This window comes from Taudactylus pleione, unplaced genomic scaffold (assembly GCF_031769625.1).
Source record: "Taudactylus pleione unplaced genomic scaffold, aTauple2 ptg000997l, whole genome shotgun sequence".
Taxonomy (NCBI): Eukaryota; Metazoa; Chordata; class Amphibia; order Anura; family Myobatrachidae; genus Taudactylus; species Taudactylus pleione.
This window is the reverse complement of record NW_028285398.1, coordinates 321,551-388,254: the sequence shown is the minus strand read 5'-3', so window position 1 is coordinate 388,254 and position 66,704 is coordinate 321,551. Positions and strand designations below refer to the sequence as shown.

Genomic DNA, 66,704 nt, shown 5'->3' with positions numbered 1-66,704 from the left:
GCGTGTCAGTCTCATTCTCCCCCCCCTCAGCCCCAGCGTGTCAGTCTCATTCTCTCCCCCCCCCAGCCCCAGCGTGTCAGTCTCATTCTCCCCCCCCCCAGCCCCAGCGTGTCAGTCTCATTCTCCCCCCCCCCAGCCCCAGCGTCAGTCTCATTCTCTCCCCCCCCAGCCCCAGCGTGTCAGTCTCATTCTCTCCCCCCCAAGCCCCAGCGTGTCAGTCTCATTCTCCCCCCCCCAGCCCCAGCTTGTCAGTCTCATTCTCCCCCCCCAGCCCCAGCGTGTCAGTCTCATTCTCTCCCCCCCAGCCCCAGTGTGTCAGTCTCATTCTCCCCCCCAGCGTGTCAGTCTCATTCTCTCTCCCCCCCCAGCCCCAGCGTGTCAGTCTCATTCTCTCCTCCCCCCCCAGAGTGTCAGTCTCATTCTCCCCCCCCAGCGTGTCAGTCTCATTCTCTCTCCCCCCCAGCCCCAGCGTGTCAGTCTCATTCTCTCCCACCCCAGCCCCAGCGTGTCAGTCTCATTCTCTCCCCCCCCAGCGTGTCAGTCTCATTCTCCCCCCCCAGCCCCAGCGTGTCAGTCTCATTCTCTCCCCCCCCAGCCCCAGTGTGTCAGTCTCATTCTCCCCCCCAGCGTGTCATTCTCATTCTCTCTCCCCCCCCCAGCCCCAGCGTGTCAGTCTCATTCTCTCCCCCCCCAGCCCCAGCGTGTCAGTCTCATTCTCTCCCCCCCCAGCGTGTCAGTCTCATTCTCTCCCCCCCCAGCCCCAGCTTGTCAGTCTCATTCTCCCCCCCCAGCCCCAGCGTGTCAGTCTCATTCTCTCCCCCCCAGCCCCAGTGTGTCAGTCTCATTCTCCCCCCCAGCGTGTCAGTCTCATTCTCTCTCCCCCCCCAGCCCCAGCGTGTCAGTCTCATTCTCTCCTCCCCCCCCAGAGTGTCAGTCTCATTCTCCCCCCCCAGCGTGTCAGTCTCATTCTCTCTCCCCCCCAGCCCCAGCGTGTCAGTCTCATTCTCTCCCACCCCAGCCCCAGCGTGTCAGTCTCATTCTCTCCCCCCCCAGCGTGTCAGTCTCATTCTCCCCCCCCCAGCCCCAGCGTGTCAGTCTCATTCTCTCCCCCCCCAGCCCCAGTGTGTCAGTCTCATTCTCCCCCCCAGCGTGTCATTCTCATTCTCTCTCCCCCCCCCAGCCCCAGCGTGTCAGTCTCATTCTCTCCCCCCCCAGCCCCAGCGTGTCAGTCTCATTCTCTCCCCCCCCAGCGTGTCAGTCTCATTCTCTCCCCCCCCAGCCCCAGCGTGTCAGTCTCATTCTCTCCCCCCCCAGCCCCAGTGTGTCAGTCTCATTCTCTCCCCCCCCCAGCCCCAGCGTGTCAGTCTCATTCTCTCCCCCCCCAGCGTGTCAGTCTCATTCTCTCCCCCCCCAGCGTGTCAGTGTCAGCCTCCCCCCCCCAGCCCCAGCGTGTCAGCCTCATTCTCTCCCCCCCCCAGCCCCAGCGTGTCAGTCTCATTCTCTCCCCCCCAGCCCCAGCGTGTCAGTCTCATTCTCTCCCCCCCCCGGGCCCAGCGTGTCAGTCTCATTCTCTCCCCCCCCCAGCGTGTCAGTCTCATTCTCTCCCCCCCAGCCCCAGTGTGTCAGTCTCATTCTCTCCCCCCCCCAGCCCCAGCGTGTCAGTCTCATTCTCTCCCCCCCAGCGTGTCAGTCTCATTCTCCCCCCCCCCAGCGTGTCAGTGTCAGCCTCCCCCCCCCAGCCCCAGCGTGTCAGTCTCATTCTCTCCCCCCCCAGCGTGTCAGTCTCATTCTCCCCCCCCCCCAGCGTGTCAGTGTCAGCCTCCCCCCCCCAGCCCCAGCGTGTCAGTCTCATTCTCTCCCCCCCCAGCCCCAGCGTGTCAGTCTCATTCTCTCCCCCCCAGCCCCAGTGTGTCAGTCTTATTCTCTCCCCCCCCAGCCCCAGCGTGTCAGTCTCATTCTCTCCCCCCCCAGCGTGTCAGTCTCATTCTCTCACCCCCCAGCCCCAGCGTGTCAGTCTCATTCTCTCCCCCCCCCAGCCCCAGCGTGTCAGTCTCATTCTCTCCCCCCCCCAGCCCCAGCATGTCAGTCTCATTCATCCCCAGCGTGTCAGTCTCATTCTCTCCCCCCCAGCCCCAGCGTGACAGCCTCATTCTCCCCCCCCCCAGCCCCAGCGTGTCAGCCTCATTCTCCCCACCCAGCCCCAGCGTGTCAGTCTCATTCTCTCCCCCCCAGCCCCAGCATGTCAGTTTCATTCTCCCCCCCAGCGTCTCAGTCTCATTCTCCCCCCCCAGCTCCAGCGTGTCAGCCTCATTCTCCCCCCCCAGCCCCAGCATGTCAGCCTCATTCTCCCCCCCAGCCCCAGCATGTCAGCCTCATTCTCCCCCCCAGCCCCAGCATGTCAGCCTCATTCTCCCCCCCCAGCCCCAGCATGTCAGCCTCATTCCCCCCCCCCAACTCCAGCATGTCAGCCTCATTCTCCCCCCCAGCCCCAGCGTGTCAGCCTCATTCTCTCCCCCAGGCCCAGCGTGTCAGCCCCATCCTCCCCCCCAGCCCCAGCATGTCAGCCTCATTCTCCCCCCCCAGCCCCAGCATGTCAGCCTCATTCTCCCCCCCCAGCATGTCAGCCTCATTCCCCCCCAGCCCCAGCGTGTCAGCCTCATTCTCCCCCGCCCAGCATGTCAGCCTCATTCTCCCCCCCAGCCCCAGCATGTCAGCCTCATTCTCCCCCCCCAGCCCCAGCATGTCAGCCTCATTCCCCCCCCCAACTCCAGCATGTCAGCCTCATTCTCCTCCCCAGCCCCAGCATGTCAGCCTCATTCCCCCCCCAACTCCAGCATGTCAGCCTCATTCCCCCCCCAACTCCAGCATGTCAGCCTCATTCTCCCCCCCAGCCCCAGCGTGTCAGCCTCATTCTCCCCCCCCAGCCCCAGCGTGTCAGTCTCATTCTCTCCCCCCCCAGCCCCAGCGTGTCAGTCTCATTCTCTCCCCCCCCAGCCCCAGCGTGTCAGTCTCATTCTCTCCCCGCCCAGCCCCAGCGTGTCAGTCTCATTCTCTCCCCCCCCCAGCCCCAGCGTGTCAGTCTCATTCATCCCCAGCGTGTCAGTCTCATTCTCTCCCCCCCAGCCCCAGCGTGACAGCCTCATTCTCCCCCCCCCAGCCCCAGCGTGTCAGCCTCATTCTCCCCCCCCAGCCCCAGCGTGTCAGTCTCATTCTCTCCCCCCCCAGCCCCAGCATGTCAGTTTCATTCTCCCCCCCCAGCGTGTCAGTCTCATTCTCCCCCCCCCAGCCCCAGCGTGTCAGTCTCATTCTCCCCCCTCCCAGCCCCAGCGTGTCAGCCTCATTCTCCCCCCCCCCAGCCCCAGCATGTCAGCCTCATTCTCCCCCCCAGCCCCAGCATGTCAGCCTCATTCTCCCCCCCCAGCCCCAGCGTGTCAGCCTCATTCCCCCCCCCCAACTCCAGCATGTCAGCCTCATTCTCCCCCCCAGCCCCAGCGTGTCAGCCTCATTCTCTCCCCCAGGCCCAGCGTGTCAGCCCCATCCTCCCCCCCAGCCCCAGCATGTCAGCCTCATTCTCCCCCCCAGCCCCAGCATGTCAGCCTCATTCTCCCCCCCCAGCCCCAGCATGTCAGCCTCATTCCCCCCCCAACTCCAGCATGTCAGCCTCATTCTCCCCCCCAGCCCCAGCGTGTCAGCCTCATTCTCCCCCCCCAGCATGTCAGCCTCATTCTCCCCCCCAGCCCCAGCATCAGCCTCATTCTCCCCCCCCAGCCCCAGCATGTCAGCCTCATTCCCCCCCCAACTCCAGCATGTCAGCCTCATTCTCCTCCCCAGCCCCAGCATGTCAGCCTCATTCCCCCCCCAACTCCAGCATGTCAGCCTCATTCCCCCCCCAACTCCAGCATGTCATCCTCATTCTCCCCCCCCAGCCCCAGCGTGTCAGCCTCATTCTCCCCCCCAGCCCCAGCATGTCAGCCTAATTCTCTACCCCAGGCCCAGCATGTTAGCCTCATTCTCTCCCCCAGCCCCAGCATGTCAGCCTCATTCTCTCCCCCAGCCCCAGCATGTCAGCCTCATTCTCTCCCCCAGCCCCAGCATGTCAGCCTCATTCTCCCCCCCAGCCCCAGCATGTCAGCCTCATTCTCCCCCCCCAGCCCCAGCATGTCAGCCTCATTCCCCCCCCAACTCCAGCATGTCAGCCTCATTCTCCTCCCCAGCCCCAGCATGTCAGCCTCATTCCCCCCCCAACTCCAGCATGTCAGCCTCATTCCCCCCCCAACTCCAGCATGTCATCCTCATTCTCCCCCCCAGCCCCAGCGTGTCAGCCTCATTCTCCCCCCCAGCCCCAGCATGTCAGCCTAATTCTCTACCCCAGGCCCAGCATGTTAGCCTCATTCTCTCCCCCAGCCCCAGCATGTCAGCCTCATTCTCTCCCCCAGCCCCAGCATGTCAGCCTCATTCTCTCCCCCAGCCCCAGCATGTCAGCCTCATTCTCTCCCCCAGGCCCAGCGTGTCAGCCTCATTCTCCCTGGCTGCGTCTTCATCGCTGCTCCTCTAGATCCTCTCCCTCCAGCAGCCCGGCCCCTTGTTATGACACGGCATGCACAACGTCATGCGCGTTGTGTCATAACAAGGGGCCAGGCCGCGGCGGGTGTAGGTAATGCCGGAGTGGGCCCGCTTCAGCCATTTACTTAACCGGATCAACGGGCAGCTGCGCTGTCAGATTCACCGGCTGCACCTCCCCTAGTTCCGCCCCTGGATGGTACCAATGTTAGTGCTGTTACACGGCGTCAGTCGGATATGAGAAGGCGGCAGTGGGCGTCCCTGTGCTCGGAGGGGCTTCGGAAGGCATTACCATATTTCAGTCATTGCGATCCATATGAGATCACAGTTGCATTAGCGTAAATCTCGGAATCAGGAGCAATATACGGCAGACTCTCATGGACGCCTCTGTCTGCCTACAGCAGGGTCACAATGGCGGCCAGGCTTCCCGCCTCAGAGGGATTCCGGCTGTCTGCATAACTGGGCGAGATCCCAATTTTCTCCGGACTGGGACCCTGCCTGATACGGTTGTTACATCAGGAGGGCGCAGCCCATAACAGAACATCGCAAAGCTTTAATCCAACCATGGGAGAAATTACCTGTATTAGCACTGAGCGTCTTTTTCTGTGTGTAACTGCGGCTGTACCTGCATGCATAATGCTACGCTATAGTGACACAGCCGCTGTAACACTAACGTAGCATTTCACATGCAGAAACACCCGCAGTCACACACACAGACCACAGGCATGCAGATACACCCGCAGTCACACACATACAGAATATAGGCATGCAGATACACCCGCAGTCATACACAGAATATAGGCATGCAGATACACCCGCAGTCACACCACAGAATATAGGCATGCAGATACAGCCGCAGTCACACACAGAATACCGCAGTTACACACAGAATACAGGCATGCAGATACACCCGCAGTTACACACAGAATATAGGCATGCAGATACACCCGCAGTCACACACAGAATATAGGCATGCAGATACACCCGCAGTCACACACAGAATATAGGCATGCAGATACACCCGCAGTCACACACAGAATATAGGCATGCAGATACACCCGCAGTCACACACAGAATATAGGCATGCAGATACACCCGCAGTCACACACAGAATATAGGCATGCAGATACACCCGCTGTCACACACACAGAACATAGGCATGCAGATACACCCGCAGTCACACACACAGAACATAGGTATGCAGATACAGCCGCAGTCACACACACAGAACATAGGTATGCAGATACAGCCGCAGTCACACACACAGAATATAGGCATGCAGATACAGTCGCAGTCACACACAGAATACAGGCATGCAGATACACCCGCAGTTACACACAGAATATAGGCATGAGATACAGCCGCAGTCACACACAGAATATAGGCATGCAGATACAGCCGCAGTCACACACAGAATATAGGCATGCAGATACAGCCGCAGTCACACACAGAATATAGGCATGTAGATACACCCGCAGTCATACACACAGAATATAGGCATGCAGATACACCCGCAGTCACACACACAGAATATAGGCATGCAGAACACCCGCAGTCACACACAGAATATAGGCATGCAGATACACCCGCAGTCACACACAGAATATAGGCATGCAGATACACCCGCAGTCACACACACAGAATATAGGCATGCAGACACAGCCGCAGTCACACACAGAATATAGGCATGCAGATACACCCGCAGTCACACACAGAATATAGGCATGCAGATACACCCGCAGTCACACACAGAATATAGGCATGCAGATACAGCCGCAGTCACACACAGAATCTAGGCATGCAGATACAGCCGCAGTCACACACAGAATATAGGCATGCAGATACACCCGCAGTCACACACAGAATATAGGCATGCAGATACACCCGCAGTCACACACAGAATATAGGCATGCAGATACAGCCGCAGTCACACACAGAATATAGGCATGCAGATACACCCGCAGTCACACAAACAAGAACATAGACATGTCGCATATCATTTTACTCAGCAGAAGCTGCTTGTGCTATATATTCACATCGCTTTGCAAATAAGATGCATTTTAAGGTAAAAAGTCACATGAAGAGACGCTTGGCACTACCGAGTCACACGGCGCTCGCACGTTACGTTTAACGTGACTTGCAGCGCACGGAGGACAGATGTGGACACATCTGTATAATTCCTCTGTTAATGTTGGCATAGGGAGAAGCATGGAAATCTCCTGAGGACCCTAAATTCCGGAACTGGGTAACACTGGTCGGTTCTATATCCCAGTATCCTCCCTGGGATCTGTTCATGGAGACAGAGGAATAATCTTATAATCCAGTCACCAAATTCCGTTGGCCAATCATCCGCCCCCACAGCCTCGGAGGAACTTCAGGCTCACAAATGGTTTATGCAGATGTTACGCGGTTCTCGGTTTTCCTTACCGTAAGACTCATCACATCCCCCCCCCAAAGCTACCCAAATAATTAGACGTGCGCCCCCTTTCTACAAACCTTAACGAGCGAGCAGCCGTTTACACCCCTCACTCCTTTTGAACTGACTTCTTATACCCCCCTGAGAGAAGCCATTGGCAACGCAGCGACCACACTGAATTGTTCCAGCTAGTGGGAGCGCAGTGGGCGTGTAGCTAGAGTTCCGGGCTATTAGGAGTCCTGCATACGGGGGAAAGGCCGCCTGTGTCAGACAGATCGCTTGTACCCAACATGAGACTGGTGCCCGTAGCGTAAATCAGAGGGCGGAGCAGCTTCCCGCATGAATCCTCACATTAGCCCTACGGAAACCCGCATGGGCATAAGGCAGCGAATCCGGCCGCCCTGCCATCCAGCCGCCTCAGTCACTCAGACACAGGCCCTGAATATCCAGCATTTACTTGGTGGCATCTTACCGGGGGGAGGCCCTGTGGTGCCCTGCACAGTACCTCTAGGCTTTCCCTAAGTCTCAGCCCCCATAAATGACCATCTCACGTCATACAAGTCGATAATAGTTGGACTGCAAAATTGTTGAAGCCGTCTACAGCACCGAATCTGTCTCCTAGCATCAGGGAGAGGATGAGCCACTAGTTACAGGGTAAAGGAGATAAATGTACCCAGACTTGGGATTTGTGGTTTTTGTATTATTGAGAGACCCCCAAAGGCTTCTTGATCATCACTTCCAGAAGAAAAGGCAGCGAGGTCTATTATTACTATAGTGACAGGCAACACTTTGATACTATCTCATTTATACACTTGTATCCTGGGAGTCTGGTATTCGTGACGACTGTATGATACTCTACACCCCACTTATACCCCGAGTTTACCTCTTCTCCTGACTTAGTGTTACCATGTACTGTAGCTACAACCTGTGGTGCCCAAACAGGTCTCTGCACCCCCTTCCTTGTGCAATATATCACGCCAGAAACTCCATGAAAACAGTGGATTTGCCTTAGGTGACCAATACACAGTCACTGGGGGTGACCAGGAGGTATGAGGCAGGCCTGGGGGTGGTCATAATATGCTGGTGACTGGGGCCGTAGGATATTCTGTACATTACTAAAGGCTCTGAGTAACGTAGTACAACGCGCTGGTAAGTGGCACAACTACATGCTGATTATTGCTGGATATAAGATGGAAGAGAAAGCCATATACGCAGCCATAGCACCGATAGCGTGCCTGGTATTTGCATATCAACACTGATATATATATATATATATATAGCGTGCGCATTAGCACAATGGCGACCCGTAGTGAGTCTGGGCCCTAATACTTACAAATAACACCCGGCTCCAAACCGCCAGGATTTGTTCCTGCTTAACCCCTTGCTACCTGAACGGTGCAGATTTACCCGGAAACCCTGCGCCATCCGTCATTTCCTGTAGGAACCTCATTAGCAAATAAAGTAATGCAAATAATGACGTCATCAGGCACAAAAGGCGATTTCTCTTTATTATCGTCAGAAAACATCGGACAGCGGGCGTCATTTCATCTTGGCCTTGGCCTTAACTTCTTTTGCCGTCTCTCCAATCAGCCGCCAGTACTCATTAAACTTCAACTCATTATCCTGGTTAATGTCCAGTTCTTTCATCTTCTCCTCCACCGACACGTCCTACGGGATAGGTCAGAAAGCACAGCGTCATGTGACCGCCATGGGAGGAGAAAGCCAAGGACTATATATAATGACCCAGCATGCTGGTCAGAGCTCTGCCCCTAGGTGGCGATGTTCTATGTCTATGATCTCCGGGGACTGTGCCAGACTAATCGGGGTGCTGAACCTTTCACCATTACAGCCACAGAATAACACCCTGAATGGTGATTGGAGCGGCCAGACTTGTGGTCAGGTGGTGGGGGAATATGAGACGTGGCAGGGCATGTGGGACAGTGGATGATTCTCTGGTCAGCGGGACACACCTTCCTCACTCAGAGGATAACTATATCTCTCATTACATTTACTTATCTCCTGCCTCCACTATTGTAACCTTCCCCTTACCTCGCTTCCACTCACCCATCTCTTCCCTTAACTAATCCACCATGAATGCTGCAGCCAGACTAATCTCCCTCTCCAACTGCAACCCCTATGCCTCCACAATCTCCCCATTGCTTGCCAAATCCAATTCAAGCTGCTCACCCTCACTTGCCAAGCACTCTACCAGACTTCCCATCTTACTTTGCAGATCCCATCACAAGATATACCTACCACATCGCTACATCGGCCTCTGCCTCTCTATCCAGCTGACTACCTCCTCACAATCCCATCTCCAAGACTTCTTCTGCGCTGGTTCCACTTCTGGAACTTGTATCCTCACAAGACTATCCCCCCAAGTCTTAGGGCACTCCCTCAAAACCCACCTCTTCTTACTTGCCTAGCAGCCCCTTCCCCTCCGCATTCATGTCTGACCTGACTGCTCCCGCGGTCTCTCACTTCCCCCTTCCCCCTAGATTATAAGTTCTCGGACAGGTTCCGCTCTACCCCAGATCTATCCTTGTCCCTGTAATGTCCCAGTCTAACGCTGCACTGTGCTCTTGTACTGTCTGTATTGTGACCCGTTCTGGACTGTCTGGATGCTCATGCATTTCCTCTGTTTATCTATGACATAAGATTCTGTGGACTTATTTTTCTGTACAGTGCCCCAGTATCAGTGACGCCATAGAAACCAGGAGTGGCGGGGACTGACCTTCATCAGGCGAGGGAGCTCCGTGGCGACCAGTTTGCTGAATTCCCCCACACTCAGAGTCTCTTTCTTGCCCTCCTCGCTCGCATGATCATAGAAACATTTCACCACTGTCACAATGGCGCGTTCCAGCTCAGTCTGCGCAGCCGACATTTTTACCTGCAGTAAGAGGAACGATGACATGTTCAGAGAGAAATCAGAGTATATACAGAGCCCGTCAGTAACAAGACAGACCCTGCTAAGCACCTGTATGTGACAGGGCAAGAGACATGCGGGGAAGACAAAAAAGTTAGGAGACCGAGGTAGAATCCAACAGCTAGGGGAAAGGGAGAGCAGGATGAGAAGGGTTAATAAAAGTACATAGAGCAGGATGAGAAGGGTTAATAAAAGGACAGCCACAAAATAGGGACAGACCGACTCAGTAAGGTGACAGTAATTGTCAGATTAATGAGATAATAGTAAACAAAGCGGCATATTGGTAAATATACTCATCAGTGCTTTACAAAGCCATCACGCCTAAGTATGTTTTCTATGTATTATTGCCCATTTAAATCAAATGTTCAAAACCACTGAAGATGTGGTGGCTTTGAAAAGTGAAGCTTTGTAAATTTACCCCATAAATTAGTAGTAAGCAAAGAGGCAGGGTGATGGTGAGCAGAGAGGATAATGGTGAGCAGAGAGACCGAGTGATAGTGAGGAGTAAAATGGTGAGCAGAGAGAATAATGGTGAGCAGAGAGACAGGGTGATAGTGAGTAGAGAGGATAATGGCGAGCAGAGAGACAGGGTGATAGTGAGGAGTACAATGGTGAGCAGAGAGACAGGGTGATAGTGAGGAGTATAATGGTGAGCAGAGAGGATACTGGTGAACAGAGAGACAGGGTGATAGTGAGGAGTTTAATGGTGAGCAGAGAGTATAATGGTGAGCAGAGAGACAGGGTGATAGTGAGTAGAGAGGATAATGGTGAGTAGAGAGGATAATGGTGAGCAGAGAGACCGGGTGATAGTGAGTAGAGAGGATAATGGTGAGTAGAGAGGATACTGGTGAGCAAAGAGACAGGATGATAGTGAGGAGTATAATGGTGAGTAGAGAGGATAATGGTGAGCAGAGAGACAGGGTGATAGTGAGGAGTATAATGGTGAGCAGAGAGACAGGGTGATAGTGAGGAGTATAATGGTGAGCAGAGAGGATATTGGTGAGCAGAGAGACAGGGCGATAGTGAGTAGAGGGGATAATGGTGAGCAGAGAGACAGGGCGATAGTGAGTAGAGGGGATAATGGTGAGCAGAGAGACCGGGTGATAGTGAGGAGTATAATGGTGAGTAGAGAGGATAATGGTGAGCAGAGAGACAGGGTGATAGTGAGGAGTATAATGGTGAGCAGAGAGACAGGGTGATAGTGAGGAGTATAAGGGTGAGCAGAGAGGATATTGGTGAGCAGAGAGACAGGGTGATAGTGAGGAGTATAATGGTGAGCAGAGACCGGGTGATAGTGAGTAGAGAGTATAATGGTGAGCAGAGACCGGGTGATAGTGAGGAGTATAATGGTGAGCAGAGAGGATACTGGTGAGCAGAGAGACAAGGTGATAGTGAGGAGTATAATGGTGAGCAGAGATTATAATGGTGAGCAGGGAGACAGGGCGATAGTGAGTAGAGAGGATAATGGTGAGCAGAGAGACAGGGCGATAGTGAGCAGAGAGGATACTGGTGAGCAGAGAGACAGGGTGATAGTGAGGAGTATAATGGTGAGCAGAGAGACCGGGTGATAGTGAGGAGTATAATGGTGAGCAGAGAGGATATTGGTGAGCAGAGAGACAGGGCGATAGTGCGTAGAGGGGATAATGGTGAGCAGAGAGACAGGGCGATAGTGAGTAGAGGGGATAATGGTGAGCAGAGAGACCGGGTGATAGTGAGGAGTATAATGGTGAGTAGAGAGGATAATGGTGAGCAGAGAGACAGGGTGATAGTGAGGAGTATAATGGTGAGCAGAGAGACAGGGTGATAGTGAGGAGTATAATGGTGAGCAGAGAGGATATTGGTGAGCAGAGAGACAGGGTGATAGTGAGGAGTATAATGGTGAGCAGAGACCGGGTGATAGTGAGTAGAGAGTATAATGGTGAGCAGAGACCGGGTGATAGTGAGGAGTATAATGGTGAGCAGAGAGGATACTGGTGAGCAGAGAGACAAGGTGATAGTGAGGAGTATAATGGTGAGCAGAGATTATAATGGTGAGCAGGGAGACAGGGCGATAGTGAGTAGAGAGGATACTGGTGAGCAGAGAGACAGGGTGATAGTGAGGAGTATAATGGTGAGCAGAGAGACCGGGTGATAGTGAGGAGTATAATGGTGAGCAGAGAGTATAATGGTGAGCAGAGAGACAGGGTGATAGTGAGTAGAGAGGATAATGGTGAGTAGAGAGGATAATGGTGAGCAGAGAGACCGGGTGATAGTGAGTAGAGAGGATACTGGTGAGCAAAGAGAAAGGGTGATAGTGAGGAGTATAATGGTGAGCAGAGAGACAGGGTGATAGTGAGTAGAGAGGATACTGGTGAGCAGAGAGACAGGGTGACAGTGAGGAGTATAATGGTGAGCAGAGAGGGTGATAGTGAGTAGAGAGGATAATGGTGAGTAGAGAGGATACTGGTGAGCAGAGAGACCGGGTGATAGTGAGGAGTATAATGGTGAGCAGAGATTATAATGGTGAGCAGAGAGACAGGGCAATAGTGAGTAGAGGGGATAATGGTGAGCAGAGAGACAGGGCGATAGTGAGTAGAGGGGATAATGGTGAGCAGAGAGACAGGGCGATAGTGAGTAGAGAGGATAATGGTGAGCAGAGAGACAGGGCGATAGTGAATATAGAGGATAATGGTGAGTAGAGAGGATACTGGTGAGCAGAGAGACCGGGTGATAGTGAGGAGTATAATGGTGAGCAGAGAGGATACTGGTGAGCAGAGAGGATACTGGTGAACAGAGAGACAGGGTGATAGTGAGTAGAGAGGATACTTGTGAGCAGAGAGACCGGGTGATAGTGAGGAGTATAATGGTGAGCAGAGAGTATAATGGTGAGCAGAGAGACAGGGTGATAGTGAGGAGTATAATGGTGAGCAGAGAGGATACTTGTGAGCAGAGAGACCGGGTGATAATGAGGAGTATAACGGTGAGCAGAGAGACAGGCTGATAGTGAGTAGAGAGGATGATGGTGAGCAGAGAGACAGGGTGAGAATAAGCAGAGAGTAACAGTGAGCAGAGAAAGTAATGGTGAGCAGAGAGACAACATAAGAATGAGAGAGTGAGAAAGCCTAAGAATGAGGCGAGTAACATTGAGCAGAGACAGTAATGCTGAGTAGAGAGACAGCGTGAGAATGAGAAGAGTAATAGTGAGCAGAGACAGTGTAATAAGGAGCAGAGAGTAATAGTGAGGAGGGAGGCAGCATAAAAATAGGGAGAGAGTAAGATGGTGAGCAGGGAGAATGAGCAGAGTGTAACAGTGAGCAGGGAGACAGCAGGAGAATGAGCAGAGAGACAGCATAAGAAGGAGCAGAGCGTAACCGTGAGCAGAGGGCCTGATTCATACCCGGTCGCAAGCGCTGAGCGCTCACAACCGGGTCGATGTTTGCCCACTGGGCATGCGCACGATGGAGCCGGCTCAGTCGTGCGCATGCGCAAGACCTGCATGCACAAGTGAGGTCAGTGGGAGAGCTTCCGGCTCTATTAGACCCAGAAGCTCTCTGGGGCTTGCGGCCACGAGACCCTACCACAAGGGTCTCGTCGCAAGCCCGATGGTCTTGATGGTCACCCACAGCTATGCGAGCGGCCAGGAGGCCGCACAAAAAAAAAAAAAAAAAGGCCCAGATTCAGAGTGGGTGGCTCGGAATCAGGGCCAGAGACAGTAATGGGGAGCAGAGACAGCATGAGAGTGAGCACAGAGTAACAGTGAGCACAGAGTAACAGTGAGCACGAGCAGACAGTAACGTTGAGCAGAGACAGCATGAGAATGAGCAGAGAGTAGGTGTAAAAAGGAGCAGAGTGTAACAGTGAGCAGAGACAGTAACAGTGAGCAGAGAGACAGCATGAGCATGAGCAGAGAGACAGCATGAGAATGGGCAGAGAGTAATGGTGAGTAGAGACAGCATGAGAATGGGCAGACAGTAACAGTGAGCAGAGAGACAGCATGAGCATGAGCAGAGAGACAGCATGAGAATGGGCAGAGAGTAATGGTGAGTAGAGACAGCATGAGCATGAGCAGAGAGACAGCATGAGCATGAGCAGAGAGACAGCATGAGAATGGGCAGAGAGTAATGGTGAGTAGAGACAGCATGAGAATGGGCAGACAGTAATGGTGAGCAGAGACAGCAAGAGAATGGGCAGACAGTAATGGTGAGCAGAGAGACAGCATGACAATGAGCAGAGAGTAATTGTGTAGAGACAGCATGAGAATGGGCAGAGAGTAATAGTGAGTAGAGACAGCATGAGAATGGGCAGAGAGTAATAGTGAGTAGAGACAGCATGAGAATGGGCAGAGAGTAATAGTGAGCAGAGAGACAGTGTAAAAAGGAGCAAAGTTTAACAGTGAGCAGAGACAGTGACAGTGAGCAGAGAGACAGCATGAGAATGGGCAGAGAGTACTAGTGAGCAGAGAGAGTGTAAAAAAGGAACAGAGAGTAACAGTGAGCAGAGACAGCATGAGAATGAGCAGACAGTAATGGTGAGCAGAGATACAGCATGAGCATGAGCAGAGAGACAGCATGAGAATGGGCAGAGAGTAATAGTGAGCAGAGAGAGTGTAAAAAGGAGCAGAGTGTAACAGTGAGCAGAGACAGTAACAGTGAGCAGAGAGACAGCATGAGCAGAGAGACAGCATGAGAATGGGCAGAGAGTAATAGTGAGCAGAGAGAGTGTAAAAAGGAACAGAGAGTAACAGTGAGCAGAGAGACAGCACGAGAATGAGCAGACAGTAATGGCGAGCAGAGAGACAGCATGAGAATGGGCAGAGAGTAATAGTGAATAGAGACAGCATGAGAATGGGCAGAGAGTAATAGTGAGCAGAGAGACAGCATGAGAATGGGCAGAGAGTAATAGTGAGCAGAGACAGCATGAGAATGGGCAGACAGTAATGGTGAGCAGAAAGACAGCATGAGAACGGGCAGACAGTAATGGTGAGCAGAAAGACAGCATGAGAACGGGCAGACAGTAATGGTGAGCAGAGAGACAGCATGAGAATGAGCAGAGAGTAATAGTGAGTAGAGACAGCATGAGAATGGGCAGAGAGTAATAGTGAGTAGAGACAGCATGAGAATGGGCAGACAGTAATGGTGAGCAGAGAGACAGCATGAGCAGAGAGACAGCATGAGAATGGGCAGAGAGTAATAGTGAGCAGAGAGAGTGTAAAAAGGAACAGAGAGTAACAGTGAGCAGAGACAGCATGAGAATGAGCAGACAGTAATGGTGAGCAGGGAGACAGCATGAGCAGAGAGACAGCATGAGAATGGGCAGAGAGTAATAGTGAGCAGAGAGAGTGTAAAAAGGAGCAGAGTGTAACAGTGAGCAGAGACAGTAACAGTGAGCAGAGAGACAGCATGAGCATGAGCAGAGAGACAGCATGAGAATGGGCAGAGAGTAATGGTGAGTAGAGACAGCATGAGAATGGGCAGACAGTAATGGTGAGCAGAGACAGCATGATAATGGGCAGACAGTAATGGTGAGCAGAGAGACAGCATGAGAATGAGCAGAGAGTAATAGTGAGTAGAGACAGCATGAGAATGGGCAGAGAGTAATAGTGAGTAGAGACAGCATGAGAATGGGCAGAGAGTAATAGTGAGCAGAGAGACAGTGTAAAAAGGAGCAAAGTTTAACAGTGAGCAGAGACAGTGACAGTGAGCAGAGAGACAGCATGAGAATGGGCAGAGAGTACTAGTGAGCAGAGAGAGTGTAAAAAGGAACAGAGAGTAACAGTGAGCAGAGACAGCATGAGAATGAGCAGACAGTAATGGTGAGCAGAGAGACAGCATGAGCATGAGAAGAGAGACAGCATGAGAATGGGCAGAGAGTAATAGTGAGCAGAGAGAGTGTAAAAAGGAACAGAGAGTAACAGTGAGCAGAGACAGCATGAGAATGAGCAGACAGTAATGGTCAGCAGAGAGACAGCATGAGCATGAGCAGAGAGACAGCATGAGAATGGGCAGAGAGTAATAGTGAGCAGAGAGAGTGTAAAAAGGAGCAAAGTGTAACAGTGAGCAGGGACAGTAACAGTGAGCAGAGAGACAGCATGAGAATGGGCAGAGAGTAATAGTGAGCAGAGAGAGTGTAAAAAGGAACAGAGAGTAACAGTGAGCAGAGACAGCATGAGAATGAGCAGACAGTAATGGTGAGCAGAGAGACAGCATGAGAATGAGCAGAGTGTAACAGTGAGCAGAGACAGCATGAGAATGAGCAGACAGTAATGGTGAGCAGAGAGACAGCATGAGCATGAGCAGAGAGACAGCATGAGAATGGGCAGAGAGTAATGGTGAGTAGAGACAGCATGAGCATGAGCAGAGAGACAGCATGAGCATGAGCAGAGAGACAGCATGAGAATGGGCAGACAGTAATGGTGAGCAGAGACAGCATGAGAATGGGCAGACAGTAACAGTGAGCAGAGAGACAGCATGAGCATGAGCAGAGAGACAGCATGAGAATGGGCAGAGAGTAATGGTGAGTAGAGACAGCATGAGAATGGGCAGACAGTAATGGTGAGCAGAGACAGCATGAGAATGGGCAGACAGTAACAGTGAGCAGAGAGACAGCATGAGAATGGGCAGAGAGTAATGGTGAGTAGAGACAGCATGAGAATGGGCAGACAGTAATGGTGAGCAGAGAGACAGCATGAGAATGAGCAGAGAGTAATAGTGAGTAGAGACAGCATGAGAATGGGCAGAGAGTAATAGTGAGTAGAGACAGCATGAGAATGGGCAGAGAGTAATAGTGAGTAGAGACAGCATGAGAATGGGCAGAGAGTAATAGTGAGCAGAGAGACAGTGTAAAAAAGAACAGAGAGTAACAGTGATCAGAGACAGCATGAGAATGAGCAGACAGTAATGGTGAGCAGAGAGACAGCATGAGCATGAGCAGAGAGACAGCATGAGAATGGGCAGAGAGTAATAGTGAGCAGAGAGAGTGTAAAAAGGAGCAGAGTGTAACAGTGAGCAGAGACAGTAACAGTGAGCAGAGAGACAGCATGAGCAGAGAGACAGCATGAGAATGGGCAGAGAGTAATAGTGAGCAGAGAGAGTGTAAAAAGGAACAGAGAGTAACAGTGAGGTAATGGCGAGCAGAGAGACAGCATGAGCAGAGAGACAGCATGAGAATGGGCAGAGAGTAATAGTGAGCAGAGAGAGTGTAAAAAGGAACAGAGAGTAACAGTGAGCAGAGACAGCATGAGAATGAGCAGACAGTAATGGTGAGCAGAGAGACAGCATAAGCAGAGAGACAGCATGAGAATGGGCAGAGAGTAATAGTGAGCAGAGAGAGTGTAAAAAGGAACAGAGAGTAACAGTGAGCAGAGAGACAGCACGAGAATGAGCAGACAGTAATGGCGAGCAGAGAGACAGCATGAGAATGAGCAAAGTGTAACAGTGAGCAGAAAGACAGCATGAGAATGGGCAGAGAGTAACAGTGAGCAGAGACAGCATGAGAATGGGCAGACAGTAATGGTGAGCAGAGACACAGCATGAGAATGGGCAGACAGTAATGGTGAGCAGAGACAGCATGAGAATGGGCAGAGAGTAATAGTGATCAGAGAGACAGCATGAGAATGGGCAGACAGTAATGGTGAGCAGAAAGACAGCATGAGAATGAGCAGACAGTAATGGTGAGCAGAGAGACAGCATGAGAATGAGCAGAGTGTAACAGTGAGCAGAAAGACAGCATGAGAATGAGCAGAGAGTAACAGTGAGCAGAGACAGCATGAGAATGGGCAGACAGTAATGGGGAGCAGAGAGACAGCATGAGAATGGGCAGAGAGTAATGGTGAGCAGAGAGACAGCATGAGAATGAGCAAAGTGTAACAGTGAGCAGAGACAGCATGAGAATGGGCAGACAGTAATGGTAAGCAGAGAGACAGCATGAGAATGAGCAAAGTGTAACAGTGAGCAGAGACAGCATGAGAATGGGCAGACAGTAATGGTGAGCAGAGAGACAGCATGAGAATGGGCAGACAGTAATGGTGAGCAGAGAGACAGCATGAGAATGGGCAGACAGTAATGGTGAGCAGAAAGACAGCATGAGAACGAGCAGACAGTAATGGTGAGCAGAGAGACAGCATGAGAATGAGCAGAGAGTAATAGTGAGTAGAGACAGCATGAGAATGGGCAGACAGTAAGCATGAGAATGGGCAGAGAGTAATAGTGAGCAGAGGCAGCATGAGAATTGGCAGACAGTAATGGTGAGCAGAAAGACAGCATGAGAATGGGCAGACAGTAATGGTGAGCAGAGAGACAGCATGAGAATGAGCAGAGAGTAATAGTGAGTAGAGACAGCATGAGAATGGGCAGAGAGTAATAGTGAGTAGAGACAGCATGAGAATGGGCAGACAGTAATGGTGAGCAGAAAGACAGCATGAGAACGAGCAAACAGTAATGCTGAGCAGAGAGACAGCACGAGAATGGGCAGACAGTAATGGTGAGCAGAGAGACAGCATGAGAATGAGCAGAGTGTAACAGTGAGCAGAGACAGCATGAGAATGGGCAGACAGTAATGGTGAGCAGAGAGACAGCATGAGAATGGGCAGACAGTAATGGTGAGCAGAGAGACAGCATGAGAATGGGCAGACAGTAATGGTGAGCAGAGAGACAGCATGAGAATGGGCAGACAGTAATGGTGAGCAGAGAGACAGCACGAGAATGGGCAGAGAGTAATAGTGAGCAGAGAGACAGCGTGAGAATGAGCAGAGTGTAACAGTGAGCAGAGACAGTAACAGTGAGCAGAGAGACAGCATGAGAATGGGCAGAGAGTAATAGTGAGCAGAGAGAGTGTAAAAAGGAACAGAGAGTAATAGTGAGCAGAGAGTAATAGTGATCAGAGAGACAGCATGAGAATGGGCAGAGAGTAATGGTGATCAGAGAGACAGCATGAGAATGGGCAGAGAGTAATGGTGATCAGAGAGACAGCATGAGAACGAGCAGACAGTAATGGTGAGCAGAGAGACAGCATGAGAATGAGCAGAGTGTAATAGTGAGCAGAGAGACAGCACGACAATGGGCAGAGAGTAATAGTGAGGAGAGAGACAGCATGAGGATGGGCAGACAGTAATGGTGAGCAGAAAGACAGCATGAGAATGGGCAGAGAGTAATAGTGAGGAGAGAGTAATAGTGAAGTGACAGTAAAGAGAACAGGAGGAACATTACCCGCTCGCACACCGGCTCACACGGATCTGCCGTCCGAGCTCCTTTGGCGCCACAGAAGCAGCTGTGTGCCCAGACCACCACACCCACAAGCCCTGGCACCCGAACAGACCCCCAGTGTTCTGCTGGTACTGACAGGCCGCCCTTATTACTGCAGCCAGCACTCGCCCCAGACATGACAGTCATCATTGGGTGTCATTAACTGTTCACTGTCCTGTAGGGCTGAAATCTATACAGCATGTCAGTCACCCCCATGTCACCCTGTGCACTCACATCCATACATACATAAGGATATATTGGTCGTTGGTCCTCCGCAGTGTTCTCCCAGAATTTTTTTCCTGCCGGGTGGTATCAAAAAGTAGCCGGGTGGGGGCCTTCGCAATTATGTGCGCTGGGAAAAGGGGCATCTCCCTTACCAATCCAGCCCGACAGGTCTCAGGCTGCTCCCCCACTGGCTCTCAGTCAAAAGTGCCCTTTATGCATTGCCCCCTGTAGTTTAGCTTTGCCCTTATGCGGTGCCCCCCAGTGGCAGCCCCCTTTATACGATGCCCCTTTACACAGTGCTCCCCCAGTAGCAGGCCCCTTTACACAGTGCTCCCCCAGTAGCAGACCTCTTTACACAGTGCTCCCCCAGTAGCAGGCCCCTTTACACAGTGCTCCCCCAGTAGCAGCCCCCTTTACACAGTGCTCCCCCAGTAGCAGCCCCCTTTACACAGTGCTCCCCCAGTAGCAGGCCCCTTAACACAGTGCTCCCCCAGTAGCAGCCCCCTTAACACAGTGCTCCCCCAGTAGCAGCCCCCTTTACACAGTGCTCCCCCAGTAGCAGGCCCCTTTACACAGTGCTCCCCCAGTAGCAGGCCCCTTTACACAGTGCTCCCCCAGTAGCAGCCCCCTTTACACAGTGCTCCCCCAGTAGCAGCCCCCTTTACACAGTGCTCCCCCAGTAGCAGGCCCCTTTACACAGTGCTCCCCCAGTAGAAGCCCCTTTACACAGTGCTCCCCCAGTAGCAGGCCCCTTTACAGTGCTCCCCCAGTAGCAGGCCCCTTTACACAGTGCTCCCCCAGTAGCAGCCCCCTTTACACAGTGCTCCCCCAGTAGCAGCCCCCTTTACACAGTGCTCCCCCAATAGCAGCCCCCTTTACACAGTGCTCCCCCAGTAGCAGCCCCCTTTACACAGTGCTCCCCCAGTAGCAGGCCCCTTTACACAGTGCTCCCCCAGTAGCAGGCCCCTTTACACAGTGCTCCCCCAGTAGCAGGCCCCTTTTCACAGTGCTCCCCCAGTAGCAGCCCCCTTTACACAGTGCTCCCCAGTAGCAGCCCCCTTTACACAGTGCTCCCCCAGTAGCAGCCCCCTTTATACAGTAACACTCACAAAAGAAAAAAAAACAAAAACACAACGTACCTGATCTCCACTCCAGCCAACGACCGCCGCTGTCCGCTGCTCCCGGCCCGCTCTGCACTGTGGGAGAGACGTCGTGATGTCTCTCCCATCAACCGCTGTGGGGGGAGCCGGAATGGGAGCCCATGAGTGAGCTGTAGCCGGCTCCCTCCTTGGCCGCAGCAGCCAATCAGAGTCTGTATGACTCATTGGCTGGCTGCACTGCTATGACAAATACACAGCTGCCGCTGGCGGCTGCGTTTGTCTCTGTGTACTCACTGCGGTCTTCCCTACACTTGTGGGACCCTGGGGACACTAGCAGCGGGTCCAGGCCCTGGTGCAATGCACCGGCTGCACCGCCACTAGTTCCAGTGCAGCTCAACTGCCGGGCCGTGGGGGATTTTTACTAGGCGGACCGCCCAACAAATGAAGTGTGGGGAGAACACTGCTCCGGCTGCATGAGGAAAGGTGTGAGGGGAATTTAGTAGAAGCGGCATGTGGCAACCTGTAATCCTCAGACATGCAGCTCCAGGCCCTTATACTAAATAGGCCTCCATATAATAACAATCCTCCATATACCATATAATAACAATCCTCCATATAACAACAATCCTCCATATACCATATAATAACAATCCTCCATATACCATATAATAACAATCCTCCATATCATCAGTCAGATAGGCCTGTCACACTTTTCTACTTCTGAACAATGGGTGACTCCCTACATTACTGTGTTTACAGACTTCAGTGGTTCCCACACTGTGTGCTACGGTGCACGGGGGCACTCTTTGGGGTGCCGCAGATGGACGAGACCCTTGTAGACTAGGATGTGCATTGCCTTTAGCCCTAGAGAGGCAGCACACATCCCTTTATTACACAGGCTGCATTGCCTCCCCACATTTCCCCCACCCAGCCCCGGCAGAAGGCATAGCAGGGTCTACACTCCCCCTGCTGGAGGTTTGTCCCATCCTGTGCCTGTGCTCACCCTCTGTGTGTCTGTCACCTGAACGCCTGCTTCACCGCCTCTTCCATCAGTGATCTCGGTTCAGGCTATAATGGGGCGGGGAATGTCTCCTTGGCACACATTAGGCCCCTTATTACCAATAGAGCAAATACCACATCCTACCTGAGTATTGTTGCTGATATGTGCACCCCCTTTATATCCATAGTGCCCCCAGCCTCTAATGGCGGCTTCCAGCTGGACGATACGCCATGTCCTGTAGCAAGTCATCCAGCGCTGGCATCACGTACATGACAATGAGGTCAGTGTCCTCCAATGGCCGCCACAGTCACCAGGTCTCAGTACAATAGGGCACCTCTGGGATGTGGGAAAATCTGCAGCATGAATGCGCAACCGCTAGATCTACAGCAACTGCGTGACGCCATCTTGTCACCATAGGCCATATTCTCTGAGGAAGGTCTCCACCAACTTGTTATATCATTGCCACCAATAATTCAGCCTGGTGCAAAGGGGAGGGGGGTACTACCCTGTATTAGTGATTCAATTAAAACAGATGTTAAAGGTTTGCAGAGAAGTGAGTATTTTATCCAAAAGTGGCATCTTCTGCCAAAGTATGAGGTAAACGCCATTACCAGTGATGACAGCCAGGTGCGGCACGTTCTCATTGGTGCATATGAAAATAGACGGATAGTCACTTAGGACATACAATTACTCTAGGCACCCTGGAATGGCGCCCCATTGTATCTACATGCCTGGTGTCTCAGGGTTATAGCGGCATAACGTTGGTTCAGACCTCAAAATGCCTACGAGGATGAAGTTGGCTTCTTATTCAGAAAATGTTATATTAAAACATTTAAATAAAGTTAGATCACTAAGTTAACACTATGAAAACATAACTGTCCCTTACACAAAACAAAAATTGTATTTTAAATGCCACATTAAGGTTTTGGGCATAAAAAGGGCAGTAAAGTGGGCACAGCCACCAGATTTTCTCATTTTGAATAAGAAGCTGTAGTTGTGCAGGGGTTAACTAGCCTCGGTCAACAAGTTTTACACTTGGAACCCACAGAGGGTGGTCACATACATATGACCCACTTGCCATTTCCCTTGACCAACAAGGAGTTTGGGCATAAATAGGGCAGTAAAGCGGGCACAGGCACCAGATTGTCACTCTTTACTATACTATATAAAAGCGAAAATTTTTCCTTCTGTCTTTCTATACAAATCCAGTTTACAAGGCACGATTGTGAAATTTTACATACGAGTATTAAAAACACGGCGAAGGCAAAAAAAAAAAAAAAAGTTTAAAGATCGAAATTACTGTTAATTTTTATATAATTGAAACCCACAATTTTTGCATAGCTTTCACCCTCTACAGGTCAGGTACGGAAATACCAAAGGATTTAGCTTATCTACTATTTTTTTTCTTTTCTATCTTCTCTACTAAATCGAAATTACTGTTAATATTTTAATTAACATAAAACCACAATTTTTGCTGTATGCTCATTGCGGGGCCTCACGGCATATGGGTAGGGGGACGGAGCAAACTTTTGTGTTGTCATGATCTTAATATTGAAGAGAGCTTTAGCAGGTTTTGCCAGCATTCTCAGGTCTGACTATACCAAATTATGCAACACTATTTACTTCTTTCTTCTAATTGTGTCAAAATTATGACTTTGCAAGGACCCTGCTGTACTGTGAGCTGCCAAAATATTACACATGGAATGCTTCTCCCAAAGTTTTTATTCGCAGAAAACAGGGAGTCGCTGTAGATGGTCATCCTGGTAACAAAGCAACAGAAGCTCTTGGCCGTGTTTACACTGTACATCCAAAGAAGCTGTAGTTGTTAACTAGCTTCGGTCATCAAATTTTACACTTGGAAACCACAGAGGGTGGTCAGGTACATATGACCCACTTGCCATTTGCATTGACCAACAAGGATATGGGCAGAAATAATTTGGGCAACGGACGACTGGTCCCAATATCGGTACCTGGAAATAAATACACAAAAAATAAAAATAAAAACACCCACAGGGCTTCTCTATACTGACTTCTTTTGAACCACACACCAACCTGACTACTCGTACATACACCAGCACCCTGTCAACAGCAATACAGGCTGGATGTAGTGCACTCCATATCACCATGCTACCCCTATGAATCTATACCAATAATGCAATAATTGTTACAGGACAATGGAATAATGCAGTTACAAAGCATTACAATAATCACACACAGGTACCTTACTACAGCCTACCTTATAACGGAGGCCTGATTGCAGTAGCTGAGATGACGAGGTAACAAGGTTACAAAACCACAATACATTCTTATCAAATCAGAACAACAGTACTACAGGGTTTAATGATCTACTGCTGCCTCAGGCCTAGTACCTGCCTTCTAGGGGATCAATGACACTATGAAGGGGCTATTGCTCACCTAACAATGGGTTAATGTGGATCCCAAATGAACCCTATAGGGCCTAATGCCCCTTATACCTTGTGGGACTAGTGCCCTCTGGCTCAGGCTTATTGTCCGCCTAACAAAGGCCGTCCCTGCTGATTAGAGCTCAACGTCTACAGTGGCCACGGGCCTAATGCCTGACAATTAAAATAGTATGCAAATACAATGCAATTAGACTTACCAGTCCAGTAGTCTTCAGCTGAACTAAGCCTAGTTCAGCCATGACCACTATGTGTTCTTCACCCGAGGTGACCCGACTCTCACGATCTCAGGGCTTCCTGTAGTCTTCACCTTGAGCTGGCAAACCCCCGCTGCCACAGCAGTCTTCACCCATTTAGCAGTGATCAAGGTCCAGGGGCATAACTAGGGTGTTTGGAGCCAAGGGCAAGATGAGAAGTTTGCACCCCCCTTTTGCCCAGGGTCACTTATAGCCATAGGAGCACAGGCCTAATGCCCGCCTATTTGTGCCACAGGCCTAAGACCTGATGACCCCTACATGCCTACTGCCTGACAGCCTGGTGGTCTAGGGAGGGGATAATGATGGTAAGGCCTCATAAAGGGCCTACCTGTCCGCCGAGAGACGCTACAGTGAGGAGCTTCATTCGCTCTTTTACTTCCCAACCACAGCAGCACTCTCCGGTCCTCAGCCGCATTCTTCTGCAGCTGGCCCGTTTTTGGCCAGTAGCGGCGCCGCCGGAGCTCTTGTCTATGGAGCCTGGCGTCTTTTGCAGCCGCTGGAGCTCTTCACCCATTTCCGCCAAACTGACTCTTCCACCCAGAGACGTCAGACGTCATGGGCATAGTCAGCCGTGACGCAAAAAGGTGTGGGCAGATAAACAGAAGTAATTTACAGGACAAAATTAAAAAAAAAAAAAACACAAATCAGTTTGATCCTGTACAGAACAAATTTCCTATGCAGTGCCCCCAGTAATAGTCCCCCCTATACAGTGCCCCCAATAGTGGCCACCCTCCCCATACAGTGCCTCCATTAGCACCCCCCGGCTATACAATGGCCCTAGTAGCGCCTCCCCTTATACAATACCCCCAGTAGCGGCCACCATCCCCATACAGTGCCCCCAGTAGCGCCCCCCCTATATAGTGCCCCCGGTAGCACCCCCCTATGTTCTGCGAGTCCCCATGTCCACACAAAGAAAAAGCAACTTATATGAGTCCCTGCTCCTGCCAACGACTGCCGCTGTCCACTCATCCGGGCCCACTCTCGCTCTGCACTATGGGATGGGAGAGAACTCATAAAGTCTCTCCCATCACCCGCTACGGGGGGAGCCATAAGGTGGAGCTCATGAGTGAGCTCCAGCCGGCTCCCTCCGTGGACGAAGCAGCAGCCAATGAGAGTGTCTGACTCTCATTGGCTGCTATAACACACACATTGCAGCCGCTGGCAGCCGTGTTTGTAAACTGTAGGGCAGAACGTTCTCACTGCGGTCTGCCCTACACTTGGGGCCTGGAGACACTAGCGGGGGTGCAGAGGTGGCTATGGGCCCCTGCACCACGGTGGGCCCCGGTGCATCACTGCTCCTGCCTCTGCCTGAGGCATACGGCCTCCTCCCCACGCAGGAATATCAGCGGTGGCAGCTATGCGATGGAGGGTAAGGGTGCTATCGGCCACGGGCCCTTGGGCAACTGCCCATTTAGCCTATAGGTAGAGATGGCCCTGTGCTATAGTGGTACCCCTCTCCTCCCTATAACCAGCCTAGTGCTGGTTATCGGAATAAAAGGTGAACCCCACACAGATTATTTGTCCCTGTATTCCAATGGTATACAATCAGGAAGCCGGCTTCCCAACTGCTTTATCCCGACGTGGGATAAATGACCGGCGTCTATATCCAGACGCCTGTCATTTCCCCAACCCCGGGAGACCGGCGCCCAGCATCCCGATCGAAGGTTAGGCACCCCCCCCCCAGGGGACTTAGGTTTAGGCAGCGGGGAAGGGGGGGGTTAGGGTTAGGCACCCCTAAGGAGGGTTAGGTTAGATTAGTTGATACTTACCTTACCACGATCTATGGGTTCCAAGTGTAAAATGTGATGACCAAAGCTAGTTAACCCCTGCACAACTACAGCTTCTTATTCAAAATGACAAAATCTGGTGCCTGTGCCCGCTCTACTGCCCTATTCATGCCCAAAACATTAACATGGCATTTAAATACAATTGAAATTTGTGTAAAGGGCTCAGCTTTATGTTTTCATAGTGTTAACTAAGTGATCTATCTTTATTTAACTTATTTAATATAACATTTTGTGAATAAGAAGCCAACTTCAGCCTGGTAAAATGCCTCCTCTATGTGTGAGCCACCCACAATAGCCAGCGGTGGAGTAGTGTACAGGTAAGGGTTAATGGCATAGCAGAGAGACAGCATACAAGGTGCCACCTGGACCTCACAAGGGAGCACAGGGTTACTGGGCGTGGTGGGAGCCATATGTCCCAGTAACCAGGAAATGCCACCCCTATAATACAGACCCCACCCGACCCTCCCCCCACAGGGCCTCCAGCTCCTGCAGGCACCTGGGCTGAGAAAGGTGCTTTCATTAAGAACAATTCATTATTTAAGCCCATGTAATTGCAGAGACACATAAAAGGGGTCAGTTTATATTATATACAGTATATATACAGTATACATATTGCATGAATGCATATAGCTCAAAGAGAGAAGTTATGCAGAATGCATGGTACAGGGACAGGGACAAGTCATGCATGTTAGGGGAAGTGAGGGTTAGTAAATAGGGAGGAACAGTAGAAGTATAATCAGCTAGCTGAGCAATGACTGCACGTTCCTGTACTTACACCAATGGTGGCTCATACACCAAACAGGATGTTGGGGGTCTCTGTGGGAGGGTGAGGGGGCAGATACCTCATTCAGCCAGCACAGGAACCTCTTACTCATTGCTGCTGGGGTTTTCCAGGAGCTCCCTGCAATACAGGGCAGTGGCAGCAGAGGGCAGCACTGAGCTAGTCACTCACCATGTACTAAATATAAGGGTATTGGTGTCCTTTAATTATGCAGCAGACATTGTACATAAGATTAAATATGAATTATTCACTACCCAGCAACAAAGGTATTGTCCTCAGGTGCAGGATGACTCAGATGCAAGTAGTTTACACATCAATAGCACAAACCGCTGCCTGTGATAATTCAAGCTATATTAAAATACTGTTCCAAAGAGCTTACAGTCTAGTGGTGTATTTTTATCTAGTAAAGTAAATGGAGCCTCCTGTTAACAGAAGACTACACTCTAGTAGAGAAATGGGAGCTTCTGTCCTAAGAAGCTTACAATCTAGTGCAGGCCTGGCCAACCTGAGGCTCTCCAGCTGTTGTGAAACTACAAGTCCCAACATGCCCTGCAACGGTTTTGCTATTAACAGATGTTAAAACTATGGCAGGGCATGCTGGGACTTGTAGTTTCACAACAGCTGGAGAGCCACAGGTTGGCCCCAGGCCTGATCTAGTGGTATACTGCAAGACACTGTCCCAAACAGCTTACAGTCTAATGGTATCATGAGAAAATCTGTGTCAAGGAGAAAATAATCCAGTGTTAAATATCAAGGCACTGATCTTAAATCTAGTGTTCTAATGGTGTACCCTGTCCCAAGGAGCTTACTATCTAGCATATACTGCAAAGAACTGTCCCATGAAGCTTACACTTTAGTGGTGTCATAAAAAACTCTTGCCTAATGCAGAGTTGAACACGTGTCCACTGGCATAGTGGATGGAGCCAGTGCCCGACATATCGGACATTTGGACACCACATTGTGCGCCCGATATATATTGCGTGGTCAGGCGTCACATCGCTGGGTACACACATCGGCAAGTGTGTACCCAGTTGAAGACTGGGAAGGGAATGAGGTATGAAAAGAGGGAGGAGGTATAAATATGGCGGCTGGTGTAGAGGGAGAAAAGCAATATAGGCAGATAATAAGGCTGTGCACACACTAACATATTTAGGTTACAGAAGAGGGGGAATAAAGGACGTTAGGCAGGTAGAGAGTGAGGACAAAGACACCCCCATAAATTGGGCTCTCTCGGTTTGGGCTTGTTTTTTACTTACAGGTTGCTTGTTTTCCATTTCAGAGTTGGCAACACTGGTAAGGGTCTATGCGTCCGTTTCCAGGAATTGTACAGGCACCTAGTTTAGGTCTGGTACAAGTTCGCGATGATGAGAAACAAACCAAGCATACGGATAGGACGCGGACGCGCGGCAAGAGGTGTCCAGTTTACTTCAGGCCCTCTGTATCAAGGGAATCACAATGTAGTGGTGTAATGGGTGGCTCTGAACCATGGAGCTTACAATCGATTAGCCTATTGCAAGACACTAACCCAAGGAGTTTAAAGTCTGCTAGTATCATGAGAGACTGTCTCTGGCCCAAGAAGCTTACTATCTAGTGGTATATTGGTCTAGGCTCCATGACCGCTGCGCCAAGGGGATAAAAATGCTGCCATTTCTCAGCCATCTGATCTCCGCCTTCAATGGCAAAACCATCACCCATCGTTGGCAAACCATTGATGGCCGTACCTACACACCAGGAGGACACTGGTGGGGTGTGGGAAGGTACATGTAGGCAGGCACAGCAGGAGGACACTGGTGGGGTATGGGAAGGTACGTGCAGGCAGGAGGACACTGGTGGGGTATGGGAAGGTACGTGCAGGCAGGAGGACACTGGTGGGGTATGGGAAGGTACGTGCAGGCAGGCACAGCAGGAGGACACTGGTGGGGTATGGGAAGGTACGTGCAGGCAGGCACAGCAGGAGGACACTGGTGGGGTATGGGAAGGTACGTGCAGGCAGGCACAGCAGGAGGACACTGGTGGGGTATGGGAAGGTACGTGCAGGCAGGCACAGCAGGAGGACACTGGTGGGGTATGGGAAGGTACGTGCAGGCAGGCACAGCAGGAGGACACTGGTGGGGTATGGGAAGGTACGTGCAGGCAGGAGGACACTGGTGGGGTATGGGAAGGTACGTGCAGGCAGGCACAGCAGGAGGACACTGGTGGGGTATGGGAAGGTACGTGCAGGCAGGAGGACACTGGTGGGGTATGAGAAGGTTCGTGCAGGCAGGCACAGCAGGAGGACACTGGCGGGGTATGGGAAGGTACGTTTAGGCAGGCACAGCAGGAGGACACTGTGGGGTATGGGAAGGTACATGCAGGCAGGCACACCAGGAGGACACTGGTGGGGTATGGGAAGGTACGTGTAGGCAGGCACAGCAGGAGGACACTGGTGGGGTATGGGAAGGTACGTGCAGGCAGGAGGACACTGGTGGGGTATGGGAAGGTACATGCAGGCAGGCACAGCAGGAGGACACTGGTGGGGTATGGGAAGGTACGTTTAGGCAGGCACAGCAGGAGGACACTGTTTTTGGGGTGCAGGGAATACATAATTTTCTTCACACTTCGGTTACCCAAGTAGCTAACATGACTTATTGCAGACTGTAATCAGCATCCCCATTTTCAGCCTCCCAGAAAGTTAAACACATATCCAGAGTCTGGTTACTGTGGTCTCCAAGGTGATGTTACAGAGATACTATGTAAAACAGGACATTGATACCCGAGAGAAACAGGTGTCATTGTTTGGGATGTAATGGATACAGTGGAGGGAGGAGAGGAAAAGAGAACATTGAAAAGCTGACGGGAGACCATTTATATCATCAGTTGAGGGGGAACCGTCTCTGCCGTAGAGGTCACAGTCTGGTGAAACTACATACTACCAAACACATGGTAAGATACTTTATCACACCAATGTTCACTGCATCTCTCTGAGACCTACCTATATTTACCTACTATCTTATACCAAGACCATCCCATCTCTATACCACCAACGTATACCGAGACCTTCCCATCTCTATCCCACCATCATATACCAAGACCTTCCCATCTCTATCCCACCATCATATACAAAGACCTTCCCATCTCTACCCCACCATCTTATACCGAGACCTTCCCATCTCTACCCCACCATCTTATACCGAGACCTTCCCATCTCTATCCCCCCCATTTTCTACTGAGACCTTCCCATCTCTATCCCCCCATCTAATACTGAGACCTTCCCATCTCTATCCCCCCATCTTATACCTTATACTGAGACCTTCCCATCTCTATCCCCACCATCTTATACTGAGACCTTCCCATCTCTATCCCCCCATCTTATACCTTATACTGAGACCTTCCCATTTCTATCCCCCCATCTTATACTGAGACCTTCCCATCTCTATTCCCCATCTTATACCTTATACTGAGACCTTCCCATCTCTATCCCACATCTTATACTGAAACCTTCCCATCTCTACCCCACCATCTTATACTGAGACCTTCCCATCTCTATCCCCCCATCTTATACTGAGACCTTCCCATCTCTATCCCACCATCTTATACTGAGACCTTCCCATCTCCACCCCACCATCTTATACTGAGACCTTCCCATCTCTATCCCATCTTATACCTTATACTGAGACCTTCCCATCTCTATCCCCCCATCTTATACTGAGACCTTCCCATCTCTATCCCCCCATCTAATACTGAGACCTTCCCATCTCTATCCCCCCATCTTATACCTTATACTGAGACCTTCCCATCTCTATCCCCACCATCTTATACTGAGACCTTCCCATCTCTATCCCCCCATCTTATACCTTATACTGAGACCTTCCCATTTCTATCCCCCCATCTTATACTGAGACCTTCCCATCTCTACCCCACCATCTTATACCTTATACTGAGACCTTCCCATCTCTATCCCACATCTTATACTGAAACCTTCCCATCTCTACCCCACCATCTTATACTGAGACCTTCCCATCTCTATCCCCCCATCTTATACTGAGACCTTCCCATCTCTACCCCACCATCTTATACTGAGACCTTCCCATCTCTATCCCCCCCATTTTATACTGAGACCTTCCCATCTCTATCCCCCCCATCTTATACTGAGACCTTCCCATCTCTATCCCCCCATCTTATACTGAGACCTTCCCATCTGTATCCCCCCATCTTATACCTTATACTGAGACCTTCCTATCTCTATCCCCCATCTTATACTGAGACCTTCCCATCTCTACCTCACCATCTTATACTGAGACCTTCCCATCTCTATCCCACCATCTTATACTGAGACCTTCCCATCTCTATCCCCCCATCTTATACCTTATACCGAGACCTTCCCATCTCTATCCCCCATCTTATACTGAGACCTTCCCATCTCTATCCCCCCATCTTATACTGAGACCTTCCCATCTCTATCCCCCCATCTTATACTGAGACCTTCCCATCTCTATCCCCCCATCTTATACTGAGACCTTCCCATCTCCACCCCACCATCTTATACTGAGACCTTCCCATCTCTATCCCATCTTATACCTTATACTGAGACCTTCCCATCTCTATCCCCCCCATCTTATACTGAGACCATCCCATCTCTACCCCACCATCTTATACTGAGACCTTCCCATCTCTACCCCACCATCCTATACTGAGACCTTCCCATCTCTATCCACCCATCTTATACTGAGACTTTCCCATCTCTATCCCCACCATCTTATACTGAGACCTTCCCATCTCTATCCCCCCATCTTATACCTTATACTGAGACCTTCCCATCTCTATCCCCCCATCTTATACTGAGACTTTCCCATCTCTACCCCACCATCTTATACTGAGACCTTCCCATCTCTACCCCACCATCTTATACCTTATACTGAGACCTTCCCATCTCTATCCCCCCATCTTATACCTTATACTGAGACCTTCCCATCTCTATCCCCCCATCTTATACTGAGACCTTCCCATCTCTATCCCCACCATCTTATACTGAGACCTTCCCATCTCTATCCCCCCATCTTATACTGAGACCTTCCCATCTCTATCCCCCCATCTTATACCTTATACTGAGACCTTCCCATCTCTATCCCCCCATCTTATAATGAGACCTTCCCATCTCTATCCCCACCATCTTATACTGAGACCTTCCCATCTCTATCCCCACCATCTTATACTGAGACCTTCCCATCTCTATCCCCCCATCTTATACTGAAACCTTCCCATCTCTACCCCACCATCTTATACTGAGACCTTCCCATCTCTACCCCACCATCTTATACTGAGACCTTCCCATCTCTACCCCACCATCTTATACTGAGACCTTCCCATCTCTACCCCACCATCTTATACTGAGACCTTCCCATCTCTACCCCACCATCTTATACTGAGACCTTCCCATCTCTATCCCCCATCTTATACTGAGACCATCCCATCTCTATCCCCCCCATCTTATACCTTATACTGAGACCTTCCCATTTCTAACCCCCATCTTATACTGAGACCTTCCCATCTCTACCCCACCATCTTATACTGAGACCTTCCCATCTCTACCCCACCATCTTATACTGAGACCTTCCCATCTCTATCCCCCCATCTTATACTGAGACCTTCCCATCTCTATCCCCCCCATCTTATACCTTATACTGAGACCTTCCCATCTCTATCCCCCCCATCTTATACCTTATACTGAGACCTTCCCATCTCTATCCCCCATCTTATACTGAGACCTTCCCATCTCTACCCCACCATCTTATACTGAGACCTTCCCATCTCTACCCCACCATCTTATACTGAGACCTTCCCATCTCTACCCCACCATCTTATACTGAGACCTTCCCATCTCTATCCCCCCCATCTTATACCTTATACTGAGACCTTCCCATCTCTATCCCCCCATCTTATACTGAGACCTTCCCATCTCTACCCCACCATCTTATACTGAGACCTTCCCATCTCTACCCACCATCTTATACTTAGACCTTCCCATCTCTACCCCACCATCTTATACTGAGACCTTCCCATCTCTATCCCCCCATCTTATACCTTATACTGAGACCTTCCCATCTCTATCCCCCCATCTTATACCTTATACTGAGACCTTCCCATCTCTACCCCACCATCTTACACCGAGACATTTCCATCTCTATCCCCCCATCTAATACCAAGGCATTCCCCTCTCAACCCCACCAGCTTATACTGAGACCTTCCCCTCTCTATCCCACCAGCTTATACTGAGACCTTCCCATCTCTATCCCCCCATCTTATACTGAGACCTTCCCATCTCTATCCCCCCATCTTATACCTTATACTGAGACCTTCCCATCTCTATCCCCCATCTTCTACTGAAACCTTCCCATCTCTACCCCCACCATCTTATACTGAAACCTTCCCATCTCTACCCCACCATCTTATACTGAGACCTTCCCATCTCTATCCCCCCATCTTATACCTTATACTGAGACCTTCCCATCTCTATCCCCCCATCCTATCCTGAGACCTTCCCATCTCTACCCCACCATCTTATACTGAGACCTTCCCATCTCTACCCCACCATCTTATACTGAGACCTTCCCATCTCTATCCCCCCATCTTATACCTTATACTGAGACCTTCCCATCTCTATCCCCCATCTTATACCTTATACTGAGACCTTCCCATCTCTACCCCACCATCTTACACCGAGACATTTCCATCTCTATGCCCCCCATCTAATACCAAGGCATTCCCCTGTCTACCCCACCAGCTTATACTGAGACCTTCCCCTCTCTATCCCACCAGCTTATACTGAGACCTAACCATCTCTATCCCACCAGCTTATACTGAGACCTAACCATCTCTATCCCACCATCTAATACCAAGGCATTCCCCTCTCTACCCCACCAGCTTATACTGAGACCTTCCCCTCTCTATCCCACCAGCTTATACTGAGACCTTCCCATCTCTATCCCCCCATCTTATACTGAGACCTTCCCATCTCTATCCCCCCATCTTATACCTTATACTGAGACCTTCCCATCTCTATCCCTCCATCTTCTACTGAAACCTTCCCATCTCTACCCCCACCATCTTATACTGAAACCTTCCCATCTCTACCCCACCATCTTATACTGAGACCTTCCCATCTCGAACCCCCCATCTTATACTGAGACCTTCCCATCTCTATCCCACCATCTTATACTGAGACCTTCCCATCTCTAACCCCCCATCTTATACTGAGACCTTCCCATCTCTATCCCACCATCTTATACTGAGACCTTCCCATCTCTAACCCACCATCTTATACTGAGACCTTCCCCTCTCTATCCCCCCATCTTCTACTGAGACCTTCCCATCTCTATCCCCCCATCTAATACCAAGGCATTCCTATCTCTGTCCTAACTTGTTTTACTGAAACATTTCCATCTTATTCCTATGCTCTTTATTTTTCTCTAATCTCCACATACCATGTGTCTTTATGTACCTTGCTATCCCACCTGCTCTTTGAGTCTAATGCATCTGCATATCAATGTTAAGCAATCTGCGCATGCATGTACAGCCGACATACAACTTAGAGCAGGTATGAACGAGTCCTATGCATATCAGTTGCTTCTCCCCAATGGCTGAAGTGTTTTGTGTAGCCAGAGTAGCTACCAATCTTGAGTCCCGCGTATGCAGGGAGGACGCCATTTTCAGTTCCATCTTCTGCACCCAGCACCGGTGCTGTAACTAGAGATGATGGCTTCTCTGTAGGCCAGGGGCTTGTGCAGACATTATATATGGGCAGGTATTCGCATAGGATTTCCGATCGCTGTGTGTCCCCGGTATTTTGACCACTGCCCATCCACCATAACTGATCTTGCTCTTATTCTTCCTAGATACCGGACTGCACCTTACATTTACAACCTTTGCTGCCTATTGACCAAACCATTTAGAGATGTCTTCCCAGCTGGAAGGCGCCATGGAAACCCTGATCTCTGTCTTCCACACGTACTCAGCCCGGGAGGGGGACAAGCACAAGCTGAGCAGGAGGGAGCTGAGAGATCTACTGCAGAACGAGCTTGGGGAATATCTGGAGGTGAGATACCACTTTTATGCCCATGGGACACGTGTACCAGCGGGGTCATCATTACCAATATGTATATAGTGCACCATGTAAAAGCAGAGAAGCCTCAATTGTGAGTTGGACCACAAGCTGGACTTGGGGAATTATATTGGGATCTCTCTAGTGTCAGATTTCCTGGTGCATGCGGGGGGCCCCCTGGCCCGCATGGGGCCCCGGAACATTGAGCAGGACAGTGATAAAATTCTAAATCTGTCAAAGGGCAGCAGCAGAACATCTGAGTGTTCAACAGGTGATTTCATGCTGAAGTGCCATCAGGGTTTAATCATCTGGTATATTAATTTTAAGTAGGAAAAAGTTCTGTATTGCTCCGGCTGTACCTCGTAAACTCCATAGTTTATATCTATCCATGGTTACTATTTGTTGCAACACTTAGGCCTCACTAGATGGTAATCTGAAGAGATAATGAAGATCATCCTGCTATCCTTTCACAGTCCTGTCGTTTCCATCTCAAAAATATTTCTAAGATCAGACCCTATCTCACCCAGGATGCTACTAAAACCCTCATACACTCACTGGTCATCTCCAGATTGGACTATTGTAACCTCCTCCTATCTGGCCTCCCCAAATCCCATCTCTCTCCTCTCCAGTCTGTCCTCAATGCTGCTGCACAGCTTATCTTCCTCTCCAAACATTCTGTATCTGCCTCCCCTCTCCTACAAGCCCTACACTGGCTCCCCTTCCCTTTCAGAGTCCAATTTAAGGTTCTCACGCTTGCTCACAAAGCCCTCACCCAATCTTCTCCCATATACATCTCTGATCTCATCTCCCTTCACGCTCCTCTCCGCCCTCTTCGCTCAACTAATGCACGCCGCCTTTCATGCCAGCTGATTACTTCCTCCCACTCCCGCCTCCAAGATTTTGCCCGCACTGCTCCCCACCTCTGGAACTCTCTCCCACTCCGCATCAGACTCTCCACCTGTTTGCAATCCTTCAAACGGGCTCTCAAGACCCACTACTTCATCAAAGCCTTCCAGCTATCATTCTAACTCCTTGCTACATGCTCATTCGTCCCCATCTACCCCATCTGTGTCAACCCAGTTTGTCTTCCCCCACCTTTTTAGAATGTAAGCTCTCACGAGCAGGGCCATCTACCCTCTTGTGCTTCTCCTTACTATAGTGTCATTTACTTCTTACTCACCACTAGGGCACCTAACACTTGGTTGCTTATGCTCTGTTGCTTATCTGGGTGATATGGTCACTAATGTAGCAATATATATTATCCATGTCCTGTATTGTATTGTTCTGTAAGTCACTTGTATACAATTTGTTTTTGTACTTTGTAAGGCGCTGCGGAACACTTGTGGCGCCATATAAATAAATGCTAATAAGAATAATAATACACAAATAAGGGTAAGGGGGGGGGATGGAAGAAAGGTCGCACCAAGGACTGATATTCAAAACAAATTCTCAAAGAACCCTTAAATTCCTATTATAAATTAATGATCAGGTAAGGGGGTGCTACTCAGGGACATTATACATTATTTCAAAATAAGGAAAAAATCCCTATATGAGTGCACTATTACTTATAATAAAAATAAAATATAACCTTTATTATAATTCTTAAAAGACACCCTTGGGTGAACACAGCAAAAAACATACAATATTACATATAACAGAACATATTAAAATATGTCTGCTATGTCCTATATATTGTCACATATACACTTAATAGTGTACCTAGTAAATTTATTATGCTCCTAAATTCAATGAGTGAGATAATCTCTATTAAGCAGCCAATAATTTGAGAACATCAGCAATTAGTTGAACCCACGTGTGTAAGTCTCATTTGAGAAGATCCAGTTATAATCATGTGGGCTTACAGATCTAATAGATCAACCAAATGAATCCCCTTACTAGGGTGTTATATTATGACGTGACTCATTATAGACCATTTCTCTGTAATTGTGTTTCCACAACACCACGTTGATTCCAGAACAGCAACACTGTAACAATCTCGAGTCTGGTTTAATAGTGGATAACAAACAGATCATTACAGAGTATCCAGCCTGCCAGTAATTCCTCCAATTTACAGGTGCCTGTTCCCGTTAGTCACCAATTAATATCTTGGTTCATACCCACGGGGTAATAGTATAATATAGAGTGGCGGTGTTTGAGTCTGGCCACATGTCTCCTCTCCGTGAGCCTGGTGTATCTCCTGCTCTGAGTGTAATAGCTGCAGCTAGAATTACTATCAGTCCAGGGGAGCTTCAATTTCTATCATAACATTCAAATTCTAGGTATTCACATTTAGGACTGGCGCAGAGAACGCCTAGACACGAGTTGAGCTTGTGCTTACTCAAAAGGTGTATTTTGCGGTGTTTGTTCACCCAAGGGTGTATTTTAAGAATTATAATAAAGGTTCTATTTTTTTTTTTTTATTATAAGTAATAGTGCACTCATATAGGGATTCTTCCCTTCTCTCATTTTATTAGAAGATCTTCCTGCTGTTGTCTTCTTCTAACCATCTACCTTTCCCTGACAGACCCAGAAAGATGCTTCGTCTGTAGACAAGATCATGAAGGAACTGGACGAGAATGGAGATGGGGAGGTGGACTTTCAGGAGTTTGTCATTCTGGTGGCCTCTTTAACGGTGGCTTGTAACACCTTCTTCTGTGAGAGCAGCTGAGTGCCCGGTGTCCCCGGTGGTCACTTGTGGTATCACCTGGACCCACGCTGAATAAACAGAGAATTAAACCCTAATAGTGTTGGCGTTTCCCTTATAGGATGTGTGCAGGGCATTATCAGTGAAGATATAAAAGCCAGCCCGTAATGCTCTAGTGTGATAGGGGTGAATGAATACATTGTGTGGCAGAATTAACATGGCCTCCGTATAGACCAAAGATACAAGTACAGTGGATTTAGCAGTGTGACTGTAAAGGATACAGATTTGGGTCTCTATATTATGATTACTATAATGTGTGGTACTAGTAGGTCTGTGCTGCCACCACTGACTTCTTGTTAAGGAATAACTATCTGAGGAAGTAGTCCACAATACTCACACTCAACGCGCTACAGCGCAGACATCTTAAACACTAAGGGTGCATGGGTGGGCAATAAGCGTTCCTCCAGCTGTTGAACTACAAATCCCAGCATGCCTCGCTACTGATTTAGCATGGCCAAATAGAAAATCTGTGGCAGGGCATGCTGGGATGTGTAGTTCTACAACAGCTGGGAGGGGTGCTTATTGCCCACCCATAGTTTAGTGCCTTGATAATAAACTCATTTGTTTTCAATGGGCAAAAACAGCACAATGGCGCTGGAGCAGAGTGAGTTCTACCAGTTAGCGTCACGTATGTGTTGGCTGATATCGTTCTGCGCAGGCAGAGGAAACAGACACATACGCACCCATGCAGACTGGCGTCATTCTGGCCCTGAAGGCCGCCTGCACCTGGAGGGGTGACATAGGGGAGGCCGAGTACCCATCACTGCAACTAAACGCATATATGCCGGAGGAATCCGTATGGTTTACGGGTGGTCAGGAGCAAATACCCTGATGATGATGATGATGGTCACCTGTACTAATGAGCCGCAAAGGCAGCGCTGCCGCAGATATCTTCAATGTCGGACTAAGGCATAAAGGGCCCACAGGGGACTGCAATGGCGGAAGCCCGTTAAATGGGCGTGACCAACCTTTTGTAGGTGTGGCCATAAATTGGAGGTCATCCCCATTAAATATCAATAATCTGTGCCCATTTTATTATAGCAGCAATAATCCGTGCCCCCCTTGTTATAGCAGCAATAATCCGTGCCCCCTTGTTATAGCAGCAATAATCCGTGCCCATCTTATTATAGCAGCAGTAATCCGTGCCCCTCATGTTATAGCAGCAATAATCCGTGCCCCTCATGTTATAGCAGCAATAATCCGTGCCCCTCATGTTATAGCAGCAATAATCCGTGCCCATCTTGTTATAGCAGCAATAATCCGTGCCCCTCATGTTATAGCAGCAATAATCCGTGCCCATCTTGTTATAGCAGCAATAATCCGTGCCCCTCATGTTATAGCAGCAATAATCCGTGCCCCTCATGTTATAGCAGCAATAATCCGTGCCCATCTTGTTATAGCAGCAATAATCCGTGCCCCTCATGTTATAGCAGCAATAATCCGTGCCCCTCATGTTATAGCAGCAATAATCCGTGCCCCTCTTATTATCGCAGCAATAATCCGTGCCCCTCTTATTATAGCAGCAATAATCCGTACCCCTCTTATTATAGCAGCAATAATCCGTGCCCCTCATGTTATAGCAGCAATAATCCGTGCCCCTCATGTTATAGCAGCAATAATCCATGCACCTCATGTTATAGCAGCAATAATCCGTGCCCCTCATGTTATAGCAGCAATAATCCGTGCCCCCCTTGTTATAGCAGCAATAATCCGTACACCCCATGTTATAGCAGCAATAATCCGTGCACCCCATGTTATAGTAGCAATAATCTGTGCACCCCATGTTATAGCAGCAATAATCCGTGCCCCTCATGTTATAGCAGCAATAATCCGTGCCCCCTTGTTATAGCAGCAATAATCTGTGCACCCCATGTTATAGCAGCAATAATCCGTGCCCATTTTATTATAGCAGCAATAATCCATGCCCATCTTGTTATAGCAGCAATAATCCGTGCCCCTCATGTTATAGCAGCAATAATCTGTGCCCCCCTTGTTATAGCAGCAATAATCCGTGCCCCTCATGTTATAGCAGCAATAATCCGTGCCCCTCATGTTATAGCAGCAATAATCCGTGCCCCCCTATGTTATAGCAGCAATAATCCGTGCCCCCCTTGTTATAGCAGCAATAATCCGTGCCCCTCATATTATAGCAGCAATAATCCGTGCCCCTCATGTTATAGCAGGAATAATCCGTGCCCCTCATGTTATAGCAGCAATAATCCGTGCCCCTCATGTTATAGCAGCAATAATCCGTGCCCCTCATGTTATAGCAGCAATAATCCGTGCCCCTCATGTTATAGCAGCAATAATCCGTGCACCCCATGTTATAGCAGCAATAATCCGTGCCCCTCATGTTATAGCAGCAATAATCCGTGCACCCCATGTTATAGCAGCAATAATCCGTGCCCCTCATGTTATAGCAGCAATAATCCGTGCCCCTCATGTTATAGCAGCAATAATCCGTGCCCCTCATGTTATAGCAGCAATAATCCGTGCCCCTCATGTTATAGCAGCAATAATCCGTGCCCCTCATGTTATAGCAGCAATAATCCGTGCACCCCATGTTATAGCAGCAATAATCCGTGCCCCCCTTGTTATAGCAGCAATAATCAGTGCCCATCTTGTTATAGCAGCAATAATCCGTGCCCCCCTTGTTATAGCAGCAATAATCCGTGCCCCCCTTGTTATAGCAGCAATAATCCGTGCCCCCCTTGTTATAGCAGCAATAATCCGTGCCCCCCTTGTTATAGCAGCAATAATCCATACCCATCTTATTATAGCAGCAATAATCCATGCCCATCTTATTATAGCAGTAATAATCCGTGCCCCCCCATGTTATAGCAGCAATAATCAGTGCCCCTCATGTTATAGCAGCAATAATCCGTGCCCCCCCATGTTATAGCAGCAATAATCCGTGCCCATCTTGTTATAGCAGCAATAATCCGTGCCCCTCATGTTATAGCAGCAATAATCCATGCCCCCCTTGTTATAGCAGCAATAATCCGTGCCCATTTTGTTATAGCAGCAATAATCCGTGCCCCTCATGTTATAGCAGCAATAATCCGTGCCCCCCTTGTTATAGCAGCAATAATCCGTGCCCCCCTTGTTAGACTAACAATAATACAGTTTACACATACACAAATTGCGTCGTTTGACACCCCCCCGAATTTAAATATGAGCTAATCGCATCAATTTTCCACAAGCGGCCGGGGCTAAATAAGACAACACATTAGGGTCCGTCTCACATCTGCATCCACCTGCGCAGATGGGGCGGTAGGCAAGTATGATCTACATAGTGCACACATACATAAACTACATATATCTATGCATATATACAAAGCATACACATACATGGATACGTATAGTGTACACAGATACATACATAGTATACACATACATACTGTACATAAACTACATATACCTATAACATGCATATATACACACAGCACACAGTATACACAAATACATACACATATATACAAAGCATACACATACATGGATACGTATAGTGTACACAGATACATACATAGTATACACATACATACTGTACATAAACTACATATACCTATAACATGCATATATACACACAGCACACAGTATACACAAATACATACACATATATACAAAGCATACACATACATGGATACGTATAGTGTACACAGATACATACATAGTATAAACATACTATACATAAACTACATATGCCTATAGCATGCATATATACACACAGCACACAGTATACACAAATACATACACATATATACATAGTATACACATACATGCATAGTATTCGGCACTGGCATTGCGTCTATGGGCATGCTGACTACATCCCATATATACAGACACAAGCATACATATACAGTATATATCCTTTATACACACAATCAACTTCTATGTATAGGTATATGCAGCGTATACAGCCGGCTTCCCGGCTGCTTTATCTCGGCGTGGGATAAATGACCGGTGTCTATATCTAGACGCCTGTCATTTACCCAACGCCGGGTACCGCGAGCGGACAGCTGCACGGGGGGGGGGGGGGGGTTTAGGCCACCCGGGGGGGACTTAGGCACCCCCCCCGCGAGGGTTAGTCTAGGGGAAAGGGGGGGGGGTTAGGGATAGGTGCACACCCAGGGGACTTAGGTTTAGGCAGCGGGGAACGGGGAGGGGGGGGGATTAGGGTTACACACTTGGGGGGGAGGTTAGGGCAGTTTATACTTACCTTAGGGATGATCGGGATTTCCAGCGCTGTCGGGCTCTGCTGATCTGTCGGACTGCCGGGAATGGAGCCGGGATTCCATACCCATTCCATACGCAGGCGGGGAGGGGATTACAAGACAAGAGGGATTGGGATGTAGAGAAAAGGGACAGTGTTACACTTATTACATTATCTCTGTAATATCCTTTGTTACCTGCAGTCATTGCTCATGTCAGGTGTCTGGAGACATTTGCTGCAAGGAGACATGAAGTATCCATGTTACATAATATACAGCAGCCTCCAGCCTCACTCACTGTAGTGTCAGAGCACAGGTAGCTGTACAGCCTCACTCACTGTAGTGTCAGAGCACAGGTAGCTGTACAGCCTCCAGCCTCACTCACTGTAGTGTCAGAGCACAGGTAGCTGTACAGCCTCACACTCACTGTAGTGTCAGAGCACAGGTAGCTGTACAGCCTCACACTCACTGTAGTGTCAGAGCACAGGTAGCTGTACAGCATCACACTCACTGTAGTGTCAGAGCACAGGTAGCTGTACAGCCTCACACTCACTGTAGTGTCAGAGCACAGGTAACTGTACAGCCTCCAGCCTCACACTCACTGTAGTGTCAGAGCACAGGTAACTGTACAGCCTCCAGCCTCACACTCACTGTAGTGTCAGAGCACAGGTAGCTGTACAGCCTCCAGCCTCACACTCACTGTAGTGTCAGAGCACAGGTAGCTGTACAGCCTCCAGCCTCACTCACTGTAGTGTCAGAGCACAAGTAGCTGTACAGCCTCCAGCCTCACACTCACTGTAGTGTCAGAGCACAGGTAGCTGTACAGCCTCCAGCCTCACACTCACTGTAGTGTCAGAGCACAGGTAGCTGTACAGCCTCACACTCACTGTAGTGTCAGAGCACAGGTAGCTGTACAGCCTCCAGCCTCACACTCACTGTAGTGTCAGAGCACAGGTAGCTGTACAGCCTCCAGCCTCACACTCACTGTAGTGTCAGAGCACAGGTAGCTGTACAGCCTCCAGCCTCACACTCACTGTAGTGTCAGAGCACAGGTAGCTGTACAGCCTCCAGCCTCACTCACTGTAGTGTCAGAGCACAGGTAGCTGTACAGCCTCCAGACTCACTCACTGTAGTGTCAGAGCACAGGTAGCTGTACAGCCTCACACTCACTGTAGTGTCAGAGCACAGGTAGCTGTACAGCCTCCAGCCTCACACTCACTGTAGTGTCAGAGCACAGGTAGCTGTACAGCCTCCAGCCTCACACTCACTGTAGTGTCAGAGCACAGGTAGCTGTACAGCCTCCAGCCTCACACTCACTGTAGTGTCAGAGCACAGGTAGCTGTACAGCCTCCAGCCTCACTCACTGTAGTGTCAGAGCACAGGTAGCTGTACAGCCTCCAGCCTCACACTCACTGTAGTGTCAGAGCACAGGTAGCTGTACAGCCTCCAGCCTCACACTCACTGTAGTGTCAGAGCACAGGTAGCTGTACAGCCTCCAGCCTCACACTCACTGTAGTGTCAGAGCACAGGTAGCTGTACAGCCTCCAGCCTCACTCACTGTAGTGTCAGAGCACAGGTAGCTGTACAGCCTCCAGCCTCACACTCACTGTAGTGTCAGAGCACAGGAAGCTGTACAGCCTCCAGCCTCACTGTAGTGTCAGAGCACAGGTAGCTGTACAGCCTCACTCACTGTAGTGTCAGACCACAGGTAGCTGTACAGCCTCCAGCCTCACTATAGTGTCAGAGCACAGGTAGCTGTACAGCCTCACACTCACTGTAGTGTCACAGCACAGGTAGCTGTACAGCCTCCAACCTCACACTCACTGTAGTGTCAGAGCACAGGTAGCTGTACAGCCTCACACTCACTGTAGTGTCAGAGCACAGGTAGCTGTACAGCCTCCAACCTCACACTCACTGTAGTGTCAGAGCACAGGTAGCTGTACAGCCTCCAACCTCACACTCACTGTAGTGTCAGAGCACAGGTAGCTGTACAGCCTCCAGCCTCACACTCACTGTAGTGTCAGAGCACAGGTAGCTGTACAGCCTCCAGCCTCACTCACTGTAGTGTCAGAGCACAGGTAGCTGTACAGCCTCCAGCCTCACTCACTGTAGTGTCAGAGCACAGGTAGCTGTACAGCCTCCAGCCTCACTCACTGTAGTGTCAGAGCACAGGTAGCTGTACAGCCTCCAGCCTCACTCACTGTAGTGTCAGAGCACAGGTAGCTGTACAGCCTCCAGCCTCACTCACTGTAGTGTCAGAGCACAGGTAGCTGTACAGCCTCACACTCACTGTAGTGTCAGAGCACAGGTAGCTGTACAGCCTCCAGCCTCACACTCACTGTAGTGTCAGAGCACAGGTAGCTGTACAGCCTCCAGCCTCACACTCACTGTAGTGTCAGAGCATAGGTAGCTGTACAGCCTCCAGCCTCACACTCACTGTAGTGTCAGAGCACAGGTAGCTGTACAGCCTCACTCACTGTAGTGTCAGAGCACAGGTAGCTGTACAGCCTCCAACCTCACACTCACTGTAGTGTCAGAGCATACGTAACTGTACAGCCTCCAGCCTCACTGTAGTGTCAGAGCACAGGTAACTGTACAGCCTCACACTCACTGTAGTGTCAGAGCACAGGTAGCTGTACAGCCTCCAACCTCACACTCACTGTAGTGTCAGAGCACAGGTAGCTGTACAGCCTCCAGCCTCACACTCACTGTAGTGTCAGAGCACAGGTAGCTGTACAGCCTCCAGCCTCACTCACTGTAGTGTCAGAGCACAGGTAGCTGTACAGCCTCCAGCCTCACTCACTGTAGTGTCAGAGCACAGGTAGCTGTACAGCCTCCAACCTCACACTCAGTGTAGTGTCAGAGCACAGGTAGCTGTACAGCCTCCAGCCTCACTCACTGTAGTGTCAGAGCACAGGTAGCTGTACAGCCTCCAACCTCACACTCAGTGTAGTGTCAGAGCACAGGTAGCTGTACAGCCTCCAGCCTCACACTCACTGTAGTGTCAGAGCACAGGTAGCTGTACAGCCTCCAGCCTCACTCACTGTAGTGTCAGAGCACAGGTAGCTGTACAGCCTCCAACCTCACACTCAGTGTAGTGTCAGAGCACAGGTAGCTGTACAGCCTCCAGCCTCACACTCACTGTAGTGTCAGAGCACAGGTAGCTGTACAGCCTCCAACCTCACACTCAGTGTAGTGTCAGAGCACAGGTAGCTGTACAGCCTCCAGCCTCACACTCACTGTAGTGTCAGAGCACAGGTAGCTGTACAGCCTCCAGCCTCACTCACTGTAGTGTCAGAGCACAGGTAGCTGTACAGCCTCCAGCCTCACTGTAGTGTCAGAGCACAGGTAGCTGTACAGCTTCACACTCACTGTAGTGTCAGAGCACAGGTAACTGTACAGCCTCCAGCCTCACTGTAGTGTCAGAGCACAGGTAGCTGTACAGCCTCACTCACTGTAGTGTCAGAGCACAGGTAGCTGTACAGCCTCACACTCACTGTAGTGTCAGAGCACAGGTAGCTGTACAGCCTCCAACCTCACACTCACTGTAGTGTCAGAGCACAGGTAGCTGTACAGCCTCACAGTCACTGTAGTGTCAGAGCACAGGTAGCTGTACAGCCTCACTCACTGTAGTGTCAGAGCACAGGTAGCTGTACAGCCTCACACTCACTGTAGTGTCAGAGCACAGGTAGCTGTACAGCCTCCAGCCTCACACTCACTGTAGTGTCAGAGCACAGGTAGCTGTACAGCCTCCAGCCTCACACTCACTGTAGTGTCAGAGCACAGGTAGCTGTACAGCCTCCAGCCTCACTCACTGTAGTGTCAGAGCACAGGTAGCTGTACAGCCTCCAGCCTCACTGTAGTGTCAGAGCACAGGTAGCTGTACAGCTTCACACTCACTGTAGTGTCAGAGCACAGGTAACTGTACAGCCTCCAGCCTCACTGTAGTGTCAGAGCACAGGTAGCTGTACAGCCTCACTCACTGTAGTGTCAGAGCACAGGTAGCTGTACAGCCTCACACTCACTGTAGTGTCAGAGCACAGGTAGCTGTACAGCCTCCAACCTCACACTCACTGTAGTGTCAGAGCACAGGTAGCTGTACAGCCTCACAGTCACTGTAGTGTCAGAGCACAGGTAGCTGTACAGCCTCACTCACTGTAGTGTCAGAGCACAGGTAGCTGTACAGCCTCACACTCACTGTAGTGTCAGAGCACAGGTAGCTGTACAGCCTCCAGCCTCACACTCACTGTAGTGTCAGAGCACAGGTAGCTGTACAGCCTCCAGCCTCACACTCACTGTAGTGTCAGAGCACAGGTAGCTGTACAGCCTCCAGCCTCACTCACTGTAGTGTCAGAGCACAGGTAGCTGTACAGCCTCCAGCCTCACTCACTGTAGTGTCAGAGCACAGGTAGCTGTACAGCCTCCAGCCTCACTCACTGTAGTGTCAGAGCACAGGTAGCTGTACAGCCTCCAGCCTCACTCAGTGTAGTGTCAGAGCACAGGTAGCTGTACAGCCTCCAGCCTCACACTCACTGTAGTGTCAGAGCACAGGTAGCTGTACAGCCTCCAGCCTCACACTCACTGTAGTGTCAGAGCACAGGTAGCTGTACAGCCTCCAGCCTCACTCTGTGTAGTGTCAGAGCACAGGTAGCTGTACAGCCTCCAGCCTCACTCACTGTAGTGTCAGAGCACAGGTAGCTGTACAGCCTCCAGCCTCACTCACTGTAGTGTCAGAGCACAGGTAGCTGTACAGCCTCCAACCTCACACTCACTGTAGTGTCAGAGCACAGGTAGCTGTACAGCCTCACACTCACTGTAGTGTCAGAGCACAGGTAGCTGTACAGCCTCCAGCCTCACTCACTGTAGTGTCAGAGCACAGGTAGCTGTACAGCCTCCAGCCTCACTCACTGTAGTGTCAGAGCACAGGTAGCTGTACAGCCTCCAGCCTCACTCACTGTAGTGTCAGAGCACAGGTAGCTGTACAGCCTCCAGCCTCACTCACTGTAGTGTCAGAGCACAGGTAGCTGTACAGCCTCACACTCACTGTAGTGTCAGAGCACAGGTAGCTGTACAGCCTCACACTCACTGTAGTGTCAGAGCACAGGTAGCTGTACAGCCTCCAGCCTCACTCACTGTAGTGTCAGAGCACAGGTAGCTGTACAGCCTCCAGCCTCACACTCACTGTAGTGTCAGAGCACAGGTAGCTGTACAGCCTCCAGCCTCACACTCACTGTAGTGTCAGAGCACAGGTAGCTGTACAGCCTCACACTCACTGTAGTGTCAGAGCACAGGTAGCTGTACAGCCTCCAGCCTCACACTCACTGTAGTGTCAGAGCACAGGTAGCTGTACAGCCTCCAGCCTCACACTCACTGTAGTGTCAGAGCACAGGTAGCTGTACAGCCTCCAGCCTCACACTCACTGTAGTGTCAGAGCACAGGTAGCTGTACAGCCTCCAGCCTCACTCACTGTAGTGTCAGAGCACAGGTAGCTGTACAGCCTCCAGCCTCACTCACTGTAGTGTCAGAGCACAGGTAGCTGTACAGCCTCACACTCACTGTAGTGTCAGAGCACAGGTAGCTGTACAGCCTCCAGCCTCACACTCACTGTAGTGTCAGAGCACAGGTAGCTGTACAGCCTCCAGCCTCACACTCACTGTAGTGTCAGAGCACAGGTAGCTGTACAGCCTCCAGCCTCACACTCACTGTAGTGTCAGAGCACAGGTAGCTGTACAGCCTCCAGCCTCACTCACTGTAGTGTCAGAGCACAGGTAGCTGTACAGCCTCCAGCCTCACACTCACTGTAGTGTCAGAGCACAGGTAGCTGTACAGCCTCCAGCCTCACACTCACTGTAGTGTCAGAGCACAGATAGCTGTACAGCCTCCAGCCTCACACTCACTGTAGTGTCAGAGCACAGGTAGCTGTACAGCCTCCAGCCTCACTCACTGTAGTGTCAGAGCACAGGTAGCTGTACAGCCTCCAGCCTCACACTCACTGTAGTGTCAGAGCACAGGAAGCTGTACAGCCTCCAGCCTCACTGTAGTGTCAGAGCACAGGTAGCTGTACAGCCTCACTCACTGTAGTGTCAGACCACAGGTAGCTGTACAGCCTCCAGCCTCACTATAGTGTCAGAGCACAGGTAGCTGTACAGCCTCACACTCACTGTAGTGTCAGAGCACAGGTAGCTGTACAGCCTCCAACCTCACACTCACTGTAGTGTCAGAGCACAGGTAGCTGTACAGCCTCACACTCACTGTAGTGTCAGAGCACAGGTAGCTGTACAGCCTCCAACCTCACACTCACTGTAGTGTCAGAGCACAGGTAGCTGTACAGCCTCCAACCTCACACTCACTGTAGTGTCAGAGCACAGGTAGCTGTACAGCCTCCAGCCTCACACTCACTGTAGTGTCAGAGCACAGGTAGCTGTACAGCCTCCAGCCTCACTCACTGTAGTGTCAGAGCACAGGTAGCTGTACAGCCTCCAGCCTCACTCACTGTAGTGTCAGAGCACAGGTAGCTGTACAGCCTCCAGCCTCACTCACTGTAGTGTCAGAGCACAGGTAGCTGTACAGCCTCCAGCCTCACTCACTGTAGTGTCAGAGCACAGGTAGCTGTACAGCCTCCAGCCTCACTCACTGTAGTGTCAGAGCACAGGTAGCTGTACAGCCTCACACTCACTGTAGTGTCAGAGCACAGGTAGCTGTACAGCCTCCAGCCTCACACTCACTGTAGTGTCAGAGCACAGGTAGCTGTACAGCCTCCAGCCTCACACTCACTGTAGTGTCAGAGCATAGGTAGCTGTACAGCCTCCAGCCTCACACTCACTGTAGTGTCAGAGCACAGGTAGCTGTACAGCCTCACTCACTGTAGTGTCAGAGCACAGGTAGCTGTACAGCCTCCAACCTCACACTCACTGTAGTGTCAGAGCATACGTAACTGTACAGCCTCCAGCCTCACTGTAGTGTCAGAGCACAGGTAACTGTACAGCCTCACACTCACTGTAGTGTCAGAGCACAGGTAGCTGTACAGCCTCCAACCTCACACTCACTGTAGTGTCAGAGCACAGGTAGCTGTACAGCCTCCAGCCTCACACTCACTGTAGTGTCAGAGCACAGGTAGCTGTAAAGCCTCCAGCCTCACTCACTGTAGTGTCAGAGCACAGGTAGCTGTACAGCCTCCAGCCTCACTCACTGTAGTGTCAGAGCACAGGTAGCTGTACAGCCTCCAACCTCACACTCAGTGTAGTGTCAGAGCACAGGTAGCTGTACAGCCTCCAGCCTCACTCACTGTAGTGTCAGAGCACAGGTAGCTGTACAGCCTCCAACCTCACACAGTGTAGTGTCAGAGCACAGGTAGCTGTACAGCCTCCAGCCTCACACTCACTGTAGTGTCAGAGCACAGGTAGCTGTACAGCCTCCAGCCTCACTCACTGTAGTGTCAGAGCACAGGTAGCTGTACAGCCTCCAACCTCACACTCAGTGTAGTGTCAGAGCACAGGTAGCTGTACAGCCTCCAGCCTCACACTCACTGTAGTGTCAGAGCACAGGTAGCTGTACAGCCTCCAACCTCACACTCAGTGTAGTGTCAGAGCACAGGTAGCTGTACAGCCTCCAGCCTCACACTCACTGTAGTGTCAGAGCACAGGTAGCTGTACAGCCTCCAGCCTCACTCACTGTAGTGTCAGAGCACAGGTAGCTGTACAGCCTCCAGCCTCACTGTAGTGTCAGAGCACAGGTAGCTGTACAGCTTCACACTCACTGTAGTGTCAGAGCACAGGTAACTGTACAGCCTCCAGCCTCACTGTAGTGTCAGAGCACAGGTAGCTGTACAGCCTCACTCACTGTAGTGTCAGAGCACAGGTAGCTGTACAGCCTCACACTCACTGTAGTGTCAGAGCACAGGTAGCTGTACAGCCTCCAACCTCACACTCACTGTAGTGTCAGAGCACAGGTAGCTGTACGTCCTCACAGTCACTGTAGTGTCAGAGCACAGGTAGCTGTACAGCCTCACAGTCACTGTAGTGTCAGAGCACAGGTAGCTGTACAGCCTCACACTCACTGTAGTGTCAGAGCACAGGTAGCTGTACAGCCTCACACTCACTGTAGTGTCAGAGCACAGGTAGCTGTACAGCCTCCAGCCTCACACTCACTGTAGTGTCAGAGCACAGGTAGCTGTACAGCCTCCAGCCTCACACTCACTGTAGTGTCAGAGCACAGGTAGCTGTACAGCCTCCAGCCTCACTCACTGTAGTGTCAGAGCACAGGTAGCTGTACAGCCTCCAGCCTCACTCACTGTAGTGTCAGAGCACAGGTAGCTGTACAGCCTCCAGCCTCACTCACTGTAGTGTCAGAGCACAGGTAGCTGTACAGCCTCCAGCCTCACTCAGTGTAGTGTCAGAGCACAGGTAGCTGTACAGCCTCCAGCCTCACACTCACTGTAGTGTCAGAGCACAGGTAGCTGTACAGCCTCCAGCCTCACACTCACTGTAGTGTCAGAGCACAGGTAGCTGTACAGCCTCCAGCCTCACTCTGTGTAGTGTCAGAGCACAGGTAGCTGTACAGCCTCCAGCCTCACTCACTGTAGTGTCAGAGCACAGGTAGCTGTACAGCCTCCAGCCTCACTCACTGTAGTGTCAGAGCACAGGTAGCTGTACAGCCTCCAACCTCACACTCACTGTAGTGTCAGAGCACAGGTAGCTGTACAGCCTCCAGCCTCACTCACTGTAGTGTCAGAGCACAGGTAGCTGTACAGCCTCCAACCTCACACTCACTGTAGTGTCAGAGCACAGGTAGCTGTACAGCCTCACACTCACTGTAGTGTCAGAGCACAGGTAGCTGTACAGCCTCCAGCCTCACTCACTGTAGTGTCAGAGCACAGGTAGCTGTACAGCCTCCAGCCTCACTCACTGTAGTGTCAGAGCACAGGTAGCTGTACAGCCTCCAGCCTCACTCACTGTAGTGTCAGAGCACAGGTAGCTGTACAGCCTCCAGCCTCACTCACTGTAGTGTCAGAGCACAGGTAGCTGTACAGCCTCACACTCACTGTAGTGTCAGAGCACAGGTAGCTGTACAGCCTCACACTCACTGTAGTGTCAGAGCACAGGTAGCTGTACAGCCTCCAACCTCACACTCACTGTAGTGTCAGAGCACAGGTAGCTGTACAGCCTCACACTCACTGTAGTGTCAGAGCACAGGTAGCTGTACAGCCTCCAGCCTCACACTCACTGTAGTGTCAGAGCACAGGTAGCTGTACAGCCTCCAGCCTCACACTCACTGTAGTGTCAGAGCACAGGTAGCTGTACAGCCTCCAGCCTCACTCACTGTAGTGTCAGAGCACAGGTAGCTGTACAGCCTCCAGCCTCACTCACTGTAGTGTCAGAGCACAGGTAGCTGTACAGCCTCCAGCCTCACTCACTGTAGTGTCAGAGCACAGGTAGCTGTACAGCCTCACACTCACTGTAGTGTCAGAGCACAGGTAGCTGTACAGCCTCACACTCACTGTAGTGTCAGAGCACAGGTAGCTGTACAGCCTCCAGCCTCACACTCACTGTAGTGTCAGAGCACAGGTAGCTGTACAGCCTCCAGCCTCACACTCACTGTAGTGTCAGAGCACAGGTAGCTGTACAGCCTCCAGCCTCACACTCACTGTAGTGTCAGAGCACAGGTAGCTGTACAGCCTCCAGTCTCACTCACTGTAGTGTCAGAGCACAGGTAGCTGTACAGCCTCCAGCCTCACACTCAGTGTAGTGTCAGAGCACAGGTAGCTGTACAGCCTCCAGCCTCACACTCACTGTAGTGTCAGAGCACAGGTAGCTGTACAGCCTCCAGCCTCACTCACTGTAGTGTCAGAGCACAGGTAGCTGTACAGCCTCCAGCCTCACTCAGTGTAGTGTCAGAGCACAGGTAGCTGTGCAGCCTCCAGCCTCACTCAGTGTAGTGTCAGAGCACAGGTAGCTGTACAACCTCCAGCCTCACTGTAGTGTCAGAGCACAGGTAGCTGTACAGCCTCCAGCCTCACTCAGTGTAGTGTCAGAGCACAGGTAGCTGTACAACCTCCAGCCTCACTGTAGTGTCAGAGCACAGGTAGCTGTACAGCCTCACTCACTGTAGTGTCAGAGCACAGGTAGCTGTACAGCCTCCAGCCTCACTGTAGTGTCAGAGCACAGGTAGCTGTACAGCCTCACACTCACTGTAGTGTCAGAGCACAGGTAACTGTACAGCCTCCAACCTCACACTCACTGTAGTGTCAGAGCACAGGTAGCTGTACAGCCTCCAGCCTCACACTCACTGTAGTGTCAGAGCACAGGTAGCTGTACAGCCTCCAGCCTCACACTCACTGTAGTGTCAGAGCACAGGTAGCTGTACAGCCTCCAGCCTCACTCAGTGTAGTGTCAGAGCACAGGTAGCTGTACAGCCTCCAGCCTCACACTCACTGTAGTGTCAGAGCACAGGTAGCTGTACAGCCTCCAGCCTTACTCACTGTAGTGTCAGAGCACAGGTAGCTGTACAGCCTCCAGCCTCACTCACTGTAGTGTCAGAGCACAGGTAGCTGTACAGCCTCCAGCCTCACTCAGTGTAGTGTCAGAGCACAGGTAGCTGCGCAGCTTCCAGCCTCACTCAGTGTAGTGTCAGAGCACAGGAAGCTGTACAGCCTCCAGCCTCACTCACTGTAGTGTCTGAGCACAGGTAGCTGTACAGCCTCCAGCCTCACTGTAGTGTCAGAGCACAGGTAACTGTACAGCCTCACACTCACTGTAGTGTCAGAGCACAGGTAACTGTACAGCCTCACACTCACTGTAGTGTCAGAGCACAGGTAGCTGTACAGCCTCCAGCCTCACTCACTGTAGTGTCAGAGCACAGGTAACTATGCAGCCACCAGCCTCACACTCACTGTAGTGTCAGAGCACAGGTAGCTATGCAGCCACCAGCCTCACACTCACTGTAGTGTCAGAGCACAGGTAGCTGTACAGCCTCACACTCACTGTAGTGTCAGAGCACCAGTAGCTGTGTAGCCTCCAGCCTCACACTCACTGTAGTGTCAGAGCACCGGTAGCTGTGTAGCCACCAGCCTCACACTCACTGTAGTGTCAGAGCACAGGTAGCTGTACAGCCTCTAGCCTCACACTCACTGTAGTGTCAGAGCACAGGTAGCTATGCAGCCTCCAGCCTCACACTCACTGTAGTGTCAGAGCACAGGTAGCTGTACAGCCTCCAGCCTCACACTCACTGTAGTGTCAGAGCACAGGTAGCTGTACAGCCTCCAGCCTCACTCACTGTAGTGTCAGAGCACAGGTAGCTGTACAGCCTCCAGCCTCACTCACTGTAGTGTCAGAGCACAGGTAGCTGTACAGCCTCCAGCCTCACTCAGTGTAGTGTCAGAGCACAGGTAGCTGCGCAGCCTCCAGCCTCACTCACTGTAGTGTCAGAGCACAGGTAGCTGTACAGCCTCACTCACTGTAGTGTCAGAGCACAGGTAGCTGTACAGCCTCCAGCCTCACTCACTGTAGTGTCAGAGCACAGGTAGCTGTACAGCCTCCAGCCTCACTGTAGTGTCAGAGCACAGGCAGCTGTACAGCCTCACACTCACTGTAGTGTCTGAGCACAGGTAACTGTACAGCCTCCAGCCTCACTGTAGTGTCAGAGCACAGGTAGCTGTACAGCCTCACACTCACTGTAGTGTCAGAGCACAGGTAGCTGTACAGCCTCACACTCACTGTAGTGTCAGAGCACAGGTAGCTGTACAGCCTCACACTCACTGTAGTGTCAGAGCACAGGTAGCTGTACAGCCTCACACTCACTGTAGTGTCAGAGCACAGGTAGCTGTACAGCCTCCAGCCTCACACTCACTGTAGTGTCAGAGCACAGGTAGCTGTACAGCCTCCAGTCTCACGCTCACTGTAGTGTCAGAGCACAGGTAGCTGTACAGCCTCCAGCCTCACTCACTGTAGTGTCAGAGCACAGGTAGCTGTACAGCCTCCAGCCTCACTCACTGTAGTGTCAGAGCACAGGTAGCTGTACAGCCTCACACTCACTGTAGTGTCAGAGCACAGGTAGCTGTACAGCCTCCAGCCTCACTCACTGTAGTGTCAGAGCACAGGTAGCTTTACAGCCTCCAGCCTCACTCACTGTAGTGTCAGAGCACAGGTAGCTGTACAGCCTCACTCACTGTAGTGTCAGAGCACAGGTAGCTGTACAGCCTTCAGCCTCACTCACTGTAGTGTCAGAGGGCAGATAGCTGTGAGGAAAGGGGGGAGTCTCTAGTAGAGAAACTAATTGGTGGCTGGTCCTGGGGAAGGGGCAGAAACTAACACCAGCCAGGACTCTGCAGATTAGACTATAAACTAACGAGTGAGAAGTAGGGAAACACCCCACAGGTGTGAGACAGCCCAGTGCAGGGCGGCGCGATCAGCAGCCGGGTCACTCAACATGCTATAATGACACCTGAGCGTGACCTGGGATAGCCACACCCTGTTTTGCGAGAGGGCATGGTTATGAAAAACCAGGGCCCAGCGGGGATATCCCCAAGCTTAGGGACGGCTATCTGTGGTTAAAATCGATGGCATTTAATCAAGTGGCCATCGATGGTAACCAACTATGCAATGGATGATCATTGATGGTTTCACCAACCGATCATCCCTGTTCTTTGACAGACTATGGGCCAATCAAAACCTGGGAGTGGGGGTACACAGGTGTTGGGGGCGGCACCTTGTGGGGAAAGAAAAAAAAAAAAAAAAAGTTTATGCTTTCCAATCGATTGAGGAAACCAGCTGGTTTTCCCCCCCATTGCTGGTAAAAGCATTCAACATTGGCCATAACCATCGATGATCATCCCTACACGGCTAGTATGCGTACTGGCCTCTTAGATATCGGGCAAGACCACCAAGAGTACGTATTACGGTTATATGTTTTTTTTTTGTAGTAGCAAACAGCGTTTAATGACGACATTGGCTAATACAGCGTTAGTATCGTTTTCAGACCATTGAATGCCGGTAACACCAAATGGAAATTCTGTTTAACAAATCATATTTATCCCTATAGAACCATTAGAAAATGGTAAAATAAATAGGAAATCCTATAATCAATACCTCCTATACATAATATGCGGCCAGTGTGTGGGGACCTGCCAGCCTGAGATCCCCAGTTTTCTCCCAAACAATTTCCTAATTCTTTTGGTAAAACTTACATTATCTGTCAGTAATAAATAGCTGCTTGTCAGTAAATATTAAAGATATTGCCAGTAGGTGCCTTTTAAAGAGTAATGACCCTGGTACAAATCACCGTGGTGACTCCAGCAACCTCAAGAGATAATGTGGGACTACAAGTCACAGCATGACCTAGTTGTGAAATGACTTACCTAAATACATTAACTGGAACACACACACACACACACACACACACACACACACACACACACACACACACACACACACACACACACACACACACACACACACACACACACACACACACACACACACACACACACGAACACACACGAACACACACACCTCTAAGATGTACCATTGATAACACCAATATGAAGGTATAGAGATTATCCCTTTGATTTTGGATTCCAAGGCTGAACATAAACATTATAAGTGCCCAATCTTACGCATTTCGTCCTTATCCCAGACTTCATCAGGGCTACAAAGCTTTAAAAGGGGTGATACATAGGATGAATACACAAAATACATACAACTAATGTTACAATAATTGTTGGATTTTTAAACATATGTTCTATAAGGAAACACATACATACTGAGGAGAAATGGTAAGCAACACTACTGGATGGTATGGTCAGACAGAATTGGCTGGGGGCACAGCAAATCCCACCATATCTTGGGGAAGTCTAATAAATAACAATTTACTATTATGTTAGATCAATATATGGAAAGTAGGATATAGAAAACAAACTAGACATAACGTTTTCAAGAGGAGGCTCCTATTATTCACATTAAGAAAGAGATGTGCACAATATACATACAACTGTGTAATATGGGTGAAGCCTTCATATATAGGGGTCTCAGGATGTGGGGGTCACACTTGGCCAGGCAAACCTGATGGTTTTGGTAATATTATATTATTTAATTGGTAGCTTATACTAAGTAACAAATATAGGGATTACACATATAGAGTATGGCTTTACAAAAACTACTAGTACTCAAGTTTGTATTACAATAACAGGAAAACAGCATAAAGAACTCTAATCCTACTCACTCAAACACTTTACATATAGACCAAAAACAGCATAAAGAACTCTAATCCTACTCACTCAAACACTTTACATATAGACCAAAAACAGCATAAAGAACTCTAATCCTACTCACTCAAACACTTTACATATAGACCAAAAACAGCATAAAGAACTCTAATCCTACTCGCTCAAACACTTTACATATAGACCAAAAACAGCATAAAGAACCCTAATCCTACTCACTCAAACACTTTACATATAGACCAAAAACAGCATAAAGAACTCTAATCCTACTCACTCAAACACTTTACATATAGACCAAAAACAGCATAAAGAACCCTAATCATACTCACTCAAACACTTTACATATAGACCAAAAACAGCATAAAGAACCCTAATCCTACTCACTCAAACACTTTACATATAGACCAAAAACAGCATAAAGAACCCTAATCCTACTCACTCAAACACTTTACATATTGACCAAAAACAGCATAAAGAACTCTAATCCTACTCACTCAAACACTTTACATATAGACCAAAAACAGCATAAAGAACCCTAATCCTACTCACTCAAACACTTTACATATAGACCAAAAACAGCATAAAGAACCCTAATCCTACTCACTCAAACACTTTACATATAGACCAAAAACAGCATAAAGAACCCTAATCCTACTCACTCAAACACTTTACATATAGACCAAAAACAGCATAAAGAACCCTAATCCTACTCACTCAAACACTTTACATATAGACCAAAAACAGCATAAAGAACCCTAATCATACTCACTCAAACACTTTACATATAGACCAAAAACAGCATAAAGAACCCTAATCATACTCACTCAAACACTTTACATATAGACCAAAAACAGCATAAAGAACCCTAATCATACTCACTCAAACACTTTACATATAGACCAAAAACAGCATAAAGAGCTCTAATCCTACTCACTCAAACACTTTACATATAGACCAAAAACAGCATAAAGAGCTCTAATCCTACTCACTCAAACACTTTACATATAGACCAAAAACAGCATAAAGAACCCTAATCCTACTCACTCAAACACTTGCAACGTAGCCCAAGAGCAGCAAAATATGGCAGCCAGCTACCAGAAGCACTGTGAGCTGGGACATTACTTATACCCCTCAGATGATAATGAGGGACCAGCCTCCTAATTGAGGCTTGAATCAATTAGTGTGATTACAAGATGATGAATAGCCTAAAAAAACAAATTGCTTGGATTAAATGGTTGGCAAATGGTGTCTTAAGGCCCCCATACATCAGCAATTGATTGCAGCAATCGTGCAATCTGCAATCGATTGTGTATAAAAATCTTTCCCTTTTTCAATCGATTACAAATTGCAGATTACCACAATCGATTGAAAAAGGGAAAGATTTTTATACACAATCGATTGCAAATTGCACGATTGCTGCAATCATTTGCTGATGTATGGGGGCCTTTAACCTAGTGTTATAAACAGACTATTTTTTAAATTTATCTATAAAGTGGTAAAAACAGCTGACATCTAAAAGTGGAACTCCGGCCGGACTGGTCGCAATGCAGGAGTGCAAGACTGCTACTTCCTGTTTGCGTTCCATTCACCGGTGTGCATTAGGCGCAAAGCAGGAACTTGTGGCCTCTGGGGGTCATTCAGACCCGCTCGCGAGCGCAGGACGCTCACAAGCGGGTCGATGGTGCGCATGCGCGAGACCCAACTAGCGACGGGATAGCCGTCGCTCCGGGTCTCGCACCAAAGGGGGCGTGCTGTCGATGTTGATTGACTAACTAATAACTAAGTGAACTAATCATAGAAAGGAAACCATGTAACTTCCCTCATTGAGGCCTCGTGGTGCTAATAATCTAAAGTGCTAACTCTGTACTACCTCCTCTCCGGGGTTCCTTTACATGTTCCTATATGGGGAGCGGAAGGTCCTTTATATTGGAACCATGGGGGTCATTCAGACCCACTCGCGAGCGCAGGACGCTCGCAAGTGGGTCGATGTTACCCCACTGCGCATGCGCACGACGGAGGGAGCTCCGTCGTGCGCATGCGCGAGACCCGGCTAGCGACGGGGTATCCGTCGCTCCAGGTCTCGCACCAAAGGGGGCGTGCTGTTGATTGACAGCACGCCCCCTTTGGTGGGCGTGCCTGCCAAACGGAGGCGTTCAGATGGGAACGCCTACCGTCTGAAGCCGGCCCCACTGACATCACTAGTGATGTCAGTGGGAGTGATTTTGGCTCTGATAAGAGCCAAAATCACTCCAGGGCTTGCGGCAGCGAGACCCTACCGCAAGGTCTCCGTCGCAAGCCCAATGGTCGCGATGGTCTTGACCATCGCGACCATCATCATGGACGCTCGCTATAGCTGTGGGTGGTCACCCACAGCTATGCGAGCGTCCAAGTGGCAGCTCCATTTTCATGTAGGAGGGCCCTGATTCAGAGCGAGCGCTCTGGTCAGCGCGTCCGGCTCTGAATCAGGCCCACAGTTTCCTGTCTGCGTACTATAATGGCAGCATGCGTTCCAGCGGTATTACGCAATGCACTCCAAAAGACGCAGCGTTCAGACGTTACGGCCGCCCATTGAAATAGGGCTCGCCCGGGGTAATGGAAAGTTATACCCCTTTTACACCGGAGCTAATACCCAGGTTATTGCAGGGGTAACCCGGGCAGCTCCTTGGTGTAGAAGGGGTGAGGGTCGGATCGCTGGGTTGAGTGACCCGGCAATCCAACCCAGGTAACTAGCAGGGTATAACACGGGCGTAGCCCGTGAAACCCTGGTATGTGTACGGCGCACTCCGGGTCACGATGACCTGGAGTGCGCTGCTAGCCGGCCGATTGGTCCAGCCTCAGTGTCCACTTTCACGCCGGGAATGCAGACGAGTCGGCGTCGGCTAAATTCCGGGTCTGATCTGGATAGGAACCCTGGCCCTGATTCAGAGAAGGACGCTATTTGCGAACGGTCGTTCTAAAAAAGGGGCAGAATATATAATTGAGCGCTCGCTCTTTACGGTGTGTTGACGCCTCTATGTCTGAGCGAGCGTTCGAAAAATGCGCTCGCTATTTGTACCGTTTGTGGGTGGTAACCGGAAGGTGCTTGAAAGCGGGGAGTGGTGATCCGAACGCAGGCGTGCCAAACGGTCAAAACGGGCGTTTTAAGGGTGTGCATAATTAACAAAGCAGCGTCATCGACCACGTCACTTGGTTGTTTCTTAGCCTGAACTGCTCGCATGATTGCGGTAGGAAAATCCAACCCCAAGCACTGCGAGCAGTTCAGACGCCTTTCAATGTACTCGATTAATCAAATAAATAGCGGAGATGACGTAGGATGCGAGCGGCCAGGAGGCGTCTTTACAAAATAGCGAGCACATGTTTCGTTCGCTCAGACATAGAGGCGTCAACAGACCGCAAAGAGCGAGCGCTCAATTTAAATAGCCAGCCCCTTTTTCTGAACGAGCGAGCGCATATAGCGTCCGGCTCTGAATCAGACCCCAACTCCGGGTCAGACTCGGAATTTGGGTGGAAAAGGGGTATAATAATTCCTGTTTGTGTTCCATTTTGAGGGAAGAGATGTTTTAATGACAAATGGTAATACAATGTATTTATTATATGTATTACACGACCTAAATCTGCTAGCTGGGGGGAAAAGAGGGAAAAAAAGTGTTGTGGAATCCAATATGTGTTATCCCTGATTTACAATGTCACATATTACAGTACATCATACAAATGACACATATACAAAAGTGATACAATATAATTAATTTATACATACGGTCATTAGAAATATATTAACGTGCATATTATAGAAAATGTTTCCACAAAAATAACTAAGTGAACTAATCATAGAAAGGAAACCATGTAACTTCCCTCATTGAGGCCTCGTGGTGCTAATAATCTAAAGTACTAACTCTGGCCCTGATTCAGAGCCGGACGCTCTGAGCAGAGCGCTCGCTCTGAATCAGGGCCCACCTCCATTAATATGGAGCGTCCTCCTGGACGCTCGTATAGCTGTGGGTCACCACCCACAGCATATACGAGCGTGCAGGATGATGGTCGCGATGGTCTTGACCATCGCGACCATCGAAACTGCGAGCAAAAGCCTGCGGTTGGGTTTTTCAACCGCAAGGCCAGGAGTGATTTTGGCTCTATCAGAGCCAAAATCACTCCCACTGACATCACTAGTGATGTCAGTGGGCCGGCTTCTGACGGTAGGCGTTCCCTTGAGAACGCCTCCGTCTGGCAGGCACGCCCCCGGCACGCCCACCAAAGGGGTGTGCTGTCAGTCAACATCGACAGCACCCCCCCTTTGATGAGACACTCCGAGAGCAGGAAAGTCCTTCGCTCGTCGCGTCTCGCGTCTCGCGTCTCTCGCAGGACGCTCGCAAGCGGGTCGATGTTACCCCACTGCGCATGCGCACGACGGAGGGAGCTCGTCGTGTGCATGCGCGAGACCCGGCTAGCGACGGGGTATCCGTCGCTCCGGGTCTCGCACCAAAGGGGGCGTGCTGTCGATGTTGATTGACAGCACGCCCCCTTTGGTGGGCGTGCCTGCCAGACGGAGGCGTTCCCATGGGAACGCCTACCGTCTGAAGCCGGCCCCACTGCCCACTGCCGGCCCCACTAGTGATGTCAGTGGGAGTGATTTTGGCTCTGATAGAGCCAAAATCACTCCAGGGCTTGCGTCAACGAGACCCTACCGCAGGGTCTACGTCGCAAGCCCGATGGTCTTGACCATCGCGACCATCATCATGGACACTCGCATAAGCTGTGGGTGGTCACCCACAGCTATGCGAGCGTCCAGGAGGACGCTCCATTTTCATGTAGGAGGGCCCTGATTCAGAGCGAGCGCTCTGGTCAGAGCGTCCGGCTCTTAATCAGGCCCCATGAACCTTTGTAATGTGTCTTGGTAAACCATGAGTTTTAATATTATTTTTAATGTTACGTAGATGTTCTTGGATCCTGATTTTTATACTTCTTATAAAAGTGCCCTGATGTCTCCCCATGCACACGTATAGTAATGCCCTGATGACTCCCTATGCACACCTATAGTAATGCCCTGATGACTCCCCATGCACACCTATAGTAATGCCCTGATGGGTCCCCATGCACACCTATAGTAATGCCCTGATGGCTCCCCATGCACACCTATAGTGATGCCCTGATGGCTCCCCATGCACACCTATAGTGATGCCCTGATGGCTCCCCATGCACACCTATAGTGATGCCCTGATGGCTCCCCATGCACACCTATAGTGATGCCCTGATGGCTCCCCATGCACACCTATAGTAATAATGCCCTGATGACTCCCCATGCACACCTATAGTAATGCCCTGATGACTCCCCATGCACACCTATAGTAATGCCCTGATGGGTCCCCATGCACACCTATAGTAATAATGCCCTGATGGCTCCCCATGCACACCTATAGTAATAATGCCCTGATGTCTCCCCATGCACACCTATAGTGATGCCCTGGTGTCTCCCCATGCACACCTATAGTAATAATGCCCTGAGGACTCCCCATGCACACCTATAGTGATGCCCTGATGGCTCCCCATGCACACCTATAGTAATAATGCCCTGATGGCTCCCCATGCACACCTATAGTAATAATGCCCTGATGTCTCTCCATGCACACCTATAGTGATGCCCTGATGGCTCCCCATGCACACCTGTAGTAATAATGCCCTGATGGCTCCCCATGCACACCTATAGTAATGCCCTTATGGATCCCCATGCACACCTATAGTGATAATGCCCTGATGGCTCCCCATGCACACCTATAGTGCCCTGATGGCTCCCCATGCACGCCTTGACCATCGCGACCATCATCATGGACACTCGCATAAGCTGTGGGTGGTCACCCACAGCTATGCGAGCGTCCAGGAGGACGCTCCATTTTCATGTAGGAGGGCCCTGATTCAGAGCGAGCACTCTGGTCAGAGCGTCCGGCTCTTAATCAGGCCCCATGAACCTTTGTAATGTGTCTTGGTAAACCATGAGTTTTAATATTATTTTTAATGTTACGTAGATGTTCTTGGATCCTGATTTTTATACTTCTTATAAAAGTGCCCTGATGTCTCCCCATGCACACGTATAGTAATGCCCTGATGACTCCCTATGCACACCTATAGTAATGCCCTGATGACTCCCCATGCACACCTATAGTAATGCCCTGATGGGTCCCCATGCACACCTATAGTGATGCCCTGATGGCTCCCCATGCACACCTATAGTGATGCCCTGATGGCTCCCCATGCACACCTATAGTGATGCCCTGATGGCTCCCCATGCACACCTATAGTGATGCCCTGATGGCTACCCATGCACACCTATAGTGATGCCCTGATGGCTCCCCATGCACACCTATAGTAATAATGCCCTGATGACTCCCCATGCACACCTATAGTAATGCCCTGATGACTCCCCATGCACACCTATAGTAATGCCCTGATGGGTCCCCATGCACACCTATAGTAATAATGCCCTGATGGCTCCCCATGCACACCTATAGTAATAATGCCCTGATGTCTCCCCATGCACACCTATAGTGATGCCCTGGTGTCTCCCCATGCACACCTATAGTAATAATGCCCTGAGGACTCCCCATGCACACCTATAGTGATGCCCTGATGGCTCCCCATGCACACCTATAGTAACAATGCCCTGATGGCTCCCCATGCACACCTATAGTAATAATGCCCTGATGTCTCTCCATGCACACCTATAGTGTTGCCCTGATGGCTCCCCATGCACACCTGTAGTAATAATGCCCTGATGGCTCCCCATGCACACCTATAGTAATGCCCTTATGGATCCCCATGCACACCTATAGTGATAATGCCCTGATGGCTCCCCATGCACACCTATAGTGCCCTGATGGCTCCCCATGCACGCCTATAGTAATGCCCTTATGGCTCCCCATGCACACCTATAGTGATAATGCCCTGATGACTCCCCATGCACGCCTATAGTGATGCCCTGATGGCTCCCCATGCACGCCTATAGTGATGCCCTGATGGCTCCCCATGCACACCTATAGTGATGCCCTGATGGCTCCCCATGCACACCTATAGTGATGCCCTGATGGCTCCCCATGCACACCTATAGTAATAATGCCCTGATGGCTCCCCATGCACACCTATAGTAATAATGCCCTGATGGCTCCCCATGTACACCTATAGTGATGCCCTGATGGCTCCCCATGCACACCTATAGTAATAATGCCCTGATGGCTCCCCATGCACACCTATAGTAATAATGCCCTGATGACTCCCCATGTACACCTATAGTGATGCCCTGATGGCTCCCCATGCACACCTATAGTAATAATGCCCTGATGGCTCCCCATGCACACCTATAGTAATAATGCCCTGATGGCTCCCCATGCACACCTATAGTAATAATGCCCTGATGACTCCCCATGCACACCTGTAGTAATGCCCTGATGACTCCCCATGCACACCTGTAGTAATGCCCTGATGGCTCCCCATGCACACCTGTAGTAATGCCCTGATGACTCCCCATGCACACCTATAGTGATGCCCTGATGGCTCCCCATGCACACCTATAGTGATGCCCTGATGGCTCCCCATGCACACCTGTAGTAATGCCCTGATGACTCCCCATGCACACCTATAGTGATGCCCTGATGGCTCCCCATGCACACCTATAGTGATGCCCTGATGACTCCCCATTCACACCTGTAGTAATGCCCTGATGACTCCCCATTCACACCTGTAGTAATGCCCTGATGACTCCCCATTCACACCTGTAGTAATGCCCTGATGACTCCCCATGCACACTTGTAGTAATGCCCTGATGACTCCCCATGCACACCTATAGTAATGCCCTTACACAGATTGTTCCCCAGGCACATCTATACTAATGCCTTTACACAGATGGCTCTCACAGCACAGCGTAATGCCCTTCCAAAGATGGCAGCCTATAGATAGCCATTTGACTCTATATAGCTCAAGATAAGAGAGGGTGTGTCTGCCAACTGCAAGATGGCCACCGACATCAATTTGTATATACTACCATTGTTAGGATGTATGCCAGTCCCAACAAGGCCACCGGGTTCTATTTGTCTATATTTATCTACAGTGATTGTTTTGTTGCCAGTCCCAAGATGGCCACTGCCGTCTCCATGGTAACTCCTCCGGCAGTGCCCCCTGATTGGAGAGAGTGTAAGAACGATCCTTATAAGGGCGGGGCGGGGCCTGCGTGATGACATCACGGGGAGACGTGCGTACAAATGCCGCCATTTTGAAGGTGAGGGTCTCGTTGACTCCATTTTGTGGTGGTTGCTGGCAGCGGGGCATAGCTCGGGCAGCGACAGACCCGGCACCCGCCAACCGTCCGGAACAAGAACCTAAACCCCACTATACCGCACCCGTAAAGCCGCACAGGCCGCAGCAGTAGCGAAAGTGGCGCTCAGTGAGTGTGCGGGATTGGGGTTGGCATGTGGGAGCCCGGGGGGGTTGAGAGGGGGTGTTTTGGGGCACGGAGGTGGGGTGTATGGGGCTGTGAGGCACGGAGGTGGTGTGTATGGGTCTGTGAGGCACGGAGGTGGTGTGTATGGGGCTGTGAGGCACGGAGGTGGGGTGTATGGGGCTGTGAGGCACGTGAGGTGGGGTGTATGGGGCTGTGAGGCACGGAGGTGGGGTGTATGGGGCTGTGAGGCACGGAGGTGGGGTTTATGGGTTGTGTGAGGCCCGGAGGTATGGCTGTATGGGGGGTTAGTGAGGCCCCGGAGGTATGGCTGTATGGGGGTTAGTGAGGCCCGGAGGTATGGCTGTATGGGGGGTTAGTGAGGCCCGGAGGTATGGCTGTATGGGGGGTTAGTGAGGCCCGGAGGTATGGTTGTATGGGGGGTTAGTGAGGCCCGGAGGTATGGCTGTATGGGGGGTTAGTGAGGCCCGGAGGTATGGGCTGTATGGGGGTTAGTGAGGCCCGGAGGTATGGTTGTATGGGGGGTTAGTGAGGCCCGGGAGGTATGGTTGTATGGGGGGTTAGTGAGGCCCGGAGGTATGGTTGTATGGGGGGTTAGTGAGGCCCGGAGGTATGGTTGTATGGGGGGTTAGTGATGCCCGGAGGTATGGCTGTATGGGGGGTTAGTGAGGCCCGGCGGTATGGCTGTATGGGGGGTTAGTGAGGCCCGGAGGTTTGGCTGTATGGGGGGTTAGTGAGGCCCGGAGGTATGGTTGTATGGGGGGTTAGTGAGGCCCGGAGGTATGGCTGTATGGGGGGTTAGTGAGGCCCGGAGGTATGGCTGTATGAGAGGGGGACCCGGAGGTGGTGTGTATGGGGGTAGGGTTGTGAGACCCAAGGCTGGGTGTGGGGGAGAGAGGCCCAGAGATGGGGTATAGGGTGGGGGGTTAATGAGGCATGGTGGTGAGGGTGTATGCGGTGAGGCCTAGATGTGGTGGTAAATGAGTGAGGTCTGGATGTGAGGTATGAGGCCTGGAGGTGGGGAGAATGGGGGGTCTGAGGTGTGTGCTGGGAGTGGCACTGTTGGGTCTGGGGGTGTGTGCTGTCTTGAGGCCATGATGCTTTGCTGGTGTACTAAACTGTGGCTTGTTCTTTTGTAGGTTACCCGAAGTAAGTAGATGGCCTCTCTCATCGGCATCTAAAGTTGTGCTAAAGAGCACCACAAGCTGTCGCTGAACGAGCGGTGAGGAAGCCCAACAACAACATCTGCGTAACATACCAAATGTAGAACATACCCTGTGTGGCCCCTTGATGGGCAGCACTGGCCCTGCGCCTCCCTAACGGAGAGCCGGGCGCCAGCCTGTTCAGTCATGGCAGCCATGGCACGCTGTGTGTGAGGAGTTTGTCACTAGCGTTTGGTAATGCACCGTGAAGGGCTGTAACATGACTTCCCTTGTTATTTCACGTGTGATACATGGGTTCAAGTTCTGGCTGCAGCCCTGGTAGCATGTTACCTGTGCTGCGTGATTCTGCTGCGTGTCCAAGGCTGGCACACTATGCTTGTGTGGCTAGCATCTGTAAGAGGCATGATGCGGGTTCACTCTCCCTGCCCCAAAGACCCTTTAACAAAAGTTCTAGGGTCTTGTAAGAGGCAACTGCTTTGCTTTTTCTGTCTGCTCCCTCCTCATGCTCATGTCTCTGTATCTGCACACCATTACTTCTGTACTGACCTTCTGTCTCAGCTGTAACCACCTGCCTGACATTGACCTGCCTCCATGTGTCCACGTCACCCCTGTCCCCAACCCCCCCCCCCACATCTCATGCCACCCCCACCACAATCTATGCACTTTGTAACTACTGTCTACTAACATCAGCACATCTCTTCTTACACGGACCTTGTCTTAACCCCAGTCGTCGCCTCAACCGTGGGCCCTCCTGCCTAGCTGTGCTGTCCGCCCTGTAATGATAGGTCTCTTTATTGCTGTGTGATCCATTTACTGTCTCCTGCCGTAACCACTGCCTGAATGTGTGACCGCCACCAGTGTGTCGCTCTGTCACCCACCCCCCCCCACATCTCAATGCCCACTTCTGGAATTACTTTCTTACTAACATCAGCACATACATTCATACACGGACCTTGTCTTCTCTCCTGTCGTCTGCTGTAAACCACCTGCCTGAATATGTGACCGCCACCAGTGTGTCGCTCTGTCACCCCCCCCCCCCCACCCCCCCCCACATCTCATGCCACTTCTGGAACTACTTTCCTTACTAACATCAGCACATACATTCATACACGGACCTTGTCTTCTCTCCTGTCGTCTGCTGTAACTGGGCTCTCCTGAGTAGCTGTGCTGTCCGCCCTGTAATGTAGGTCTCTTTATTGCTGTG

General features: G+C 50.5%; 3 protein-coding genes across 4 annotated transcripts in view; 2 read left to right on the top strand and 1 right to left on the bottom strand.

Annotated features, from left to right (window-relative positions):
* Positions 1 to 8,458: 8,458 nt before the first annotated feature.
* On the bottom strand, positions 8,459 to 26,829 carry S100A13 (S100 calcium binding protein A13). Of its 2 annotated transcripts, none has more exons than XM_088460965.1 (3): positions 26,685 to 26,829; positions 9,711 to 9,866; positions 8,459 to 8,644 (listed from the first exon to the last, which is right to left on the bottom strand). In XM_088460965.1, exons 2-3 carry the CDS (start codon positions 9,858 to 9,860, stop codon positions 8,516 to 8,518), a joined length of 279 nt encoding a protein of 92 aa, XP_088317091.1. In that variant the 5' UTR covers positions 9,861 to 9,866; positions 26,685 to 26,829; the 3' UTR covers positions 8,459 to 8,515. The 2 variants fall into 2 exon arrangements, with proteins under 2 accessions (XP_088317091.1, XP_088317092.1); XM_088460966.1 differs by lacking the exon at positions 26,685 to 26,829 and adding an exon at positions 19,085 to 19,159.
* A 2,704-nt stretch (positions 26,830 to 29,533) lies between these two features.
* S100A1 (S100 calcium binding protein A1) lies at positions 29,534 to 37,509 on the top strand. Its single transcript, XM_088460969.1, has 3 exons — positions 29,534 to 29,612; positions 34,562 to 34,761; positions 37,292 to 37,509. The coding sequence occupies exons 2-3, from the start codon at positions 34,621 to 34,623 to the stop codon at positions 37,433 to 37,435; spliced, it is 285 nt and encodes a 94-aa protein (XP_088317095.1). The 5' UTR covers positions 29,534 to 29,612; positions 34,562 to 34,620; the 3' UTR covers positions 37,436 to 37,509.
* Positions 37,510 to 65,363: 27,854 nt separating this feature from the next.
* The window catches only part of CHTOP (chromatin target of PRMT1), a 15,168-nt gene continuing 13,827 nt past the window's right edge, over positions 65,364 to 66,704 (top strand). The window contains 3 exon segments of the mRNA XM_088461002.1: positions 65,364 to 65,377; positions 65,477 to 65,535; positions 65,538 to 65,559. Coding sequence (XP_088317128.1) covers positions 65,364 to 65,377; positions 65,477 to 65,535; positions 65,538 to 65,559 — 95 coding nt within the window.

Excerpts from the sequence above, each read along its gene's own strand:
- S100A13 (XM_088460965.1), bottom strand. The coding sequence starts at position 9,860 with ATGTCGGCTGCGCAGACTGAGCTGGAACGCGCCATTGTGACAGTGGTG. Across the intron at positions 8,645-9,710 it reads AGCTCCCTCGCCTGATGAAG|GACGTGTCGGTGGAGGAGAA; the intron begins GTCAGTCCCCGC and ends CCTATCCCGTAG.
- S100A1 (XM_088460969.1), top strand. The coding sequence starts at position 34,621 with ATGTCTTCCCAGCTGGAAGGCGCCATGGAAACCCTGATCTCTGTCTTC. Across the intron at positions 34,762-37,291 it reads AGCTTGGGGAATATCTGGAG|ACCCAGAAAGATGCTTCGTC; the intron begins GTGAGATACCAC and ends TTTCCCTGACAG.